This window comes from Muntiacus reevesi, chromosome 17 (assembly GCF_963930625.1).
Source record: "Muntiacus reevesi chromosome 17, mMunRee1.1, whole genome shotgun sequence".
Lineage (NCBI taxonomy): Eukaryota > Metazoa > Chordata > Mammalia > Artiodactyla > Cervidae > Muntiacus > Muntiacus reevesi.
In genome coordinates this window covers 57372863-57443205 of record NC_089265.1, presented here as the reverse complement: position 1 = coordinate 57443205, position 70343 = coordinate 57372863, and the positions used below count along the sequence as shown (strand labels likewise).

Below are 70343 nucleotides of genomic sequence, written 5' to 3'. Positions count from 1 at the left end.
CCAAAATAATGGTGACGGCTGCCTTTTAGGAACAAGATTATTATAAACAGAGAATATTTCAAGTTAATGATGTGGTCAAAACTAACGAAGGTCAAAAGGCACAAACTTCCAGTTATAAAATAAGTAAGTCCTGGAGGTATAATGTTCAGCACAGTGACTATAATACTGCATTGTATATTTGAAAGACGTTAAGAAAGTAAGCCTCTAAAGTTCTCATCCCAGGAAAAAATATTTTAACTGTATGGATGTTAACCAGACACTGTTGTGACCATTTTGCAGCATTACATACACTGAATCATTTTATCATACATTTGAAACTAATGCTATATGTCAATTACATCTCAACTTTTAAAAAAATTTAAAAACTACAAATGAATGAGGTTTTAGGAAATTAAATAAATGTAAGTCACTCTTCAATTTCAAGAATGACTACATGCTGATGTGAAGGTCTCTGAGTCTGGGAACACAGAAACCTGGTAAACCTCTCTAGACTTCCCCTGCTGCAGCTAAAATAAAGTCAGAGAACAGCGGTGCCAGGACCGCCGCCACCACCACCACCATCCCCGCTTCCCACAATCACTTTCCTTTATCCGTACCTGCACAGAGTATTGCATTTGAGAGCTCCAGTACCAAAATTGTTTCCCACGTAGGAAAGCCTGTCTGTTTCAGCTGCCTGAAATGTAGAGGAAGGAAGGGCTCCATTACAACCAATGTTGAAAGACAGTAAACATCTTGACGCCCTTTTCTGAGTTTGCAGAAGCTTTAGAATCCAAACTGCAGTGGATGAGACAAGAGAGCCTCTCTGAGACGATCCAGTTCCACTATCTCTAAGTGAGTCTGGGGTGTCCCTGGTGGAAAGGGAAGAGGACTTTTGAAAAGTCCCAGGTAGTACTGGCTTCTAGCTAGTCTGAAAAGTTCTTGGTGGAGCTGCGCCTCAGGACTTGGAGATGGGCCCTGGGCTTCCACAGCTTAGAGGCATGCGACAAAATGATTCTGCAGGCAACACTAAAGCCCAAGCCTTTCTTGAACCTCTCTGCCCACCTCTATCATGACTGCTCCTTATTTGCTCTCGGGATCACTGCTACTGTTGTTTAGTCAGTAAGTTGTATGCGACTCTTTTGCAACCCCATGGACTGTAGCCCACTAGGCTCATGGAATTTTCCAGGCAAGAATACTGGATTGGGTTGCCATTTCCTTCTCCAGATCTTCCTGACCCAGGGACTAAACCCACGTCTCGGCATTGGCAGGTGGATTCTTTACCACTGAGCCAGTCACCAAGGAAGCGCCTCAGGGCCATGGAGGTGCTGAATTCATCCCTCCATCAGAGCCAAGTGGCCCTGCCCTCTCCCCATGTCTGTCCTCTTCACCTGCAGTACTAACCTCAGCTGTTAAACCCGCCTCCATGCTTCAGGGTTCAGTTCCCATCCACCCTCCCCCAGGGAGACATTCTGGAAGGCAGAGCCTTCACTGACTCCGCTCACTCTGCCCTGCTCTGCACTCTCTCTCCCCGGGACCCTGAGCGCTGTTTACTTATGTATGATTTCCTCACATCCAGTTCTCACCTCTCGAGAGCAGGGAATGCAGATATCTGGGAATTTCTGCCATTCTGTTGGCCACAACTAGGAAGCACCACTAGTGGGCAGGAGCCAGGGAAGCTACTAAATATCCAGTGATGCACAAGACACCCCCACAACAAAGAATGACATATCTGGGGCAGAATGTCAATAGTGCCGAGGCTGAGAAACACTGCTTCATAGTACGAGCTCCCTCAGAGTGGGGCCAGGTCTGACTTAGCCATTTCCCTAGCAGCTTACAGTCCAGGGCCACACCGGGGACTCAGTAAATGCTTGTTGATTGAACAAATTAATAAAAAGCCATCACTTCACCACAAGGGTGCACTGAATGGGGCCTGTCTCCACACCGCAGCCTGCTGGGGCGCAACGCTCTTCAAAGGCTCACCTGCTACTCCCCCTCTTTTCTCCTCTCACTCCTTCCTGCATCAGCCCACACCCAGAGGGCCTCCTGAGGCCTGCACAGGGGCGGTGACTGGCCACAGCAGCACTTACCAGGATCCGCTGACTCCTCTTCCTGGGGTTGGTGGAGTCGTTGCTCTTGTACAAGGTAAAGCGCATGTTGCCTGGATTCTGCAGCCTCCCATTGGAGAACTGGACTGTAAGGTTACAGCGTAAGAATGAGATGAGAGCAGAAAAATCCACAGAGTACGGTGGGGAGGATATGAATCGTCAATGGGAGGAAGTGACCGACTCCGGGAATGGGGCTAGCAAGGAAGCCCGGGTTCTAACCCAAATCTGTCCTGGTCCAGGTGGGAAGAGGGGCTTGGAGCCGTGAGGGGATCCCTGGGGACGGGCCTCCACGGGAAGGAATAACTACGGGAGTGGGGCTGACTAAGGAGACCTCGGCCAAACCTAGAAAGGCTGAGGGAATTCCCGGCCAGAGGAGAGAAGGAAATGGAGCAGGTGTGAGACCTGGTGGGTGAGGGGTTGACGGGGTCCTGGATACATACAGCCCCAGCCCTGGGGAGGACGTAACGGGCATGTCCTCATCCACCCGGGAGGTAGTAACAGACAGACAGGATGGCAGGAGAGCCCTGGCCGAGCCCCAAGGAGTAATGGAGCCTATAAGGGGCCTTGGCCCAGCTGGGAATGCGGCTGGACGGACGTTGGACGTGGAGGGCTGTAGCGGTACCGGGACGGAAGGGGAGGAAGTTACAGGAGAACCTGCTTCAGCTTCGCAGTATTTACCCAGTAGAGCGCTCCGGCTGTTGTCGGGCTCTCCACAGTACTGCCATCTCGCACTTGGAAACACCTCCGCCGCCATCTGACCTCACCAGGCCCGAATCCCCCGGAGTTAAAACAGCGGCAGCCGGCAGTGCTTTTAAGGCACACGCGAAGGAAGCGCGGCGGGCCGGAAGAGGCGTGGTCTCTCCGGGCACCGCCCCGCGCACGCGAAGACGCGTGGCTCCGCCCCACAGGACACCCTGAGCCCTTAGGCGCGCCTGCCCCGCCCACCCTCGCCCCACCCCAAGGGGCGTGGCCTCCGTCCCCGCCTCGCCCTGCCGGCTTCTCCAAGGCGCAGAACCTGATTGGCCCAGCACTCAGCAAGCGCGTTACACCTTGTGTGCTGGTAGCGTGCTCGCGTCTACGAGCCTTGCGTTGTGTGGGATGTCTTCCTCTGCACAGTCTAGGTAGGGTATTGTCTATCTCTACTACTGTGTAAATGTGTCTTGTTAATACTAGGGTCTGAAAGCCCGAGTTCAGATTTAGAATTCACTGATAGGCAATCCTTGAGCTCCAGCTAAATGTGGTGACTTGCAGAGAGTAGCGTTTCTCCAAGTCCTCCATCCACACACCTGGACATCAGTCCTTAAACCCCTGTGCTTGGTCCACAAGCCTGTAAACAGCTATGATCAGTTCTTGGGCCTAGGCGTGCATACACCTGTGGCTCAATCAACCCGGCAAGGATGGACCAGGGGAGAAGCCCAGAAAGCTCAAGGATTCTGGGGTGGACTGGAAGGAGGAACCCAATCTTATGGGCATGTCCCTTTGTTCTTATGGATTCAACTCTCCCTCCATCCCTTATTTGGAGTTATTAGACCAAAATGAGAGTCAGAGTATGGCCTATGGAGCTTTGAGCATGACCCGGGCCAAGGCCCCTTTTGCCCAAAGGGAAATACTGTTGAAGGGAAAGAACCAGATTATCTCTGTTCTCCAAATTGCCTTCTTCCCAGACTCATCCTCTTCCCCCCCGACACATACCTCCAAGATGATCCAAATCACCTTTAACACCCTAGCTTCCCTTTGCCTGAGCACATGTCACTCCTCTAATTATCCAATCACACTTTCTGAAGCACTACAGGCCTAGTGCAAAGAATCTTATTTTTGCCCTGATCTTTTCAGACTACGTTATCAACCTGATGTCCATCACCCTGAAGACCATGTAATAGTTCCTATAGACCACAACAATCCCTAAGTAGCTACAATTATTTAGTTGCTAAGTTGCATCTAACTCTTTCGCAACCCCAGCGGACTGTAGTTCAACAGCCTCCTCTGTTCACAGGATTTCCCAGGCAAAAATACCCAGAATGGGTTGCCATTTCCTTTTCCAGGGGATCTTCCCAACCTAGAGACCAAACCCACATCACCTGCATTGGCAGGCAGGTTCTTTACCTCTGAGCCACCAGAAATAACTACAACCCAGATGTCAAAATCAGGAAACTAACATTGTTGCATTACCATTATCTAATCATCATGCCCCATTTAAGTTCATTTACTGTCCCAGTAATGTTTTTATAGCAAAAGCTCTTACCCAGAACCACATGTTGCATTTAGCTATCATAGCTCTGTAGTTTTCTTCAGCCCAGAATAGTTCTTCACTCTTATTTTGACTTTGAATTTTAAATTTAGAAAGCCAGTTACAGGGCACTTATTTTGTAGACTGTCTCTCAGTCTGGGTTTGTCTAATGTTTCCAACTTATGAGTCTCAGTTTGTGCATCGTTGGCAGGAATGTTACAAATATGATGCTATTCTCATTATATCACGTTAGCTGGCACACAATTTCAATTTGTCCCATTACTACTGATAGTAACTTTGATCACTTAACTGAAGTGGTATCAGCCAGGCTTCTCCACAGTATTGTTTTCCCTTTGTAATTAATAGGTATTTTGTGGGCAGGTACATATAGACTAAGTAAATATCCTGTTCATCACACTTCCTATTTATTTAGTTACATCAGTGTGGACTTGTGGATTCGTATTTTATTCACTAGATTAGAATCTGCTACATCATCATTTAGTTTTTCTTTCAAATATTTCCAGATTTGAAAATGAACAGATTTGTTTGTTTTGTTCACTGCTGAATCTTTAGCTCCTGGAGCAGTGCCTGGAACATAGTAGACCCTCAATAAAGGTTGAATGAAATCAGTGACAAGCCAAGGAATAAGTCTGAATCATCAAAATCCTAGGAACCTAGCATAGGGACTGGAGCTTAAAAACACTAAATTTGCTTAAATTTAACTGACATTCGGTTTACAGATAGCAGATTCTCTGTAAATGTGGGATGGTTGAATAAAACATGAAGGCTTAAATCATAGTTAACGAGTGACAAAGAAGACAGCAGTGAATACAAGGAATCAATTATAATTCTTGAGAAAAGTGTCTTGCCCCTCCTCATATAGGGACATATTTTGGCCTTGCTACTCAAAGTGTGTGATCTTTGGGCCAAGAGCATCAACATCGCCTGGGAACTTGAATCTGCACTTTAACAGGATCACTAGGTAACTCATTTGCCCTTCAGGTTTGTGGAGCACTGTTGTACAAGAGTATTTTCCTTGTTGCCCCCCCCCCCCCCAACTGCAAGGCATGTGGAATTTCCCCAACCAGGGATCCAGGGATCAAACTCATGACCCTCTGCAGTGGAAGCTGGGAGTCTTAACCATTGGACCACCAGGAAAGTCCAAGACTTTCCCTTTTAAGGTACATCTTTACCAGTCAAAGTCTGTGAAAGCCCTAAGAATTGGCTGCTTTATAGCTGAGTGGAAGAGTGAAGAATATGCCACATTGCTTGACAGCAAAGACTCCCAGAATTCCCACAGGCAAGAGTTCAAAGTGACAGAGATTCTATCAAAAGGAAAATATTAATGGGAAGGGGACTGTAGTATACACCTATATTGTTTAATTATTTAACAATGATTCTAAACACACAGATCCCATACATACACACACACACACACATATACATGCATATGGAACTGGAATGGGGCAAGATGACCTACTCAGTTCAGTTCAGATGCTCAGTCATGTCGAACTCTTTGAGACCCATGGACTGCAGCACGCCAGTCCTCCCTGTCCATCACCAGCTCCTGGAGCTTGTTCAAACTCATGTCCATCGAGTCAGTGATGCCATCCAATCATCTCATCCTCTGTCATCCCCTTCTCCCACCTTCAATCTTTCCCAGCATCAGAGTCTTTTCAAATGAGTCATTTCTTCACATCAGGTGGCCAAAGTATTGTAGCTTCAGCTTCAGCATCAGTCCTTTTGATGAATATTTAGGACCGATTTCCTTTAGGATGGACTGGTTGGATCTCCTTGCACTCCAAGGGACCCTCAAGAGTCTTCTCCAACACCACAGTTCAAAAGCATCAATTCTTCAGTGCTCAACTTTCTTTACAGTCCAACTCTCACATCCATACATGACTACTGGAAAAACCATGGCTTTGACTAGACAGACCTTTGTTGGCAAAGTAATGTCTCTGCTTTTTAATATGCTGTCTAGGTTGGTCATAACTTTCCTTCCAAGGAGCAAGCGTCTTTTAATTTCATGGCTGCAGTCAGCATCTGCGGTGATTTTGGAGCCCCAAAAAATAAAGTCTGTCACTGTTTCCACTGTTTCTCCATCTATTTGCCATGAGGTGATGTAATCAGATGCCATCATCTTAGTTTTCTCAATGTTGAGTTTTAAGCCAACTTTTTCACTCTCCTCTTTTTCACTGACCTACTCAGTCAGTGACCAAAATGCCAAAAGCTATAGTGACCTCTTCTAAATTAGAGTCAGGGGAAATCACAGTCATGATTTGCCACAAAATTTTTGTTTATAAATTTAGTTTGGAAATTCAGAGATTTCTGGGATTCTCTTAGCATTATTTTTCAGAAAAGGAAAATTTGCTTCTTTTCAAGTAAGGAATTGGAGGATTGGGGGAGGAAGCAGGCAGAGACCTCCTTTCTTGGGGTAATATCTCCATCTGCTGGCGATTCAGGATATCACTAGCAAGATGTGAACAGGGCAGGTCAGATCATTTGTTGCAACTTGCCTTGAGCTCTTAAAAGTGTATCTTCTGCCTCTCTGCCTTCCTTTTTGTGTTTGTCTTCCTCTCCTGTTCTTTGTTTCCTTTCCTTAATATTCCTGTTGCAGACTACTTGTATACCTATAGACATAGACGACTCATTTCTTGTAAAGAAGAAGAATCTGGGACAGATTTTTCCTTACAGAGCTGAATCTTCTGTAGCTTCTCCTGTGGTTCCAGTTTCTGCTCTCCAGGGCCACGCAGAACATCGCCAGCTCCTCTGCCCTGAACTCTTCCGAAGGCTGAATACCCTGATCATGCTTTCTGCTTGTCTGTGCCTCTTGTTGTGTTGCTGTTGTTCAGTTGCCCAGTTGCGTCCGACTCTTGTGACCCTGTGGACTGCAGCAAACCAGGCCTCCCGTCCCTCACCATCCCTTGGAGTTTGCCCAAATTCATGTTCATTGCATCAGTGATGCCACTCTACTTCTCAGCAACTCCTTCCAGCCCCTCAGCTATTTCCCACACCAGAGTTTCTCTCCTCATCCTGGTCACCACTACTGGACACACCAATATCTCTGTATCGATCACACTGTGGGGCCCCACACAGATCAATACTTTAGCTCTGGGCTGGGTAACACTGAACAGAAAGGACCCATCACTTCCTTTGTGCTACTTACCATGCCTCTCCTAATGAAACCAATATGTGTTTTTGTTCAAAGCATCTGTACTATTCAGTTAACTTATGTAGGGTTAACAATAAACAAAAATTCTTGACTTTGCTTCTGCTAAGTCACATCATCCCTGCGATTTTTTAAAAACAAAGATTCAGACCTTGAATGAAGGAATGTTAAATTTAATTGTGTTAAGATTCAGTCTGTTCATATATTTTTGTTGTTTAGTCGCTAAGTCGTGTCCAACTCCTTGCCACCCCATGGACTGCAGCCCACCAGGCTCCTCTGTCCATGGAATTTCCCAGGCAAGAATACTGGAGTGGGTTGCCACTTCTTTCTCCAGGGGACCTTCTTGACCCAGCGATTGAGCCCACATGTGCTTAGCAGGCGGATTCTTCACCATTGAGCCAGCCACCTGGGAAGTAATTTTCCCCACTAACATTTGTGAGATTTTAAAAAAATTATCAAACCAATACATATTTGATGTCCAGTGTTGAAAACACAAAAAAATATAAAGAATACAATTATAGTGACCCATGGTCCCTTGCCCACCTAGGGCAATATTGTTAGCTTTATTTTTTTCTACATTTTCTCTGTGCATATATATATTTATATAACTGATAAAATATTGTATCCAATTTTGTATCCTCCTTTTAGAAAATTTAACATTATCTTGTAAGCATTTTCTCAAATCTCTCATGATATTACATTGAATGTTCTCACAGAGTTTATATATACAATCCTCTAGGTGAACACTTGGGCTGTTCCCAATTCTTCACTTTTTTTTAAACTTTGTTGGGTTATTTTTTGGCTACACTGGATCCTCATTGCTGCGTGTGGGCTTTCTCTAGTTGCAGCGAGTGGAGGCTCCTTTTCCTTGCAGTGGGAGGGCCTCTCATTGCAGTGGCTTCTCTTGTTGCAGAGCCCAGGCTCTAAGACACAAGGGCTTCAGTAGTTGCGGCTACTAAGCTTTAGAGCACAGATTCAGTAGTTGTGGTTCCTGGGCTTAGCTGCCCTTCAGCATGTGGGATCTTCCTGAAGCAGGGATCAAACCCATGTCCCCTGCACTGGCAGGTGGCTTTTTAACCACTGGACCCCCAGGGAACCACCCCTCTCCCCCGTTTTTCACTCTTATGTAGAATATTTCAGGGAATTTTAAAGCATAAAACTCCTCTTTTGGATGGATGGATTCCTTTGGATAGAGTTTTCAGACTTGCATTAATGAACAAAAGAACATGAACATTTAAAAAAAGATTTCTTGGGTTCAAAGCCCATTTGGAGACCCAGACATTCAGCTTACTGCTTAATTCAACATTAGATTCTATGATTGTTCTGCCCTATAAAAAATAAATAAAAAAGATTGTTAATACACAAATTTTTCTCTAAAAGATTTTTATATGTTTTAAAAACCCTGTCTCTGTCATCTGACACTACCCAAGGCACTTTGGAAGAAGTAAGAATGAAAATATGCTATACCAGAATTTAACCTATCCTAGAAATTAACTTCCTATAAGGAACACAAAAATGTAAAAAAGCACAGTCAAGGGTACTGTTAAGTCTCTAGAGTTTCTCTTTTCCTTTGTCAGTTTTCTTCTCTTTCTTTTGAAGGTTTGTTACTAGGATCATGCTATTCAGGGTTGTCATCTCTTCTTGATGGATTAACTCTTTTATCATTAGAATTGTCCTCTATCTCTTATAATAGAACTTGTCGTGAGGCCCACCTTAGCTGATGGTCACTCTGGCTTTCTGTTGGTTGGTGTTTGCATGATACATCTTTCTCTGTATTTATTATTGCTGTTCATTTGCTCAGTCGTGTCCAACTCTTTGCGACCCTATGGACTGTAGCACACAAGCTCCCCTGTCCTTCACCATCTTCCGGAGCTTGCTCAAACTCATGTCCATTGGGTCGGTGATGCCATCCAACCATCTCATCCTCTGTCGTCCCCTTCTCCTCCCACCTTCAATCTTTTCCAGCATCAGGGTCTTTTCCGAATGAGTCAGCTCTTTGAGTCAGGTGGCCAAAATATTGGAGCTACAGCTTCAGCATCAGGCCTTTCAATGCATATTCAGGGTTGATTTCCTTTAGGATTAACTGGTTTGACTCATTGCAGTCAAGGGACTCTCAAGAGTCTTCTCCAACACCACAGTTCGAAAGCATCAATTCTTCAGTGCTCAGCCTTCTTTATGGTCCAACTCTCACATCAATACATGACTACTAAGAAAACCATAGCTTTGACTCTACAGACCGTTGTTGGCAAAGTGATGTCGCTGGCTTTTAATATGCTATTTAGGTTTGTCACAGCTTTCCTTCCAGGAAGCAAGTGTCTACATTTTTCACTCTTTTTTTTTTTTCCATTTTTCACTATTTGTGTCTTTATACTTAAATAGGTTTCTAATGGATAGCCTGTCCTATGTTTTCTTCTTTTATAGTTTAGTTTTTAAAATATGTTATTTGATTTATTTGATAATACATTTGTGGTAAGAAGTTGGAAAGGTATTCAACATTATATTTTTCCCAAAAGACTTCCTAGTTTCACCATCTCTTAAAAAAAAAAAACAAAAAACAAAAATTCTATCTCTTCCATTGATTTTAAATGACAACTTCTTCATACTTTAAATTCTCTTTTATATTTAGGTCTATTCTGGACCCTCTTGTTTTGAACCACTGATTGGTCTGTCATTCAGTACCAAATAGTTTTTTTTTAATCATGGTAAAATACACATTATATAAAAATTTATCATTTAAACTGTTCTTAAGTGTACAGGTTCAGTGGCATTAAATACATTCACAATGTTGTGCAACCGTCCCCACCATCCATCTCCGTAGTCCTTTTCATCTTGTAAAACTGACACTCTGTACCTGTTAAATAATAACTCCACTCACACCTCACCCAAGCCTTGGCAACCAACATTCTGTTTTCTGTCTCAGATGAATTTGACCACTCTAAGCACAGGTGGAATTATACAGTATTTGTCTTCTTGTGACTGGCTGATTTCACTTAGTATAATGTTTTCGAGGTTCATCCATGTTGTAACATTTGTCAGAATTCCTTCCTTTTAAAGGCTGAATGATATTTCATTGTGAATATAACCACATTTTACTTAGCTATTCATCCATTGATAGACACTTGGGTCAATCATGTTTTAGCCATTATGCACAACGGTGCTATTGTTCGTTGTACAAATCTCTCTTTGAGACACCACTTCAATCATTTTAGTATATATCCAGATGTGGACTTGCTGGATCATATGGTAATTCCATTTTTAATTTTTTCCAGAACCACTGTACTGTTTTTTCCATAGCAGCTGTACCATATTATATTACTACCAAGAGTGGACAAGCGTTCCAATTTCTCCATATTCTTGCCAACACTTGTTATGTTTAATTTTACTGACAAAAGCCATCCTAATGGGTGTGAAGTGATATCTCAAAGTTTTGCTTTGCATTTTCCTAATGATCAGAGGTTTTGAGCATCTTTTCATGTGTTTATTGGCAATTTGTATATCATCTTTGGAGGAATATCCATTCAGGTTCTTTGCCCACTATTGAGTTATGTCTTTTGGTTTTTTGATTGTTGAGTTTTAGTTCTCTATATATTTTAGATATTAATCTTTTATCAGATATATGATTTGCAAATATTTTCTCCCATCCTATGGGTTGACTTTTCACTAAGTTGATTTTGTCTTTAAAATTTTCAAGTCCAATTTTTCTATTTTTTCTTTTGCTATCTCTGCCTTTGGTGTCATAGCCAAGAAATTATTGCCAATTGTTACAAAGCTTTTGTCCTATGTTTTCTTCTAAGAGTTTTATAGTTTTAGATCTCATATTCAAGTATTTGATCCATTTTGAGTTAATTTTTGTATGAGATGTTATATAAAGGTCCAGTTTCATTATTTTGCTTGTGGAAATCCAGTTTTCCCAGCACCAATTGTTGAACAGACTGTTCTTTTCCCATTGAATGGTCTTGGCACCCTTTTTAAAACTCATTGTATATGCAAAGGACCATGTATATACAAAGATTTCTTTCTGGGCTCCCTGTTTCATCTCATTGGTCTATATGTTTGTGCTAGTACCACAGTTTTGATTCCTGTGGCTTTCTAGTAAATTTTGAAATCAGGCAATGTGAGTCCTGTAGCTTTGTTCTTTTTCAAGATAGTTTTGTCTGTTTGGGAAAGATTTCATATAAATTTTAGGATGGGTTTTTCTATTTTGGCAAAACACCATTGAGATTCTTCATAGTGATTGCATTGAATCTATAGATTGCTTTGGATAGCATTGACATCCTAATAAAATTAAGTCTTCCAATCCATGAACATGGAATGTATTTCCATGAATTCTTTCTTTCAGTAATATTTTATAATTTTCTTTGTACAAGTCTTTCACTTTTGGTTAATCCCAAAGTATTTTATTCTTTCAGATGCCACTGTAAATGGAATTTTCATAATTTCCTTTTGAGATTGTTCGCTGTTGGTATGTAGAAATGTAACTGATTTTTGTGTGTTGACATACTTGTTCAGAATATTCTCGTAATTATTTTTATTTCTACAGAACTGGTAGTCCTCATTTTCATTTCTGATTTTAGTAATTTGCATCTTCTGTTTTTTTTTCTTAGTTCATCTAGCTGATGGATGGTCAATTTTATCTTTTCAAAAAGCCAACTTTCAGTTTCATTAACTTTATTGTTTCTCTATTCTCTATTTTACCTGTATCTGCTCTTTTACTATTTTTTTCCTTCTGCAGCTTTGAGTCTAATTTGGTTTTTCCCTAGTATTTAAGTTGTAAAGTTAGTCTGTTGATTTGAGATCTTTCTTATTTTTTAATGTAAGCATTTATAACTATAAATTTCCCCCTTAGCACGACTTTGCTGTGTCCCATAAATTTTGGTCTGCTGTGTTTTCATTTTCAATAATCTCTAAGTATTCTCTGATTTCCTCTGTAACTTGTAATTTAATCCGTTGGTGTTTTAAGGGCCTATTGTTTAATTTATACAACTTTGTGAATTTTCCACTTTTGCTTCTGTTACTGCTTTTTAATTTGTACAATATCTTTTAAAATCTTTTGAGACTTAATTTGTGGCCTACGGTGTGGTCTATCCTGGTGTACCAGGTGCACTTAAAAAGTATATGTATACTGTTTTTATTTGATAGCGTGTTTTGTATATGTCTCTTAGGTCTAGTTGGTTGTGTTAAGTCCTCTATTTCCTTACTTTCCTTCTGCCTGGTTGTGCTAACCATTATTGAGAATGCAATATTGAAACCTCCAACTATTATTATAGAAGTCTCTATTTCTCGCTTCAATTCTGTCAGTTTTTGCTTGAAAATCCCCAAAAGTCACTTCAGGTGGTGATGACGAGGAGAGTTTGAAACAATGGTGGATAACGTGGATAATAGATGTCTACCTCTTCATCTGTACCTCTAAGATCAAAAGCAGCAGTCAGTGAACCCTCATATTTGGAGGACGGGGTCCTTTCTGCCCGTCCTGGCTCTATAAGTGGTGCAGGTCCCTCCAGGCACCTATGCACAGCTGCCTGCCAAACTACTGAAAGGCAGGGGGTCAGCATCTCCTACTCCATGGGGAGCTGACTTGGCCAAAATCAACTGCAATTTGCCGTCCAAGCCTTCCCCTCGAAGTCACAAACCTTCAATAGACTTCAGAGCTCCAAAATAGTTAAACCAAACAGATTCTGCCAGTGTAGTTATTATCTGGATAGAAAGACAGATTCTTGGTGCTTTCTACTCTCCCATCTTCCCAGAATCTCCACCTCCCATCTTTTAAAAAAAATACATAATAAAGAATTACAAAATATACTTGTAACTGTGGGAATACCAGACCACCTTACCTGTCCCCTGAGAAACCTGTATGCTGGTCAAGAAGCAACTGTTAGAACCAGACATGGAACAACCAACTGGTTCAAAATTGGGAAAGGAGTACATTAAGGCTGTATATTGTCACCCTGTTTATTTAACTTATATTAAACTACATCACGTGAAATACTGGGCTAGATGAATCACAAGCTGGAATCAAGATTGCTGGGAGAAATACCAACAACCTCATATATGCTGATGATATACCACTTTAATGGCAGAAAGTGAAGAGGAACTAAAAAGCCTCTTGATGAGGGTGAAAAGGGAGAGTGAAAAAGCTGACTTAAAGCTCAACATTCAAAGAACTAAGATCATGATATCCAGTCCCATCACTTCATGGCAAATAGATGAGGAAAAACTGGAAAGAGTGGCATATCTTATTTTTTGGGCTCCAAAATCACTGTGGACAGTGACTGCAGCCACGAAATTAAAAGATACTTGCTCCTTGGAAGAAAAGCTACAACAAACCTAGATAGCTTATTAAAAAGCAGAGACATCACTTTGCTGACCACGGTCCGTATAGTCAATATGGTTTTTCCAGTAGTCATGTACGGATGTTAAAGTTAGACCATAAAGGCTGAGTGCCAAAGAGTTAATGCTTTCAAACTGTGGTTATGGAGAAGACTTCTAAAAGTTCCTTGGATAGCAAAGAGATCAAACCAGTCAATCCTAAAGGAAACCAACCCTGACTATTTATTGGAAACGTTGATGCTGAAGCTCCAATCCTTTGGCCACCTGATTCAACAAGCTGACTCATTGGAAAAGACCCTGATGCTGGGAAAGATTGAGGGCAGGAGAAGGGGGGACAGCAGGGGAGACAGAGAAGAAGGGGGAGACTGGTTAGATTGCATCACTGACTCAATGGACATGAGTTTGAGGAAACTCCGGGAGATGGTGAAGGACAGGGAAGCCTGGTGTGCTGCAGTCCATGGGGTTTCCATGAGTTGGACAGACTAAGCAGCTAAACAACAACAATGGCTGCCTTGTTAATTTCCCCCAGATTTTTTTTGGCTATTTTTGTAGTATTAGCGTCTCTTATGAATTTAGAATCAATGTCTAGCTTCCAAAAGTATCTTAATTATACTTTTCTTGGGAAATTTATAGCTTAATTTAGGAATAATTTTATCAATGAGTTGAAAATTCAATCTAAAATTCCTGGTTTTCGTAAGTACTATTAAAATAATAAAGCTCATTTTAAAATTAAATTGATACAGATGTATGCAAAGGCAAAAAATTAATAAGGCCTTCTTAAAATATTTCCTTATCACCTTCCCAACTTCATTTCATTACCTTCAGGTAATTTTTATGAACAGTTTAATGGTATTCTTTCATACTCATCCATACATTTACCAGCTTTTATGTGTACATCCACACACAGGTTTTTACTGGTTTTGTTTTGTATGTATATGAGGTCATTAGTGATAAAGGAGTCAGGTTACATGTACAGTGGATACAGTGTATCCATGCATTATAATCCTCTATAGATGCACATTCACGTTTCCTTGTGTCTGCCACTAATAAAGCTGTGCTCAACAATCTCGTACATACTTTTCCACATTTGTTTATTTAAGGAGAATTTCTAGAAAGGAATTGCCAGCTAGAAGAGAATGAACATACAATTTAAAATTTGAAGATACCACGTTATCCTCAGGAAGTAGCAATGATACTCCCAACTGCAATATAGGATGGGACTTTTTTCTCACACTCTTCTGAGAATTGAACATACGAATCTTTTAAATTTTTTGCCAGTCTGTAAGTCTGAAACAACATCTAGCTGATAATATGTCTCTAAGGATCACACATGTGAAAGGACTGGCTTATTGTCAGCATCCGCCCCCCCCCCACCTTCTTTTCCCTGAAGCTGCCCAATCTGGCAGTAAAATACATGCAAGGGCTATAAAATGTCAGAGAATCTTAACGAATACAATTTACCATCAGATTTCATTTGAGGCCTCAAAGAGGGGGGGGGGGGAACACACCAAAAGCAACATTAAAAACGCATATGATCTGAAGGGATGGATCAGATGTAATGATAACTGGATGTTAAGTGCTGAAGTGGGATGTTCCCTTTTAAAAATAATACCGGGATTGCCTGTGGGACTGTGTCGGACTCAACTGCGGTCAGATGGATCCGTCCCATTTTCAGTTCAACGTCTTTAACCTGGATTTTGGCTTAGTTCAACCTAAACAGTTTCTTGGAACTTATTTTATTCCAAAATCTACGAGGTGGGATCTCAACCTCGGCCCCGGTGACTGTGTGAGCCCCGCGAAGGGAGTTCGCAGCAGAGTGGGAGCCCGGGATCACCAAAGAGGGAGCCGGGCGCCGTGAGGACGGAGGAATCCTGGGGACCCGTTACCTCGCGGGCTCTGCTCACACCTGGCTCAGGTATCAGGCAGTAGTGGCTGGGATTGGTGGGGTTCGGCGGAAAGCCTGCTGGCCTCCACCACCACGGTTCTCGATATGCTTCGGCACACAGTCGCTTTTCTGTAGTCCAAACCTAGAGCAGCTTGGTGATAAATACCGCCTTAAAAGGCGTTTGATAACAGTTCTACGTGTTGTAAGGCAAACGGTTATTGGTCGCGGGGCTCACGGATTCGGTCTGTAGTAAACACAGCGAGGCTCCCGGGACCCGGGATTGGTCAGCGTTCCAGAGTAAATTCCTCCGGACTCGGAGCGTCGACTGGCTGCACTGCTGCCGCTGCCCCGCCCTCTCCCCGTCTGATTGGTTGCAGCTCGGCGGGGAGGCGGAGCAAAGCCTCGGAGTGAGCGAGTCGTGTCGCGTCACTTCCGTTTGCTGTGGGCAGCCGCCGCGGCGTTCTCAGAGTGCGGTGGCGAACGGGCTGGAGGAGCTGAGGCACTGGAGGCGGGGTGGGCGGAAAAGGGAGGAATCCCATCACGGAGGCGCCAGCCTGGAGGTTTCCACCTCCTCCGACACTGTCGGGAGGGATCGGAGAAGGGTCACCGCCTCCTCCTTCGAGAAGGGGGGCGGAGCCCGGCTCAGGTGAGGCGACCCTGTCAAGGCGAGCGGTGGCGGCGCGCGTGGGCGCGCTCACGTGGAGACGGTTGATCTCTGGGGGTGCTGGGTGGGCGGCGCGAGCGGGGTCTCGTCCTGGCGTCCGGACGCGCGCAGACGCGTACCGGTTGCCCTCCACACCCCACCCCCGCCCACCCTGTCTGTCTTTCTGAGGGAGTATTGTTAACCCTCGGAGCGGAGGGGCCAGGCTAGTGGGAGGCGTGTTCTGCGCAGGCGTCCCCGGTGTCCCGACGCCAGGCTGTCTGTCCGCAGGGTGGGGCGGGGGTTCTTGCCCACTTGCATCTGCCGGCGGGCGACGTTGGTTACTGGGCTCGGGGGGGACCGGCTTGCGACCAACAGCCTGGCGAGGTGAATAGATCTGCGGGATGGGGTCGGGTGGCTCCCTTGCCCCCATCCTGGGTCTGTTTGAGCGACGAGGTTTCATTTCATCAGAGCAAGGCCAAGGCGGTCTGGAATCGGGAACCCGAGGCTGACCCTGCACGGGTGGAGTTAGTGTTTTGGAATGCCCCAACTTATCAGAAGACTAAAGTGTTTATAGGCATTTATTGGACGGCCTCTGCTTCCAGGCTTCGTGCTAGGAGCTGTGGGGAATTCAGTGGCAAGAACAGCCTTGCCCCCTCCTCCCCTCGTTTGGAGGACATAAAGATTTATACTACTTAGAGACTAACATTAGGCAGTAAATTAAAGGGGGGTCGAAGGTTAGGTTTTTTCCTTCGAGAGAAAGTCCTTTGTCATTAAGTCAGTCTGCCTTCTGGCATCGTGGAGGGTACTGTGGAAGCAAATTTCTGAATAGGACCCAAATTGTAAATAATTTGGAGGAAAAAAAATATAGGTAAATTGAGTACTAAGTAGTATGCTTGAATCCTGGTTAATTTTAATGAATGGAAGTAAGAAACCCCTCACCTTCAAGAATTGAAGCAAAAATATTTCCAAAATATGTTCATATACCTTTCAGTTGTAGTAGGTAGAAGATATTACGTACATTGGGATCTTTCTTTAGAGACTGAAGAGAATGCTGTGCCTTAGACATCACTGATGATTTGTTATCCTTGTACTGTCTGTTGTGATTTAGATTAATTTAAAGAAGGTGGGTTAGGTGTCTCATTGTTTTCTGGAGAAACTGCATTCTGTTTTTGTGATTTCCGTGGTGAGCGTGATAAGCTAAAAGATTAGCAGAGAGAGAAAGAGACCAGGTGGAGAGAGGAGAGAGAGAGGATTTTAGAAAAAAGCCCCTAAACCAAGGGAAGGTCGCCTCCTACTGCTTTAGTCTGGTCTGGAAATCCCAGGAAATTTGGGAAGACTGGCTTTGCCGCCACTGTTGGCTTGGTGACCTGCCAGGTAAGACTTAACTGGTTGAGGGCTTGTTCTGGGCTCTTGTGTTTTGCTAAATTAAACGAACCAGGACTTTTAGAGTCCTGAAATCAACATGTTTTCTTGCTTTCCTTTTTCACTCCTAAAATTTGTGTCAAAACATGGTTAGCTGGGGATACTGGCAGGCTGTATTCTGGCTATTTAAGGTGTCTAGCAAAATTCTGAAAGTGATCAGATTTGGAAGAAAAGCATTTTAGAGTGGGGTGTTTTGCTAAACCTAGGGGTCAGTGCTCTCAAAAGAGGCTTTGTCTTAAGACTACCACGAGAACTTGAAGTCATTAAAAAAATACTTGGGTACAGAATGCATGTTTAGTATTTAAAGTACTTAGCGTGAATTATGTTGAATTGGAGTTCTTTAGTATGGGCAAGACTTAAAAATATCTTATGTACAGTGAGAAATGACAAAATTTGCTCTAATGCTGTACAGAATCTTGAATCTGCCTCAGATTCTCTTTGGAATGGGGAAAGAAAAGCTCAAGGTATTGATTCCATGTTAGTCTTCAGGCTTTGTTTTTTAAAATATAAATCTATTGTAAACAAATACTTTTCCTGTCTGTCAGTTTTAAGAACATGAGTTCCTTTTTTTTTTTTTTTAACCGTATTTAACATTTCTCAAATATGGATGCTGTCCAGTAGAGCCAGATTTTATGAGTGTAGCAGGTGGGATGGAATGTAACTCTACAAGGCACCTTTTGTCTAAATATAAAGTGAACTCAGGCTAAAAGACCAGCTGTTTCTGAGTTCACTATTGCTCTTACAGTTGTTTTCATCATTTCCATCACTGAATAGTGGCTTTTAATCTCCAGATTCCAATTTTAGGAGGTGCCTTGCATTTGACTAATTATACATCTATTAAAAGCTTTGAGTTACCTTTCTGACAGCTCAAATGGATTAGGAATTGTGTTAGAGTACTGATATTTTATTGTAATATAGATAGATTACTGTTTTAGTATCTAAGATTATTTTATCTGTAGATAATTTCCCTTGTGATATTCTCACATATCTGAATGATATGCTTAAGGTTCCAGTATTTCCTTGATTCTAAACCGCATTCTGTTCACATTTTGATGCTGATTACCCAGGGGGTGGGGGTGGAGTGCCATCAGTGAGCACTGTGCCATAGTTTCATTGGCAGCGCTTCCCCCCCAGTGTTACATGAAGGAGTGTTGCCCTTTATAAGCACGTCATCCTAGATTTAATGAAACATGGTACTTTTAAAAGACTTTTGTATCCAATTAATTCCATGTTAATTGTAACCAATTAATTTTCCAAATCTGCCTTAGCACTTAGAAGAAAGTTTGTTACTGAAAAGAATCGCATTGGAAGTAATATTTTTCCTTATATAGATGGAAATTAGCAAACTGATTGTTTCTTAGACACATTTTAAAGGATGGTTGAGTGCTGGGTCTGCTCTTTGGAGACTATGCTTGGTGCTTTGTTACTTTGTGTACTTGATAACTGTTTACAAATGCTTTATTTCCTGCTTAAAAGTTTAAAATAATCAGGGTGAATCGCTCCCCCTTTCTTCTATACAAGACGTTGTTAACTTGGTGTAATTGATTTTTCAATACATCTTAATTAGTGAGTTATAATTTAAAATCCACTCAGCTGTCTTTCTTTAAAAATGCAAGACCTTCAATTTTGTAGTCCTTCCATTTTCGTCTCTACTGCAGAGAGGATCGGCGAAAGGAATACGGGAGAAGAAAACGCACTGTTTGGGGTTCAGTTTTCAGAAGAATCGCAGATAATAGAAAAATCTAAGCACATTTAGTAACATACGTATTTTATTTTGAATAGAATGTTAAAAGCAGCTCAGCAGGTGAAGTATCAGTTGCTTGCTGAATACTCTTGATTTGATAAATAATTCAGAAGTGAAGGGATATACTGCTTTGAAAGTAAACTTGGTATAAGAAATGAATTAAATCCATTTTTCATCTTCTTCCTGAAAAGGCACCATCAATAATAGTGTCTCTAGTGCTTCAGAATGGCTTTCTTCTTGATAAAAGTTTAGTTTTTTTTCTTAAGAAATATGTATCTTGATCTGTCAGGGGTAAAAGGCAATAAGGGCTGTTTGTAAAAATTGCTGAAAAGGTTGTGTGTGGCAAGGGCAACTCAAATGGGCGTCAGGCAACATTTTCTAAATAATAGAAAATATATTTAGACTTCTTAAAAATGTTAAAATATAGTCTCAAATATACAAGCAGCTAAAAGAAGCCACTGATGAATGGTTTCTATAGATTTTTGCATACCTTTGTGAAGTTTGTACCATCGTTTGAGTGTTAAGTGGCTACAGATGTTCTTTTATCTGGATGATCAGTTGGCTGGCTAGTCATTGTAAGTTTTAGGAAAATGCAGCACCTGAGAAAGGAACATTTCTGGGACAATACAGTGCAGGTGTAAAGTTCTGAACAGGATAAAGCAGCGAAGTTTGCTGTAAATTATTTTGAAGTTGAAGTGCAGTACTATCAGACTCTGTCCTGTCTTGGGCATACCCATCTTTCAGACAACATCCTGCTGGTGGGCCACCATCTTGGCTGACCATCTCCCTGACAGGTTTAGGCAGATCAAGATCTTCCCCTTTTAGCAGGTGTTCCTGCCACGAGGAATGCATTCTATCACTCAGCCCCCCCTTCCCCCCAAAGCTAATGCTCTCTGATTCTTGTTTGGCACCAGCCTCTTGGAGGGCAGGGTTGGGAGGAGCCAGAGGCAAGGAGCAGTGGAAGGAGAAGAAAAAGCTTATCTTGCATCCCGCTGACCTTCCACATGAGGGTCTGTTGGCAGTGGTGAAGGCTTGGCACTGTGGTCTTTGGTGCTGGCAGAGTGTCGTATTGGCAGTAAAGGAGGATTTGAGGAAAAGAAGAGCAGCCCAGGCTCCCCGCTCTTTCACAACCCTTACTCTAATTTTCACTCCTTAGCTGTTATTTTACACACCTTTCTTTTCACTCAACTTCCAATTCTTGACTCTGACCTTGCTTTTCAGCTTCATCCCTCCAATCTCCTAATCCTTATTCCTAACCTTTGCTCACAGTCAATTCAGTTCAGTTCAGTTGCTCAGTTGCATCCAACTCTTTGCGATCCCATGAACTGCAGCATGCTAGACTTCCCTGTCCATCACCAACTCCCGGAGTCTACTCAAACTCATGTCCATTTAGTCGGTGATGCCATCCAACCATCTCATCCTCTGTCGTCCCCTTCTCCTCCCACCTTCAATCTTTCCCAGCATCAGAGTCTTTTCAAATAAGTCAGTTTTCCACATCAGGTGGCCAAGGTATTGGAGTTTCAGCTGCAACATCAGTCCTTCCAATGAACACCCAGTACTGATTTCCTTTAGGATGGACTGGTTGGATCTCCTTGCAGTCCAGGGGACTCTCAAGAGTCTTCTCCAACACTGCAATTCAAAAGCATTAATTCTTCAGCACTTAGCTTTCTTTATAATCCAACTCTCACATCCGTACATGACTACTGAAAAACCATAACCTTGACTAGATGGACCTTTGTTGGCAAAGTAATGTCTCTGCTTTTTAATATGCTGTCTAGGTTGGTCATAACTTTTCTTCCAAGGAGCAAGTATCTTTTCATTTCATGGCTGCAGTCACCATCTACAGTGATTTTGGAGCCCCCAAAAATAAAGGCTGTTACTGTTCCACTATTTCCGCATCTATTTGCAATGAAGTGATGGGACCAGATGCAGTGATCTTAGTTTTGTGAACATTGAGCGTTAAGCCAACTTTTTCACTCTACTCTTGCACTTTCATCAAGAGGCTCTTTAGTTCTTTTTTGCTTTCTGCTGTAAGGGTGGTGTCATCTGAGTATCTGAGGTTATTAATATATCTCTTGGCAATCTTGGTTCCAGCTTGTGCTTCATCCAGCCCAACACTTCTCATGGTGTACTCTGCATATAAGTTAAATAAGCAGGGTGAAAATATACAGCCTTGACATACTCCTTTCCTGATTTGGAACCAGTCTGTTGTTCCATGTCCAGTTCTAACTGTTGCTTCCTGACCTGCATATAGGTTTCTCAAGAGTCAGCTCAGGTGGTCTGGTATTCCCATCTCTTTCAGAATTTTCCATAGTTTGTGGTGATCCAGGCAAAGGATTTAGCATAGTCAGTAAAGCAGAAATAGATGTTTTTCTGGAACTCTCTTGCTTTTTCGATGATTCAGCAGTTGTTGGCAATTTGATCTCTGGTTCCTCTGCCTTTTCTAAAACCAACTTGAACATCTGGAAGTTCACGGTTCACATACTGTTGAAGCCTGGCTTGGAGAATCTGGAGCATTACTATACTAGTGTGTCACACTAGTATTAATAATTGTGTACTCTCTCCCCTCTGGATATTCTCTTATCAGCCACTGGGCCCGTGTCTTCTTGGGGGCTGAGGTTTTGTGGTTGGACCAAGGGTCATACCTCTTTTCCTTCACTGACTGCACTCGTCAGGTGATGTTGGCCCTAGACATGGGGGTATTGGTCACTGCTTGACCACCCATTCATAAGAGAGAATATGTGTGAAGTGCCTCCAGGACCGGCTCTTGGTAGGCATTCTGCCCTTCCTCCAGCTGACTGAGGTGTAGCGCTAAGTGTGGTGCAGTGTTACTTAATTTGCTCGGGCGCTTTGACTGTTTGCTGCCATCATAGCAGGTTCAAAGGCATACTTCATGAGTGATCTTGGAAGGTAATATTGCTGAGAAAATGCTAAGTGGTTTATTTTGTAAATTTGAGTAGCACAGTGTATGTATAAATTGAGGGCTACCTTTACACAAAGTTCCATTTATCCTATTTTTTAAAGTGAGATTCCACATAAATGCATTTTCCATATATGTGAAACTTAACCTTTTTCAGTGATACTTCAAACTTTTTGAATTCCTTAGAATTCCTCTACACGTTTAAAAAGTGTTGATGACTCCAAAGAGTTTGTGAGTTATAGCTATGATATTTAACATAGTAGAAAGTAATAGTGAGGGAAAATTTTAAGTATTCATTAAAAATAATAAACCCATTACATGTTAACATAAATAACATATTTTTATGAAAACTGTTTCCAAAACAAATATCTAGTGAAAAGAGTGGCATTTAAAAAAAAAAAATTTATTTTTTAGCACAGTTTTCGATGTATAGAATGTGAAGATAGTGCAGAGTCCCCATAAATAGAAACCCACACCCTGTTTCCCTATTATTAACATCTGACATTAGTATGGTACATTGGTTATAATTAATGAACCACTATCAATACATTATTATTCATTAAAGTCCACTCTTCATTCAGGCTTTCTTAGTTGTTCGCCTCCTGTCAATCTTCTGTTGCGAGATCTCTTGTTTGTTCAGTTGTTCCAGCTTTGATCTTTGAGAGCTCTTCCTCCTGTTGGGTAAGCGCTTTCACCTACTTCCATTATCATGTTTGTTTGTTTGAAGCACTTTCTTACACTAGTACTGTGAGATGCTGCAGGCCTATTTTGTGTATTTCCTGCCCCAGTCCTAGAACTATCCACTTCTTCAAGGAGCCCTGGTTTCTTTTTTTAGAGAATTGTATTTGAAACCAAGTTGTAGGCACCAAGAATGCTTGGAATGGCAGTGATTTACATTTTTTGCAAATCTCTTTAATGTCTAATAGAAGACAGGTGGAGTCTCATACTTGTTTCTAATACTCTACTTGTTATGACATATTCTTCTTTGTTTTTATTTTTGGCTGCACCGTGCGGCACGCAGGACCTTAGTTCCCAGTCAGGGATCAAACCTGTGCCCCTGCCTTGGGGGCGCAGAGTCTTCACCACTGGACTGCCAAGGAAGTCCCTTGTGTTATACTCTGGATTAAAGCCTAAAAGAAAATTCAGCATCTCACAAATGTGTAGTTGTAAGGAAGAGTATTTTAGTAGCTTTTTCAGATAAATTTGGATATTCTCTTATGATACTGTAGCAAACTTGACAGATGTAATTTTCTTAAGTGGTTAGTTGCTGTGGGATGTGAAGCCATATCATATTGTTGCATTAAAATATATTAGTTTATATCTTGCACTTTGAATTTTTTTACCCATATGTTATTTTGTAATATGATTACAACATTGAATGTTTGGAAAATATTGTTTCACTGAGTTATGCAGATCTTCCAAATGTTGACACACTTATTATACAGTATTTTATTTTATTTTATTTTTTATACAGTAATTTAAAAATCACATGACATTAACATTACCAATGTTCTTGTCAGAAGACTTTGAGTTTTGGGTTGCTTTGAAGCCTATAGTGGCAAACACAAATTTTCCAAAAGGTTTGTATTCCACCTGAAAGCTCAAATTTTATCATAGGCAGCAAATACTGTAGATGGTTTTACTTGAAATAACAGGCTCATTTCATTTTCAAGAAAATGTCTGGCAGATACTCAAGCCTGAATAACCATAGTTTGTTTATTGTTTGTTCTTCCAAGTAAAAATGGTGTTTGATGAAAATACTTCAGCTTATGACTCAAAAATTACGCAAGTAGTTTTCCTTGAGACAACATATTTCAGTATGCAGTACAATTACTTAAAGTGCACTTCACATTTCATCTCATGTATTCTTAAAAAAAACCTGTTCAAGGATAAAAATTAGTGATAACAAAGGAAAAGGGAGATCAGATACGCTGTAGAGTCAGCTTCCTTGCACTAGTGGCTTGTCCAGCACAGACAGAGACTGCGTTCTGGCCAGATGGTTCCTGCTGCCCAGTTCAAGCTTAGACGCCGCCCAGCCTTCCCATCAGTTCTGTGAGCAAACCAGTAACCTCTCAGCAACTTACCCTTATGCTGCAACCCAGAACCCTGACATACTGTGAACAGTACATAAAAAAAAAAATTAGTAAAGTGCTTTTTACAAAAGTTATCTGAAAAAAAAATGATGATAGTCTTCAGTTCAAAATGGTATGCCTCTCATGGTTTGCTTTTCTGATGACTCACAGTAATCATTAATAGCAGTTATGAGCATTCACTCTCCAGTACCTATCTTTCTAGCCTTACCTAGTTTCCAGCCAGAGTGAATACATTGCTTCCCCCACCTCAGACCTCTCCCTGCCTTTACCTCTGTCTAGAATGTACTTTACATCTACAGTTTATCCAAATCCAAACCAGTAATTCCTAGCTCTGTTTTCAGTATCACCATGAAGCTGAAAAGCCCCTTTGCCTTCTCTGAGCTACTGAGTACCGTCATCTCTTAGGTGGCACTTAATGCTTTCTCTTTGAGCTGTGGTTATCTGTGTATGTCTTGTTGCCAGTAAGCCCCTGTGACAGTAAAGACTGACTACGCCGTAGAAATTGTCTGTTCCACAGCGCTTAATCTTAAAGTAGGAGTTTTAAAATGTTAGATGAATGAATCTGTAAATCAGATTCACAAGCACCTTCCTTGGCTTTTAAGATCTTCAGGTTTAACAGCCCCTCCAGTACCTGCTGCGGGGCCCCTTTCCCGCTTAGTGGGGCAGCTGTCCCTTTTTGCAGCTGTCGGCATCCGCCTTTGCTCCTCATTCTAGAATTGCTTGTGCCCGTCTTCAGTTAATTAGAAAACTAGAAAAACTTGAATTTTGTTTGTTTGAAACAAAAGACTGTTGAGGGGCTTCAGGGACTTTCCTATGAGGAAATCTTTCATGTATGTGTAGGCTTTGATCTTTGTTTTGGATTTCTGAGACTTCTTCTTTCTGACTTCTGGCTGAGTTTAGGGATAGTTGTGAGTCTCAGGAAAATGACTTGTTTGGTAATATGGTGTTATATTTCAGCTATATACAAAATTCCAGTGGTTAAAATGCCTTGCGTCCAATGCAGGGGGCACAGGTTTGATCCCTAGTCGGGGAAGTAAGATCCCACATGCTGCACTAGTGGCCAATAAATATCTAAAATTACTTTACAAATACTTCCTTGAGTTTATATCAGGTACTTTGGGAGAGAGAGGAAATATAGTCCCTGGCCTCAACAGGAGGTTTTAGTAGAAGCATTTTGACTTTGCACTGGAGTATAAGTAGGGCGCTAATAACTTATTCAGACTGAATTATAAAGTTCTAGGTCAGCTAGTCCCTAGGGATTTTTCACTGGAAAGCAAGGTGGTGAAGTGGGAGCACTGAAGAGTAGGGTGAGATGGTCAGGGCTTCTGGCGTTAGCTGGACATCCCCAGTCATGCTCATGTTCAGCCATTGATGGACTTCCATCTTAATAGACTTAATCTATCCAATTTCGGCTTCCCGGGTGGTGCTAGTGGTGAAGATTCACCTGCCAGTGCAGGAGACGTAAGAGATGCAGGTTCGGGTTGGAAAGACACCCTGGCTGAGGACATGGCAACCCACTCCAGTATTCTTGCCTAGAGTATCCCATGGACAGAGGAGCCTGGCAGGCTACAATCCATAGGGTCACAAAGAGTCAGACATGACTGAAAAGTCTTAGCACACAAGTCCAATTTCTGAACGAGCCCTGACACAACAGAACCAGAGATACCGTGAAATTAGTCACATCCAGTGGTTAAGAACCAGCCTGCTAATGCAGGAGACATGGGTTTGATCCCTGATCCAGGGAGATCCCACATGCTGTGGCACAGTTGAGCCCTTGCAGCATGACTGCTGAGCCAACATGCTGGGCTGCACGCCTGAAGCCTGTGTGCAGGCTAGAGAATTCTGCATGCCTAGAGCTCGTGCTCTCCAACAAGAGAAGACACCACAATGAGAAATTTGATTGCTGCAACTAGAGAAAACCCATACCCAGCAACAAAGGCCCAGCACAGCCAAAAAGAAAGAAATAAGGCTGATGGATGTGGTGTCTGAAACTAACCCTGGGCACCTGCCTGCCTAGCTAGTCTCACTTAGTTGGTCAGATCAGAATATGGATGAATTTTAGGATTCTAGGACTTGGAACCCCATCAAAATCCTAGCCTGCTTGACTGGGACCTTGCCTAGTTTTGTACTCATATACTTATTTTCACTTTTATCATCTCTACAAGTAGAGGGAAAGTTCTGTTTGTATTTCTGCTAGGGTTTTATCTAGATTAGGGATATTGAACATAAGAGTTCTTAGAATGTTAAGATGCTTCATAGTGGTGTAGCCTTGCAGGTCCTCCCTGGCAGATGGGCAGCAGATCGCTTGCTATGTGGTAGATGATGTTTGAGTATGGGTTTACTTTTCTTTACCAACTAAGTCTATTGTTGAAAAGCATGTGGGTAGGTCAGTATATATCAGTTTAAAATGTGCTATTAACTGGCTTGTTCTCCTAGAACACAAATGAACTTTTTTTATTAGTCTAAGTAAAGCACTATTAGGAAAGTGAATCTATTGAGAAAACAGTTAGCTCTTGATCATGTTAATGTAATAAGCAGAGGTATAAGTGTATTTTCTTAATTATATTTAGTTTGGAGGTTACTAACAGTCTGTTCCTACAGATAAATATTGTAGTGTACACTTGCTTCGGGTCAAACACAGTTCAGTTCAGTTGCTCAGTTGTGTCCGACTCTTTGCATCCCCATGGACTGCAGCATGCCAGATTTCCCTGTCCATCACCAACTCCTGGGGTTTACTCAAACTCATGTCCATCGAGTCGGTGATGTCATCCAACCATCCCGTCCTCTGTTGTCCCCTTCTCCTCCCTCCTTCAGTCTTAGAAATTGGAAAATTATTTGCGGTATCTCCTGCCATATAGTCACATTTTGAAATCTTTTAAAAAGACATGAAGCTTTATCTTCTTAGCATGAGCTCTTTTATAGCTTTTAGACTGGATCTCTGAGTTTGCTAGAGATGCTTGTGAGTTTTAAATAAGCATGATCTTGGGATTTCCCTGGTGGTCCAGTGGTTAAGAATTCATCTTGCGATGCAAGGGTTGCGGGTTTGATCCCTGGTCAAGGAACTACAATCCCACATGCTGAGTGAGGGGCTACTGAGCCTGCCTGCCACAACTAGCGCCCACAGTGAAATACCCTGCATGCTGCAGCTAAGACCCCACACAGCCAAACCAATGAATAAAAAAATAAAAATAAATTAAAAAAATAAAATAAAAAAATAAATAAGCTTGATCTTGATTCATGACTCCCTTCCATCACATTTCATACCCCCCAAAGTGACTGAAGTTTTTAAAATACTCTTTTTAGATCCCAAAATGTTTCAAGATAGCCATGTTATTTATATTTTTTATTAAGATTATGATTTGAGCTTTACTGTGTGACAGAGGTCCAACGTGAACCTGGTGAAGGTAAAAGGGGAGTTTGTTGGCTCATGAAACAGAAAGTCCCCGGATCATGCCGATGAGTCACGGCTGGTCCCAGGGTCTCGGTGTCGTCAGTGCGTTGCCTTTGCAACTGTTTCCTCCTGTGTGGGCTTCACTCTCAACAGGCAAAACTCGACACCCCCAGTGTCAGACTTACATCTCCCTCACAGCTTGTAATCTGAGTGAAGAGAAGATCTCTTTCTTTTCCTTTCTCTTTCTCACTCGTTTTTTTTTTTTTTTTTTTACATAGTCCTTCCTTTTTCTCTTCTCTAACATTGGTTCCAAACAGGAAAATGAATACGTCAAGGCTGTATATTGTCACCCTGCTTATTTAACTTATGTGCAGAGTACATCACAAGAAACACTGGGCTGGAGGAAGCACAAGCTGGAATCAAGATTGCCAGGGAAAATATCAATAACCTCAAATATGCAGAAGACACCACTCTTACGCCAGAAAGTGAAGAGGAACTAAAAAGCATCTTGATGAAAGTGAAAGAGGAGAGTGAAAAAGTTGGCTTAAAGCTTAACATTCAGAAAACTAACAACATGGCATCTGGTCCCGTCACTTCATGGCAAATAGATGGGGAAAGAGTGGAAACAGTGTCAGACTTTATTTTTGGGGGCTCCAAAATCACTGAAGATGGTGATTGCAGCCATGAAATTAAAAGATGCGTACTCCTTGGAAGAATAGTTTTGACCAACCTAGATACTAGCATATTAAAAAGCACAGACATTACTTTGCCAACAAAGGTCTGTCTAGTCAAGGCTATGGTTTTTCCAGTGGTCATGTATGGATGTGAGAGTTGGACTGTAAAGAAAGGTGAGTGCCGAAGAATTGATGCTTTTGAACTATGGTGTTGGAGAAGACTCTTGAGAGTCCCTTGGACTGCAAGGAGATCCAACCAGTCCATCCTAAAGGAGATCAGTCCTGAGTGTTCATTGGAAGGACTGATGGTGAAGCTGAAACTCCAATACTTTGGCCACCTCATGTGAAGAGTTGACTCATTGGAGAAGACCCTGATGCTGGGAGGGATTGGGGGCAGGAGGAGAAGGGGACGACAGAGGATGAGATGGCTGGATGGCATCACTGACTCGATGGACATGAGTTTGAGTGAACTCTGGGAGTTGGTGATGGACAGGGAGGCCTGGCATGCTGTGATTCATGGGGTTACAAAGAGTTGGACACGACTGAGCGACTGAACTGAACATTGGCATTGGTAAGGATCTCAGTGAGGGACTTCTCCGGAGATCCAGTGGTTAACCCACTCTGAGAGCAGGGAGTGTGGGTTTGACCCCTTGTTTGAGAACTAAGATCCTGAATGCCATGCGGCTCAGCCCCCCCAAAAAAGGATCCCAGTGAGTGAAAGATATGAAACGCTTTATGAATCTGTGTCATCCTTGCACAGGGCCCATGCTAATCTTCTCTGTATGGTTGCAGTTTTAGTATGTGTGCTGCCAAAGCAAGCACAAGAATATCTCTTTTTTAATGGTACCAGCAGAAGTCCCCAGGGCAGACTCTAATTCTGGTATGGCTTGGGTCACATATCCATCTCTGAAACAATAACTGTAATCAAGGGAAGTATTTATCAAATTAGCCAGGCCTCCCTGGATCTTCTGGAACTCAGAGGTTTGGGGGCATGCATCTGTTCCATGTGGACTAAGAATGGTTTAAAAGTGATTTTCCCCAAAGATATTAATAGACAGACACCCCTCCCCCCAAATATTAATAAAAAAAAAAAGTATCCCTTGGGGATTGTATTTGAATATTGATTTGTTGGGAGATGCAAAGTTTCACATTGTTTCAGTTATTTATTACTGTGTAACAAAGACCATCCCAAGAAAAAGAAATGCAAAAAGGCAAAATGGCTGTCTGAGGAGGCCTTACAAATAGCTGTGAAAAGAAGAGAAGTGAAAAGCAAAGGATAAAAGGGAAGATATACCCATATGAATGCAGAGTTCCAAAGAATAGCCAGGATCACTAGAAAGCCTTCCTCAGCTATCAATGCAAAGACATAGAGGTAAACAATAGAATGGGAAAGACTAGAGATCTCTTCAAGAAAGTTAGAGAGACCAAAGGAACATTTCATGCAATGATGGGCTCAGTAAAGGACAGAAATGGTATGGACCTGACAGAAGCAGAAGCTACAAAGAAGAGGTGGCAAGAATACACAGAACTGTACCAAAAAGATCTTTACGACCCAGATAATCACAATGGTGTGATCACTCACCTAGAGCCAGACATCCTGGAATGTGAAGTCAAGTGGGCCTTAGGAAGCATCACTATGAACAAAGCTAGTGGAGGTGATGGAATTCCAGTTGAGCTGTTTCGGGTCCTAAAAGAGGATGCTGTGAAAGTGCTGCACTCAGTATGCCAGCAAATTTGGAAAACTCAGCAATGGCCACAGGACTGGAAAAGGTCAGTTTTCATTCCAATCCCAAAGAAAGGTAATGCCAAAGAACGCTCAACCTACCACACAATTGCACTCATCTCACATGCTAGTAAAGTAATGCTCAAATTCTCCAAGGCAGGCTTCAGAAATACGTGAACCGTGAACTTCCAGATGTTCAAGCTGGATTTAGAAAAGGCAGAGGAACCAGACATCAAATTGCCAACATCTGCTGGATCATCAAAAAAGCAAGAGAGTTCCAGAAAAACATCTGCTTTATCGACTGTGCCAAAGCCTTCGACTGTGTGGATCACAATAAACTGTGGAAAATTCTGAAAGAGATGGGAATACCAGACCACGTGAGCTGCCTCTTGAGAAACCGTATGCAGGTCAGGAAGCAACAGTTAGCACTGGATATGAAACAACAGACTGGTTCCAAATAGAAAAAGGAGTATGTCAAGGCTGTATATTGTCACCCTGCTTATTTAACTTATATGCAGAGTACATCATGAGAAACGCTGGGCTGGAGGAAGCACAAGCTGGAATCAAGATTGCCAGGAGAAATATCAATAACCTCAGATATGCAGGACACCACCCTTATGCCAGAAAGTGAAGAGGAACTAAAAAGCCTCTTGATGAAAGTGAAAGAGGAGAGTGAAAAAGTTGGCTTAAAGCTCAACATTCAGAAAATGAAGATGATGGCATCTGGTCCCATCACTTCATGGCAAATAAGTGGGGAAAGAGTGGAAACAGTGGCTGACTTTATTTTGGGGGGGGCTCCAAAATTACTGCAGATGGTGACTGCAGCCATGAAATTAAAAGACGCTCCTTGGAAGGAAAGTTTTGACCAACCTAGATAGCATATTAAAAAGCAGAGACATTACTTTGCCAAGAAAGGTCTGTCTAGTCAAGGCTATGGTTTTTCCAGGCTATGGTCACGTATGAATGTGAGAGTTGGACTATAAAGAAAGCTGAGCGCTAAAGAATTGATGCTTTTTGAACGTGGTTTTGGAGAAGACTCTTGAGAGTCCGTTGGACTGCAAGGAGATCCAACCAGTCCATCCTAAAGGAGATCAGTCCTGAGTGTTCATTGAAAGGACTGATGTTGAAGCTGAAACTCCAGTACTTTGGCCACCTGATGCAAAGAAATGACTCATTGAAAAGGCCCTGATGCTGGGAAATATTGAGGGCAGGAGGAGAAGGGGACGACAGAGGATGAGATGTTTGGATGGCATCACTGGCTCAATGGACCTGAGTTTGGATAAACTCCAGGAGTTGGTGATGAACAGGGAGGCCTGGTGTGCTGCAGTTCATGGGGTCCCAAAGAGTCAGACACAACTGAGTGAACTGAACTGAACAAATCACTTGAAAGCTTAACAGCTTAAAACAACAACAAAAACATCTGAGTTCTCTGGGTTGACTAGGCCTCAGTTAGCTAATTCTCTCTTGGAGTCTGTTACGGGGTTGTGGTTGGGTTGTAACTGAGGCTGAAGTCATACTCATGTCTGGAGCCAGGTATTGACTGTCAACTAGGTTTCAGCTGTGCTTTGTCACAGGATGGTGGTTGGGTTCTAGGAGCAAACCAAAAAGACCAGGTAAAAGCTGTGTCACCTTTTATGACCTAGCTCACAGGTAGTCACATGGTGTAACAGTTGCCATGATCATAGACTTGCCTGGCTCCAAGGAGAGTAGGCATATTGTTGATGTCAGATTGTAAGAAAGCATGCAGAATGAGAAATCTTTATGTGGCCAGCCAACTGGGAAAATGCAATCTACTATTCATATTGTCTTTTATAAAGAACATGTAATATAAAGTAGACTGTACCAGTTCTTGGATTGTTTGGATTGTCCTTATGCTGACCAGTTTCTTTGTGGCCTAGTGTATCATACAGTATCATTAAAAAGCTCACCAGCATTCTTTCTCCCTACCTAATAGCACTTGGATTTCCTAGTTGTGAATTATTTCTATCAGCTTCACGTGTAATCTTGTTAGCTGGATAAATCAGCAGCCAGCTTTCTGTTACAGAAGGAAAACTAGAAAGATCTTCCTCTTTGCTTCTCCCAGCACAGTCACTGTTGGGATGGGTGGTTCCCTAAGCTCAGCTATGTGGAACTTTGAATCTTGAGCCTGTGATGGTCCATACTGAGGGAACTGTTGGGAGTCCATTTATTGCAGGGGCAGTAACCCAAGGCCACCCTTTTTCCTGTACCAGTGTGATTGTGGATTTTGCTTCTTAGCCTTTACAAGCTCACTGTCTGGTTCTTCAGACTCCCAAGTCTTCGAGCTCTCAGATGGCTTCCACTCAATAAACCAGAATTGGGTTCTGTTGGTTATATATAGGGCCTTAAAACTGATAGGCCATCATAACTACAATTAGCTATGGTTTTGGGTTTTGTTTTTTTTTTTTGCCTCCGTGTGGCATGTGGGATCTTAGTTCCCTGACCAGGGATTGAACCTGTGTCCCCTGTGATGAAAGGGCAGATTCTTAATGAGTAGACCACCAGGTAAGTCCTAGTTTTATTTTAATACTCAAATTAATTAAATTTTTTTAGTTGTCCTGAAAAGCTCAGTTCAGAAAGTACAAATGATAAATTATTTTGTTAATGATTTTTGTTAAAACAATGATTACTAACTTTTACTACAGTAGGGTCTCCTAATGCTAAGTGGCCTCTTAGAATCAAAGAAAGGAATTGGGATTTCTCGTTTACTTAATAATAGTTTGGGGACAGCAGTGGGGAATTGAGAATAAAGCATATTAAGTATATTTACAATAATATCCTTTACTAACAGACCGTATGGTCTGTTTATCCATATGGTTTGACATCACTTTATTCTTTAGTATCGTCATCAGGTGTAACTTATATGCTGTCTGTGCTCTGATCAGATCATCTTGATCCGTGTTACCAATTCTGTGCACCAGTTACGCAGCTTTGAGTGAAGCTTTGCTTCTTAATGACTTGTGTCTGTGACTCTTTTGAGGAACACCTTTGAATGACTGGCTTCACTCTGTGCATAGGCCCAAGAACCTGAAGTGCCTGGCTGTTTCCTTCTCCCTAAAGCAGCTCTCAGCTGTTGACTGACTAATGAGGGGCTATGAGAGACCAGTTTCCTTGCCTTGAGATGGCTCAAGCTCAGTTACTTACACTCCAGGGTTCCTCTGCTGGACTAAGCAAATTGCTTCCTTCCTTGGCTGCTGCTGCTTCTCTTTATTGCTTCCCATTCCCATTTCTCTTGGGATCACTTCTTTGGTAAGCCACTTGCATTTGAATCCTTCTCTTAGGGTCTACCTGTGGGAAACCCTACCTGAGACAGTAAGACTGTAAGTCTTCTTCATACTCATAGTCTTTGGAATCACTTTGGGGCATCATAGTAATGCCCTGCTATTTCCAGCTCTTTCTTGGAATACTGACTTGTGGCACTTTGGAATGGCCAGAACATATACTAACAATGACATTAGTGAGCCAGCTGTAGTTCTCATTTTGTTTTAACTCATGGCTCCATTTGTACCTTAATTGAGTTATACATGTGTTACTGGATATTAAATAACTTAAAGTCAGTACACTCACAGTGGTAGGTTACCCTTCACTATATGAAGCTCATCCTCACCAATCCATCAGAAAGATTGGTCAGTATTTACTATATTTAATTGCATTGCCTGGCATGTGATATATTAGCTGTTTAATTTATAATTGCATCATAGGAAGCTTTCTGTCCTGAAACAGTTTAAATAATGTAGGAATTATCTTTTCCATAGCATTCAATAGATAGTTCCGATAAAATTACTTGGTGGTAATGCTTTTTTAGGGGGAAGTAATTTTTTTGCATTTCTTTTTCTTGGGGATGGCCTTGATCACTGCCCCCTGTACAATGTCATGAACCATCCCCAAGAAAAAGAAATGCAAGAAGGCAAAATGGTTGTCTGAGGAGGCCTTACAAATAGCTGAGAAAAGAAGAGAAGCAAAAGGCAAAGGAGAAAAGGAAAGATATACCCATTTGAATGCAGATGATTCTAATCCAAAGAATAGCAACGAGAGATAAGAAGGCCTTCCTCAGTGGGCAGTGCAAAGAAGTAGAGGAAAACAATAGAATGGGAAAAACTATAGAGATCTCTTCAAGAAAATTTGAGATACGAAGGGAACATTTCATGCAGAGATGGACACAATAAAGGTGTCCATAAATAAAGGACAGAAATGGTATGGACCTAAACAGAAGGAGAAGATATTAAGAGGTGGCAAGAATACACAGAAGAGCTATACAAAAAAGATCTTCATGTTCCAGATAATCATGATGGTGTGATCACTCACTGGAGCCAGACATCCTGGAATGCAAAGTCAAATGGGCCTTAGGAAGCATCACTACAAACAAAGCTAGTGGAGGTGATGGAATTCCAGTTCAGCTATTTCAAATCCTAAAAGATGATGCTGTGAAAGTGCTGCACTCAGTATGCCAGCAAATTTGGAAAACTCAGCAGTGGCCACAGGACTGAAAAAGGTCAGTTTTCATTCCAGTCCCAAAGAAAGCTCTAACTACTGCATGATTGCACTCATCTCATTTTGAGTAATGCTCAAAATTCTCCAAGCCAGGCTTCAACAGTATGTGAACCGTGAACTTCCAGATGTTCAAGCTGGATTTAGAAAAGGCATTAGGAACCAGAGATCAGATTGCCAACATCTGTTGGATCATCAAAAAAGCAAGAGAGTTCCAGAAAAATATCTACTTCTGCTTTATTGACTATGCCAAAGCCTTTGACTGTGTGGATCACAAAAAACTGTGGAAAATTCTGTGAAAGAGATGGGAATACCAGACCACGTGACCTGACTCCTGAGAAATCTGTGTGCAGGTCAGGAAACAGCAGTTAGCACTGGACATGGAACAACAGACTGGTTCCAAATCAGGAAAGGAGTATGTCAAGGCTGTATCTTGTCACCCTGCTTATTTAACTTATATGCAGAGTTCATCATGAGAAACGCTGGGCTGGAGGAAGCACAAGCTGGAATCAAGGTTGCTGGGAGAAATATCAGTAACCTCAGATATGCAGATGACACCACCCTTATGGCAGAAAGCGAAGAACTAAAGAGCCTCTTGATGAAAGTGAAAGAGGAGAGTGAAAAAGTTGGCTACAACTCAACATTCAGAAAACTAAGATGATGGCATCTGGTTCCATCACTTCATGGCAAATAGATGGGGAAACAGTGGAAACAGTGAGAGAGTATTTTTGGGAGCTCCAAAATCACTGCAGATGGTGATTGCAGCCATGAAATTAAAAGATGCTTGCTCCTTGGAAGAAAAGTTATGACCAACATAGCAATTTAAAAAGCAGAGACATTAATTTGCCAACAAAGGTTCGTCTAGTCTAAGCTATGGATTTTCCAGTGATCATGTATGGATGTGAGAGTTGGACTGTAAGGAAAGCTGAGCGCCGAAGAACTGGTGCTTATGAACTGTGGTGTGAAGACTCTTGAGAGTCCCTTGGACTGCAAGGAGATCCAACCATCCATCCTAAAGGAGATCAGTCCTGGGTGTTCATTGGAAGGACTGATGCTGAAGCCGAAACTCCAATGGTTAGGCCACCTGATGGGAAGAAATGACTCATTTGAAAAGACCTTGATGCTGGGAAAGATTGAAGGCAGGAGGCAAAGGGGACAACAGGGGATGAGATGGTTGGATGGCATCACTGACTCAATGAACATTAGTTTGAGTAAACTCTGGGAGTTGGTGATGGACAGGGAGTCCTGACGTGCTGCAGTCCACGGGGTCGCAAAGAGTTGAACTCGACTGAGTGACTGAACTGAACTGAATTCTTTTGCAACGTTTTCTAATTGTGTGTGTTAGGGTGGGGGTGATTATGGTCTCTTCAGGCTCTTTTTATAGTTTTAAAAATAAATTTTAACCATAGATAACATTAATGTCTCAGTAATTTGCTAAGTACACACACTTAAGAAGTCAAATAATCCAACAAGATTTGTTAAGATAAGCCCTGGCTCCCCTGCTTCCCATTTCCTCTTCCTCAAGACTCCCACTTTCAACTCTTAGTTAATTCTTTTGATATTTACATACATGTATGAAAAGCTATGCTTGGAGCTACTTAATTTTTCAGTTTAAACATAGTCTATTGACTTCCCCTGGTTAGAGATAAGAATTTTTTATGAGTCTGTTAATTTCTCCTTATGATTCTACTAGTTTTGCCCTGTGCATTTCAGTGCTCACTCCCCATTCCTCCATCCCCCAATATACTTAGAATTTTCATTAGATCAGCAGTTCTCAAAGTATAGTCCAAGGACCAATAGGGGCCTCTGAGAGTTTTTCAAGGAGTCTGTGAGGTTAAAACTATTTTCATAATGATACAAAAACTTACTTTTTTCACTGTCATTCTTTCATGAATGTACACTTGTGTGTGATACTGCAAAAGCCTGATTGCAGAAGCAATATGAGAATCCAGCTGTCTTCAGTTAATGTAAAAATGTAAAACAGTGCCTCTCTCATCATTATTATTTAATTTACTAGGTATTTTATCTTTTAAAACTTTATATTTGGTATTGGGGTATAGCTGATAACAATATTGTGATAGTTTCAGGTGAACGGCGAAGGAACTCAGCCATACATATACTTGTATTCATTCTCCCCAAACCCCCCTCTCATCCAGGCTGCAATGTAACATCTTTCATGAGTGTACACTTGTGTGTGATATTGCAAAAGCCTGAATGCAAGAGCAAATATGAGAATCCATCCAGCTGTCTTCTGTTAATGCAAAAATGTAAAGCAATTCCTCTCATTTTTTTGGTGGGAGATAACTATTTTTCATAAATTAGTATGAATTATATACTGTTAATTTAAAATTAATTTATAAATACGTGTTTTTAAGTGGCCTCAGTTTTAAATTCCCTTATCGTGGCCTGTGGAATGGCTCAGGAAATGCTGGTTGGACTACCCTGCTGGCCCAGTGTTTGGGTCTCTGTGCTCCCAGGGGGTTTGACCCCTAGCTGGGGATCTCGATCCCGAATGCTGCAACTAATACCCAGGGCAGCAAAAAATATAAAAAGATAATGCTAGTTAAAGGTGTCTGCACTGTCTGTGCATGAGTGCTGTGACACCAGCTCTTTGACTTTCTGTTACTTTTCTTCTCTCTCGTTTTCAGGCTGATCCTCTCTCACCCCATTGCATGTACAGCAATGTATTACAAAGTCATCTGCACGCGACACACAGGGATAGGGGCTCAAATTGTCAGAGGAATGATATAGTAGCTGTTTGTCAGTTGCAGCTGTCCAGAGTCTTTTGAACACCCCAACCTTTACATCTGGGTAGGCTGTAAATTGTGAGCACCATTTTTCGAGGTGGAAGAATAGTTACAGTGCAGATAGGAGAACTGGGTTCCCTTGGTCACAGGTACTGAGTGGGGTCTGGATGCAGATGTGAGCCATATGGAATGATTTGAGCACTTAGAATTACTCTGGCCAATCCGGTAGGCATTTGATTAGTTAAATAAAATTAAAAGCTCATTTCCTCAGTCACACTAGCCACATTTCAAGCACTCTGTAGCTGCCAGCGACTAGTGGACAGCACAGCGACTATGCTGGTGGTTTCCATGCCTGTAGGAAGTTCTGTTGGATGGTGCTAGTCTAGACGGTGCAGGGACAGCTACCCTTCTGAGCGGCTAATCCAGAGCAGGGTCCATGCAAAGTTCCAGTGGCCGTGGCAATGATGATTTCCATAATGTGGCTGGATGCTCTGCTTCATTCCAGTATCGCTTTTGCACCCTCCTGGAGATTTTGTGAGCTTCCTGACATCCTTTAATCATAAATCCCCTTCTCCTTAAATCAGTTGAATGAACTTCTTGTATTCAGTTAAGAGCTCTGAGTTATCCTGAAGTGCTTTCTGACACTCTAGATATTGGAAAGAACAGTTCAATAATCTAATTGGCCAGTTTTACGGCTAAAATTAGCTTTTATTGTAGTGGATTTGATTTCTATTGCTAATCTAAATGATCATAAATTGACTGATTACATGATATTGAGATAAAAGAATATTATCATTAAGGAGAAATTAGTTTGGAGTTATCTCTAAATGGGTAATTCAACACAGTTATTAATTTATAGAGAATAAGTGTTTCTCCAGGTTTTGATCATCTCTAATGTCACAATTTAGTTTCACAACTTCTAGAGCCCCTTAAGATAGGAGTCCTGGGACTTCCCTAGTGGTCTGGTGGTTAAGACACTGCCTTCCAGTGCAGGGGTTGCAGGTTCGACCCTTGGTTGGGGAGCTAAGATTCCACATGCCTCTTGACCAAAAAATGAAACAGAAGCAATATTGTAACAAATTCAATAAAGGCTTTAAAAATGGTTCACATCAAAAAACAAAAAAAATCTTAATTTGAAGAAGAGGAGGAGGAAGAAAGGAATCCTGTACTGCCGTGACAGTAAGGCACAGCAGAGCATTATAGTCTTGGTGTGCTTCGAGGTGAGGTGCTTCGAGAAGAGCCTGGATCAACTCAAGTTGATTTCAAGGCGTCTAGTGTAGGGCTGACAATCTCTAAGTGGTATCACGTTATATGGACTGTTTACCTATTTTCCAACATTATTTAAATCTCTTGGTTTTTTTCCAGGGCATGTTTAGCCACCTCAGTAGTCATAGGTTTCTGAGCCCTGGGAATTTCCTCAGAATGGTACTTTTGAGACTACAATTTCCTTCCTACTTATGCCATTTCTATAGAAATGGGGTTGAACATTAAGTGTTTGACATTTTAGTGAATGACCTTTTGTGGAAAAGAGTGGTGGTTTCTTCTTATACTCAAGATAACTGACATTTCAAAAAATAAGAAGGCTATTTTTCCTCAGTCATATTTCTGCTGCTTGTTGAAAAGAAAGGCATTGAGCAGAATATCATTATTATTTCAAACTGATATGTTGTATCTAAATACCACTTACTTGGGGAATTAGTCTTTTATGTTCCGCTCATCTGTTAAGTCAGATTAATAAGCTGTACCTGGCAGGGTTGTTTTGAAGATTAGAGATAAATAAGTGAAAAGTACTCAAGATGGCACTTGAACAGTCACTACAGCATTGGTTCTGGTCTCCACGTTAGGAGAGACAGCAATAAGCTCAGTGTCTGGTGCTGCCTGCTCTCACCTCACAGGCCCCAGTCGACATGGTCTCTCAGTTCTCAGAGTGACTCTGAGGCCAGTACAGCTTCCTAAGACAACTCCCTGTTTTATTTCTTTTGAATAAACTTGAACCACAATGGTTCTTCCCTGTTACTTCTATAAAATAATCACCTCCTTGGAACTTGACACTTATATGTGTTTACTTTCCAAGTCAGGGGGCTGTCGACTTTTGAGCAGTGATTGCCTTTTGTCTAACTAACCTCCCCAAAGCCTTGAGCTCTTCGGTCCTGATTGATTGAGTAGGGGTCCGGGCACGTGTGCTCCTGCTTGCCATTGTTGACCCTTCACTCAACAAAGAATATGGCCAACACGTGGCCACTGCTTTGAGGCATTTTACCATCTGCAACTTTCAAGGTACAGCAAAGGCCTGTGGTGTAACACCCTCATGGCACTGGAGGCGCTTGGTTTTGCTGGATTTAGCGTTTGTCGTTTTTGTTACTTCCAGGATCTGAAGGTGTGTGTTCTCTGTTACTGGTCATTTCGCTCAGTCAAGGCTTGGTCTGCTCTGGGGTGCTGGGCCACGGGAGCAGGTGGGCAAGCCTGGCGTGCAGCATGGCATCCATGCTGCCTTCTGCTTGCTGTAATCCTTGTGAAGTGCCATAGCGGTATCTGTGAATTTGGAGATACGCAAAGATCTCAGGGTGTGTGCCTTTAGAATGTCAAGGATCTACCATGTTTTTTAAAATTTCATTTTATATTGGGAATTCCTGGGTGGTCCAGTAGACAGGACTCCACACTTTTGCTGCCAAGGGCCCAGGTTCAATCCTTGGTTGGCCAAAAAAAAAAAAAAGAATGCATTTTATAAAAGTTAATGTGTGTGTGTATTTATATTTTATTTTTTTTTTTTTTATTTTTTACCATAGCTTTTATATCCTAAGTTAGTACATCTCTAAGGGGAAGATAGTTTAACATTACGTCAGCTTGTCCTTCAGGAAACCAGGGTGTTTTCTGCATACTTCTTTGTTTATGAGGGTCTTGTACATTATCTTCTGGCCTTGGGGCCTATTGACATTTTATGACCTAGGTGAATGCAAAGCTGTTTTCTGTAATCTATTCTTTAATGAACACAAAGGTCAGTCCTTTTGGAGAAGTTATCAGTTAAATTTATCTAAAAGGTTTACCACACAAAGACTCTGCAGCTCCAGTGAGGCAGCCCCTGTTTAGCATTCCTGGTTAAAATTAACAAATTTAAACTCTTATTTTTCTAAATCTTTAACTATAACCACTTTTAGAATAATATTTTTATGTTCTCTCATAGGGCTTCCTCACCCCCGAAGGGCTCTGTGCCTACTAAAGACTTTAGGTGATCAGGTTCTTTATGCTGTTTTATGATTAGGATATTATAAGCAATCATGTATATTAGTACCAAGCGCATAAATGCATTTGGCTAACAAAACTACCAGCAAAGGAGTTTGAATTAAAACACTCCTTTCACCCTAAATAATTTCATAAAATACCACCACCTGGGAAACTTATTGATTAAAATTCTAAATTGATTCTTATTTGGGAAGAGATCGGGGAAGGCCTTCCTGCCTGTGTCAGAGAAATTAGGGAGTAGTCCATTGAGGCAGGCATCAGAAAGACAGATATCATCTTTAAGGTGAGAGCCGGGGGCAGCTTTCCGAAATCCCTGAAAACCTGATCTGCCTTGCCTATCAGGCTTTCTCCTCATGACCTTGTCATGGGTGGGATCTCGTGAGCTGGCCTTTTCGAAAAACCCCTGACAACCTGATTCGCCTTGCCGTTAAGGTTTTCGCCTTGCCCGTAAGGTTTTTCTCCCCTATGGCCTTTCCAAGGGCGGGGTCCCGTGTGTTGGCTCCCGGCATCTCTCCCTTTTTTTACTTTTTAAGACAGCCAGATGGATCTCAGTCGCAAGCTTCTGAGTGCTCTGCTGGAGGGTTCTGACAATGCAAGGAAGGATTATAATGAAAAGTAAAACTAGTCCTGCTACAGCAGCATAACTGAAAATAGTTGATAGCATATTTTTCCCAGTAATAAAGTTAGAAAAGTTATGAAAAAAATCATTAGCAGCTCCTGCAGTAGTAAAGTCCAGGCGGGAATGTTTTAAGGTTTTTATCTGACCGTGAAGCTTTTCAAGATCTAAACTAATGTTGGAGCTATTCCATATGCCTGAAATATGATTTTTAATCTTTTTTAATTGTAACCCGTATCATTTACTTTTAGGGGCGTTACACAGTTCCACCGATAATCGGCGTGACAGGATAACGCTAACTTTACCCTTAAAGCCTGCAACTCAGTTCCAATATGCATGACTGCTTCTTCCAGGGCATCTATTTTTACTTCTAATTTTTTATCTATAATCTCTTGCATAGCTAGAGTTAAGGAAACATTTTTTGAAATATCATTGACATATTGAGCGGTATGTACTTGTTGAGTCAAGGATATCGCTGCCACAGTGACAGAGGTAATCGCTGTTATCAAGGCTGAAATCCCTAGAATAAGTAGTCCTACAAACCGTAAAACGTCAGGGGAGGGTAAACAAACCAGTACAGAATAGGTGGAATGGTTTTCTGGCCAAGTTAAAGTAACAATGGAGGTGGCAGCAAGGGCTCTCCAAATTTCTGATTGCCAAAAGGTTTTGCCCCCCCCCCCTTTTTTTTTTTTTTTTAATTGCTAAACCTATTGACATGGTCAGAAACAGCTCCTAGATTTTGACTTGGATTTGGATTGCTCCAGTCTTGTACCAAATAGTTTTTGCCTCCCGGTATTTTATAATCTATTTTTTAATTATAAGTACAAGATTTCCATACTGGATATCCAAGACGGTTGTCTATAGTTTTCTATATGACATCTGACGGAGCAACATCATAGGGTTGCTGTTCTAAGCAACTACTTGGAAGGTCGGGGGATCAGGGAAATACGCCCAGTATTTTTCTGAAGTAGAGGAGGTAGCACTTGCCTGACAAGACAGTAAAGCAAGCATAGCAATAAAAACCCTTTCGGGAGAGGCTGAAGATCCCTGCAGGGAAGCTATTCCCTGTGCTTGATGACAGACTGACTTAATTTGTCCCCATGTGGGTATGGAGGCTTGTTGAGTTCTCCGCGCAGGACGTCCCGGTGGTCTTCTGCGACGTGAAGGAGTAGGAGGTTGGGCGTCATCTTTCATGCAAAGCCATGACATCTGTTCAGTGGGTGGATCCGCCGTTGGTTCCTCCGGGATCTCTGTTGCCGGTCGTTTCGGAGTCTGCTGGACTTCCCGGGTGAGTGGCCTAGGCGAGGGCGGAGGAGTGCTCTTCCTCTTTTGTGACTGAGGCTGCGAGGGAACCGGAGGTTTGGGGGACTTTGACATGGCGAATCAGTCCGTCTGGGATCCAAATTGGCGAGTCAGCACCCTTCGGGTTCCCTGTTCGTGGCGCCACTTGCCGGGGTCCAGCCTCGGCAGGATCCAGGGGGTACCCTCAGGATGAACGGCGTCGGCGAGAGAGAGAGACGTGAGACTAGCCTTGATAGGGCCAAGTCTGCGAGGGAGAGAGAGAAAGAGAGAGAGAGAGAGAGAGAATGACCAGACGGGGGTGCAGAGGGTCTGGAAGAGTCTGGCCTGTATTTATATTTTAAAAGGCACATAGTTCCATAAAGTTTAGAGCTAAAAATAGCAGTCTTCCATCCCTTCCTTTTCCTCTCCAAATTCCCCCTCCTCAGAGGCAACCTCTTTCACTTGTTTTAGTTTGTTTTTCCACTACTGACTGACTTATTTCCAAATAACATTCTCATATTACTGTTTCTTGAGGTAGTATTTCAGGTATTATTTCTTGACTGATAGGGAAGGTGGCAGCTGAACGTTCTTCCGCCTCTCCTCTGCCCCACCCCACAGTGCACACTGGCCTCCTCTCCTGCTTCCAGTATCTCACATGTGGCTCTGTGTTCACATCGTTACGACTCTGTAAACAGACTACACAGGACATTGCAACTAGACGACCATTAAGGTTGTAAATTGTCCCATTTGAAATTCTCGTTGTACATGATGCCTTTTCGCAGAACTGTTCACTTGTTAGCGCTCTCAGCCATGTGATGTGGTCTACCTGTTCCCTCGTCCCTCGCCGGGGACTCTGTGGAGTCAGGCCCTCAGCTCCCTGCTCCAGTCTGCTCCCCTGCCCCACTGCCTAGCTGTCCCCTAGGGCTTCAGCAGCATCTTTAAAAATTCTCTTTGCCTGTTTTCTAGGATAGGTCTCAACTTTCTGTATTGTCTTCCTTTTCTTGGTTTATTCTCAGCTTCCTTAAGCACAACCTTTAATAGCTTCCGGAGAAAAGGTATGTGGGAGGTAAACTTTTTTGGGTTCCTGTTTGTCTGCATATGCCTTAGCCTACCTTCATAATTGATTGATAGTTTGACTGGGTATGGTCTAAGTTGGAAATAATTTTCTTGGAGAATTTTAATGGAACTGTCATATTTTACCTTCCAACATTGCTTCTGAAAAGTCTAATGCCAGTTTTATTCCTGATTCTTTGTTAACTCCCCCACTCCAAACTTTCCAGATCTTTATCCCAAGTGTTTTAAAATGTCACTGTGATGCACCAAACGTGGGGATTTGTCTATTGTGCTCATACTGCTGAGTACCTGGTGGAACTTTCTAGTTTGAATAAGTAACTTACTCAGTTCTGGGCATTATTCTTTATTGTTTATCATTCTCACTTTCTGTCTTTTCCCTTTTTGTATTCAGACATTGGACTTAATTCTTTTTTTCCCCTTGTTCATTCACTTTTATTTCTCCTTTGCCTTGTCTGCCACGTTTCTCCAGCCATATAATCTTCTAGCCCTTCTAGTAACAACAACAATTTTTTTTGCAACTCTAAATTTCCAATAATTTTTTTTCTGGAATATTTCTTAAAAAAAAAAAAGTAAAAACAGGGGCTTCCCTGGTGGTCCAGTGGCTAGGACTCCATATTCCCAATGAAGGGGGGCCGGTTTTGATCCCTGGTCAGGAAACTGGATCCCACATGCCACAATTAAAGATCCCACAACTAAGACCCAGCACAGCTAAATAAATGTTTTTTAAAAAATTAAAAACTTTCTCTTCTTGTTTTGTGGATATGGTATCTTAGCTCTCTGAGGATGTTAATTATAGGTACTTTTCTTTCTTAGTTCTGTTTCTTCCAAATGCATTTCTGTTTGTTTAGAACTTTGTTGTTCATGTTAGAAGTTTTCCCCCTCCAGTTTGTGGTGTTCTTGAGTAACTGGAAGCTGAGTTAATAGGCCTTGAGGACTGGAGGCTTCAATGTGAAGAAGTTTGATGGGGTCCCAAGTGTTCTTCTGTTGGAGGGACTTCCCGGGCATATGAACCCAGCTGCTAGTCTTCTGTTGGTGGGGAGTGGGGTGAGGGGAAGCGGCTCGCCTTCTGATGCCGACTTTAACTTCACGCTCCACTTGTGGGTGTACCAGCTCGTCGCAGCCTCGCAAGCACACGTCGTCCTGAGTACAGGCTCTGTGGTTCAGCCACCCAAGCCCAGCAGGAGTCTGCAGGCTTCTCCCCTGCCGGTGCCTTCCCACACCCCCTATCAGAGGCAGGGGCCTCTTCATCCTTTCTACCTTAGCACTTGCAGTACTTTATTGTATTTGAACGTTGATTAGTCTGTTCCCCCTGAGGGTAGAGATCCGATCTGTTTTGTTGATCATTTTATCTCTAGTACCAGGCACACTAGATGCTCTGTCTGCATGTGTTTGTAACCTGGAGTTTAACCACTATATTCTGCTTCACCCCCTCCCAGAAGAACAGAGGGTCCTTCTTTGGAGAGGATGAAACAGGGTTTTATTTTATTTTTTTTCCATTTATTTTTATTAGTTGGAGGCTAATTACTTTACAATATTGTAGTGGTTTTTGCCATACACTGACATGAATCAGCCATGGATTTACATGTGTTCCCCATTCCGATCCCCCCTCCCGCCTCCCTCCCCATCCCATCCCTCTGGGTCTTCCCAGTGCACCAGCCCTGAGCACTTGTCTCATGCATCCAACCTGGGCTGGTGATCTGTTTCAGCCTTGATAGTATACTTGTGAAACAGGGTTTTAAGCTTTGTGGCTCCTTCAGCTTCTACAGAGTCTGTGGGCAGAGGGCACAGAGCCATGCCACTTGACCCTGTTTTCTAACCACACGAGTGTGTTGTCCTGATCACTAGTCAGGGACACAGACTTTGAATCAGCAGACACGTAGTTCCTGGGAAGTACAGCAGTTTCTTAGGAGAGGAAGCAAATTCTTGTTTCTAATGAGTCCAGGAGATGAAAATGTCCAGATATTTAATGATTCCAAACTCAGCTCTGGAAATTTTTCTACTTGGTGATGTGATCTCTTTTTTCCCTTTTTAAACATTTATGAAAAGTTTCCAATGTATGAAAAATAAACTTTGAAACAAATGCCAGACATCATGTCATTTCATCTGTAAATATTCTAGTGTTTTCGTTTTAAAAACTGTTCCTTCGGGGGGGAAAATCAGAATGCCATTATCACATGTAAGGGGTAAAAAAAAAAAACCCAAACACTGGGTTTTTACATTTTTCTGGGTGTAATTCCATAGTATTATCAAAGATATATGTGATGTTCTAAGCAGTCTGTTTAGTTTTATTTTTGTCTTTTTAAAATATATATATATATATTGTTTGGCTGCACTGGGTCTTAGTTGTGGGATGTGGGATCTAGTTCCCTGACCTGAGGGTGAACCCAGGCCTCCTGTATTGGGAGCACAGACCACCTGGACCACCAAGGAAGCCCCTGGTTGGTTTTACAGAAGCCCTAAAGTTCAAAATGTAGTCTGAAATGGTGGTTTTAGAGTTTGCTCATCTCCTGTTCCCCCCCCCCCTTTTTTTTGAAGTTTAATTAATTGAGTTTTACTGTGGTATAATGTACATACCATAAAATTCCTCATTTTAAGTGTACAGATCAAGTATTTTTAGAAAATTTAATGAGTAATCATCATATTAGAACATTTCCATCATGTCCCTGAAAGTCCCTTATTGCAGTCTTGCCCTGAGCCCAGCCCCAGAGAGCCATTAATCTGTTCCCTGTCTCTATAGGTTTAGCTTTTCTGTGTCACAAGTGTGGAACCTCCGTTTTTTTGTTTGTTTGTTTTTTTGAGTAGACTTCCAGCCAGTCCTTTTGTCTTGGCATCATCTTTGCTCCACTTCCTCTGGCGCCCTGGCAGCCAGTTCTGAGCCTCTGGGTGGATGGGGACTTATATAAGTCAGATTGTTTTAACCACTGCCAGTTTTATTTGTTGTTGTTTAGTCGCTAAGTCATGTCCGACTCTTTTGCAACTCCATGGACTGTAACTTGGGGTTCAGTTTTCTGGGTGCGCTAAGTCAGCACACATTTGTTTACCTGCTCACCAGTTTCCAAAATGCCCTTGATACCTCTTTCCCATTCTTTTTTCCCTTGTGGGTTTTTACCTTTAAAACAACAAACCAAGAAACACCGGTGTCTTTTTAACAGGGTTTCGGGAGTGTGTATGGGGTGGAGCGGGCAAACGCATGTGTGCAGTCTACTACCATCTAGAACTGGACATCTTCCCAATAATGTCGATCTGCATTTTTCATCATTTAAGGTTGCCAAAAGTCTCAGTTTAGAGTTTCTTGGAGTTTGTTGTTCTCAGGAATGCAGAACTCTCGACTTCTCGGATATAGATGTTGCATCACCCACATGTTGGTCTTTTCTAACAATGGCCCCAAGTGTTAAAAGTGGGTCATTTAAGAGTGAAGGGAAGCCTGTAAACAGCCAGTTGCTGATCTGTGTGTGTCCATGTAGATTTCCGAGGCTGTTAGCTGAGTCACCATTTGTTCCTTACTGGACAGGTGTTTCGTCCGTGTGCCCCCATCAGAAACACCACAAGCTTTGAAAGGTCCAGGCTTGGCCATTCCTGCCTCTCCGGTCAGTGCCCGCTTGTGCTCTGACTTTGACTTAAGCTGTTCTGCATGTTAATTCATTCTTTCTTTGTATTGTAGGATCATGGATTTTCCTGGTCACTTTGAACAGATCTTCCAGCAGCTGAACTATCAGAGACTTCACGGCCAGCTCTGTGACTGTGTCATTGTAGTGGGGAATAGACATTTCAAAGCCCACCGCTCGGTACTAGCAGCGTGCAGCACGCATTTCCGAGCTCTGTTCTCTGTGGCAGAGGGAGATCAGACCATGAACATGATCCAGCTGGATAGCGAAGTGGTGACGGCAGAGGCCTTCGCCGCGCTGATTGACATGATGTACACCTCCACGCTCATGCTGGGGGAGAGCAATGTCATGGATGTCTTACTGGCAGCCTCTCACCTGCACCTGAACTCTGTTGTTAAGGCATGTAAACACTACCTGACGACACGGACGCTGCCCATGTCTCCCCCCAGCGAGCGTGTTCAGGAGCAGAGCGCCCGCATGCAGCGCTCCTTTATGCTGCAGCAGCTGGGACTGAGCATCGTGAGCTCCGCCCTCAGTTCCAGCCAGAGCGGCGAGGAGCAGCCAGCCCCCATGAGCTCCTCGATGCGTGGTAACCTGGACCAGCGGACGCCCTTCCCCATGCGCCGCCTGCATAAGCGCAAGCAGTCTTCGGAGGAGCGGGCCAGACAGCGCCTCCGACCCACCCTGGATGAGTCTGCCATTTCCGACGTGACGCCAGAGAATGGGCCAGGGGTTCATTCCCGGGAGGAGTTCTTTTCTCCAGATTCTCTGAAAATCGTGGACAACCCTAAGGCCGATGGGATGGCCGACAACCCGGACGACAGCACCATCATGTTTGACCAGTCTTTCGGCACTCAGGAAGATGCCCAGGTGCCCAGCCAGTCCGACAACAGTGCCGGCAACATAGCCCAGCTCTCCATGGCCTCCCGTGCCACTCAGGTGGAGACTGGCTTTGAGCAGGAAGCCACAACCGAGAAGAGTGGCTTCCAGTGTGAAAACGGGGAGGTGAGCCTTGGTGAGAAGGAGCACATGAGAGTTGTGGTGAAATCTGAGCCCCTGAGCTCCCCGGAGCCGCAGGACGAAGTCAGCGACGTGACCTCCCAGGCGGAAGGCAGCGAGTCGGTGGAGGTGGAGGGGGTGGTGGTCAGTGCCGAGAAGATAGACCTCAGCCCAGAGAGCAGCGACCGGAGTTTTTCAGATCCCCAGTCTAGCACTGACCGGGTAGGGGACATCCACATTTTGGAAGTCACCAATAACCTCGAACATAAGTCCACCTTTAGTATTTCAAATTTTCTGAACAAGAGCAGAGGAAGTAACTTTAGTACCAATCAGAACAATGACGATAATCTCCCAAACACAACTAGTGATTGCAGGCTGGAGGGGGAGGCCCCTTATTTGCTGAGTCCAGAGGCCGGGCCTGCGAGCGGGCCCTCCTCGGCCCCTGGTGCCCATGTGGAGAACCCTTTCAGCGAGCCTGCAGACTCCCACTTTGTCAGGCCCATGCAGGATGTGATGGGCCTCCCGTGTGTGCAAACCTCAGGCTACCAAGGAGAACAGTTTGGGATGGATTTTTCCAGGTCCGGTTTGGGGTTGCACTCCTCCTTCTCCAGGGTAATGATGGGTTCCCCTCGAGGAGGAGCCAGTAACTTTCCATACTATCGCCGCATAGCTCCCAAAATGCCAGTGGTAACTTCTGTCAGGAGCTCACAGATCCCAGAGAATTCTGCCAGTTCCCAGCTGATGATGAACGCGGCCACATCGTCATTTGAAAACGGCCACCCTTCGCAGCCCGGTCCCCCGCAGCTGACGAGGGCATCTGCTGATGTGTTGTCAAAGTGCAAGAAGGCCTTATCGGAGCACAACGTCTTGGTTGTAGAGGGGGCTCGCAAGTACGCCTGCAAAATCTGCTGCAAGACTTTCTTGACCTTGACAGATTGCAAGAAGCACATTCGTGTTCACACAGGTGAAAAACCCTATGCCTGCCTGAAGTGCGGCAAGAGGTTCAGTCAGTCCAGCCACCTGTACAAACACTCGAAGACCACCTGCCTGCGCTGGCAGAGCAGCAACCTCCCCAGCACTTTGCTCTAGCCTGACCTCGAGGTAATGCCGATGCCAGAAGTAGGACCGGACTAAAACCTCTGGTTGGTTGGTGGTTAATGCCGTGGGGTTTAAGGCTTCGGGTTGTGAGTGGCTCATGCAATTTCGAAGACCAGTAAGTGGAGAGCTAAGAGGTGTCGTGCTTGTGCTGCCGCGTTTCTGAGTACGAGGCACACATTTCTGAGGAGGGATCCAGTCCCTGAAACCACGTTCTTCCTTAGGGTTGAGTAATGCGGTTGGAAAGTAGTCTCTAATTGATGTTAGAAGTGGCACATTGAAAAATTAAAAATTGAAGTGCAAAAACATTTTTTAGCAATTTTTGTAAAACTGAAGCATTTAATTAAATTTCCTATATACCTTCTGATGAGAATATTATATACTTGTATACAGTGATGCAAAACGCACTTAACGTGTAACCAGCGGCAACTTTGTGCCTGTCTAAAAGGAACACCCTTGAGGACACGCCTGTCTGCCAGAAATGCTTTAAAGTTTATCATGAGCTAGTTCTAGGCTTCAGAAAGTACTGTATTTTTTTTTTTTTTTTTTTTTGTCTGATTTGCAGTCACAGATGCTGCACTTTGATGGTGCTGACACTGGGTCCAGAGCGAACATTCTCTGGACTAACAGGTGTGTATATACTTTTGAAAACATCATCGTTAGATAGATGTTTTAACAATTTTCCCAGTTTTAAAGACAAAGTTGTAAAAGGAGTGTGTACTTATTAATAGGGAGCGACGAGTAAGGTGTTGTTTCTGTATGTGCAGTTTAGCGGTGTTGTAGCCGACTTGTATCACACACGTTACAGTCTGGAAGCCAGAAAAGCTAGTGTTCGTCTTTGTTCTGATGATGTGGAGTCCTGTTTAGTGGGGTCTTTTACGGCGCATTTACCCTTTGTTCCGTGCAGATTTCGGGGGCCGGTCCAGCCTGACACATCTCACCCAACGACAAGCCCGTTCTCTGCTTCGCTTCTTCACACACTCATGCCACTTACAGCATCTTTCCTGGGCCTAGATTACTGTTTTCAGGTAAAAAACTAACCAAAAGTGAAGTCAACCCCCCTCCATCGTGGGCTTTGTCACTGTTCTGTTCTATGGTTTTAAAGTACAGACCCTGAGCTTCGGTTGTTGCCCCAGCCCAATACTGAAGGTTTAAAATCCAGACACAGCAGTGGTCATGGGTAAATTTTCCCATCTCTGTAAGAGGACTGCACAGCCCAGAACATAGAAGCCACCAGGCAGCATCTGAGACAGTCTGAGGAGACCTCTGGGTGACTGGCCTGGCTTCTCTGGGCCGCCCCTGTGGCCTTCCCACGCTTTGGGGAGCATCGGTTAGGCTGAGCCCTGCTTGAGAACTTCCAGGGGCACAGCACAGGTTAATGTGTCTCTGTAGAGCTCATGAAGTCAGTTTAATTCGTACATGAGTTCATTTTTTATACAGCTTATTTGAGACACCCCAAACCATTGTGCATAACTGAGCAAAATCCTTCAGTTCTTGTTTAGAAAAGTAGTCAGCATGCATCTTCTCTTAATCTAGCATATGCAGCTACACGTCTGTCTGTGGATAAACTCATAATGCTCACTGTCAGTTTGAGCATCTCCTATGACCTGATTCCCAGGGAGGAAAGGGAAGGCTTCCTTCCCACAAGGGAAGCCTCTGGCCCCTCTCCTGACAGGGGAGGGGAGAGGTGGGGCGGCAGGCGGAGGCCGTGGGATCACCTGTGAAGCTTGGTGCGTGTGGAAAATTGTTAGTCGTCATGCTCTGACGCTGTGATGAGGCTCTACATCCACCCCTCTGGGGAACCAGTGACTTGGGAGATCAACCCTGGAGGCAGGTGGGTCAGCGTGGAGGGAGAGAGGCCCTGCCTGGCCTGGGAAGAGGAGCTGGCGGCACAGAACAGCAGCCGCCCTCCTCCCCTTCCACCTGGAGGAAGAGGTGCCGGAAGGTGGCCCCCCACCTGAGCTCAGGCTTCAGTGGACTTGCCTCGGGGACTGACAAGTGGCTGAAGCCCTGCCTCTGCACTGCCCGGTGGAGGCTGGAATCTCTCATCTACCTCTTAATCAATCAGTTTCCATGTGTGAGAAGCAAGGCTGTGGGCCAGGGTCCTTGTACATGCTGTAGCACTTAAATAGTTCAGAGGTTCCCTGGAAGACCAGTGCCAGGGTTCCTACAACTGGTAGTTTCTACCTGAATTTCAAGTGGTATTGGGTACCTGGATTTGGATTGGTTAGCCTTAATTATAGCTTGGCATAATCATTTCTGGTGACCAAATCATAAAGTTCTATCAGGGCACCTGTGTCAGTGGTGCTATGCTGGTCAAAATTTGAGACTTTGAAATAAAAGCTTTGTCATATTAATGCCTCTAACTAATTATGTGTTCTTTTTCTTCACCTTAGGTTATTAAGGTTGAGACAAAGAGTGAAGTAGTATTGCTTTTTCTGCTAACCTGCTATTACTAGTACTTTGTTTTAAACCAGGCATCTTAGAAAATAATACTATCATGCTGTCAGTAACAAGCATTGGTCGTTAGACCCTTGCGCTTTTTGCCTCTGCACTGTGGATGGGGGTGAGGCCGTGTCCTCCTAGAGGGCCTGCCAAATGGTGTACTTCCTGCTGCTCCCTCTCCTGCTTCCTAGGGAGAAACCCCATTCTTCAGTCTGGCTTGGCTGCAGGGAAAAGCCGGAGCCGAGTCCCCTAGCAGGCGCGGGGCTTCAGCAGTGCTGGTAGCCAGGCCTTAGGAGTGAGGAGGCGCTTAGTAAAGGGCATCCACCTGGGACGGGAGTGGAGGAGGAGAGGGACGTGGGGAACGACGTGTGAAGGTGCCGAAACCAATTTTAAAATAAAAGTGAAAGAAACCTATCTACCCTGATTATTCTTGACCAAACAGTGAGTGTTGTGACCTTACCTAGTTCACTTCGCCACATGTATTTAATTTGCCTGACTGTCTAGGTAGCAGGTCCCACTGCTGTGGTCATCACTAGGCTGTGATTGTCCTGTCCTCAGTGAGGGAAACTTGGAGGCCTTTTGGCTGAGGCTAAGGTGGCCTGGACAGGTTCTAGGAACTCAAATGCTCGGGGGTGGGGATGGAGGTTGGAAGCAGAACCTGGAGTCACTAGAGGCCCTGGCTTGGGAAGGCCAAGCAGACGCTCTTGTTGGTTTCTCCCCGTTACATGCCCAGACGTCTCTCCGAGAATTATTTAATAGAATTACACACTCGGGGCTCGGAGGCTTCCAACCACAAAAGTGCAGCACATGTGTTAGCACCAGTCTTCCCTCTGCAGAGAGGGTACAGACCAGACTTTCTCCTCTGGCTCCCAGCCTGTGGGTCCAGTCAGCCAGGGCGCGTCTGACAGAATCCCAGGGCCACTTGCTTTCTGGCCCCCAGAGTCCCCGTGTGGCTACAGCTTGAGCTCACTGGGCATCGGCTCCCCGCGCAGGCCAGCCAGCAGGTTGTCAGCCGCCAACACAGACATGACGTTTCGGGTTCTGTGGGTGGCACTGCCGATGTGCGGCAGGATCACTGGGAAGGAGAGGAAGGACGGGAAATGAGAAGGGTGGTTCCAGAGCCTTACGTCGGTCTAGGGTCTACCAGGAAAAAGAACAAGGAGGACCCCCCTCACTTCTCTCTATTTGCCTTCCTTCCTGTCTCAAAGCACTCCTCTCCCCAGGCCACCAAACCCAGATGCAAGGGTGACGGATATGCATCCTGAACACGAGTGTCAGGGTCAGAAGGGGTCCCGGAGCCTCTCCAGACCCGCCCTTCAAATACCAGACAGTGACACCAGGTGCCACTTTACCTGCTCGTCCACACCGTGGGCCCCTCCCTGAAGGCCCCAGGCCCCTGATCTCCCGAAACAAGCAGATGAGAGGCTGGACTGCAGAGCAAGTGGGGTCAAAGGTCCCCAGAGAGTGCCTTTTGAAAGCAGCCCCCAGGGCACGGCGCTGAGCGCCAGGCCTCGGGAATGGGAGTTTGCCCAGCTCTGGGCGGTCACAGCCAGCGCCCCTTCACACAGGCACAGGGTGGGTGGGGACGGTAGTGCCTCCAAGGGCTGTGATAACAGGAGCAGTCACCGAGGGGAGGCAGCCACAGGCCTCCTCTTTGGTTTTCCATTCCAGAGGGTGAGCAAAGGGCAGGACTGGCCCAGACGGCCCGCGGCCCTAACACTTATGTATTAGTCTGGAGACCGAAACCAGACAGCTACCTGAATAGAGAGAACGTAATATAAAGAACTGTCAACTCAGCACAGAATTGTTAACAGTAACTGAGGAAGCTAAAGAGGAACTCTAAGTACGTGGTTCTCACAGTGCTCCCGGCCGAGCAGCAGCCACGTGCGAGACGTCAGACACACCGTCAGGCCCCGCCCGGGACCACTGAGGCAGATGCCCGTGGGGGCCGAAACCATGCATTTGGTCAGTCCCTCCAGGGGCACTGAGGTATCACCGCGGTGGCGATGCCAAACCTCCCCTGGGGCTAGGGAACGGGGGAGAGGAGTGAAGTGAAGTGAAAGTTGCTCAGTTGTGTCCGACTCTCTACAACCCCTTGGACTATACAGTCCATGAATTCTCCAGGCCAGAATACTGGAGTGGGTACCCTTTAACTTCTCCCAACCCAGGTCTCCTGCATTGCAGGAGGATTCTTTACTAGCTGAGCCGAAAGGGAAGCCCAACAATACTGGAGTGGGTAGCCTATCCCTTTCTCCAGTGGATCTTCCCGACCCAGACATCGAACCAGGGTCTCCTGCATTGCAGGCGGATTCTTTACCAACTGAGCTAGAGGGGGTGGGGTGGTTAGAACTTAGAAGACTGAGGGGGCCTTCGGAGCAGTGCCTCTGCCTCTGATGACTGTGGCTTGTGGCTCTGAGGGGCACGGTGCCTAACCCGAGTGTTTGGGAGAACTGCCACTGGCTTCATCAGCCGCGGTGGGAAAGAACCACCGCTGGGAGAAGTGTTGCTGGCCAAGGGCGGTTCTTACCACAGTTCTTCAGGCTCAGGAGAGGGTGGTTAGTAGGCAGTGGTTCCGGGGTCGTCACGTCCAGCCCGGCAGCTGCGATCTGGCCACTGGCCAGGGCCTGGTAGAGGTCGTCCTGGTCTACCACTTCTCCCCTGGGGATGACGGTGGGTGTCCTGAGGCACTGTTAATCCTAGGAAGGGACTGGAGTGGCTGAGAGGGGAGGTCTGCCCCCGTAACACACTCAGTGGGCTAGAGGCACCCTGCGCACATTTGGAGGACCCAAGACAACCTGGGGTTTGGGTCTGCCTTTCCAGAAGTGTGTGAGTCCAAGCTCACTGACTCACTGACAAACCCAGGCCCAGGGCCATGAAGGCTGGCCTCTAATGGGCTGTAAAGTCTGTCAAGTCCAACCGTCTGGGGTTAGAGGAACAAAGTTGCCTAATTTGCTGCCATGGCGCCTTCACTTCCTGAGCAAGGTCAAGGTACTGCTGCGAACCAGACCAGGCCCTGCTCTGAGCAGCTGGGACGTGCTCTGGGGCGCTCACTGTCCTTCTGAGGTGAGTGGTTGGTTGGTTTATGGGGAGCAGTAGACTCAGCCTGAGTCTCATCGACAGCCCATGGCGGTCACAACAGCAGGGGCGGCCCCTCTCCAGGCTCGCCCGGTGACCCGATACCTGCTGATGTTGATAAACACGGCCGTCTTCTTCATCCACTGGAAGAAGTCCTTGTTGCAGAGCCCCCTGGTTGCCGGTGTCAAGGAGCAGGCCACGACGATGAAATCGGACTCAGCGGCCAGCTCGGGGGTGGACACTGGGGGAGCGCAGGACTCCATCAGATGCTGTGCCCGGCTAAGGACAGCAAGGGGCTGGGGAACCTGACCCCTCCCTCCCTCCTCCCACAGTGAGACTCCCAAGGTGCTTCCTGACGGCGGCGTCTGCACCTGGACAACTCAAGTCAATGGCCACTCACAGGATCCCAGCGTGTCAGATCCTTCAGTCAGCCCCCTGCTCGAACGGCGGGGAAACTGAGGCCAGAGAGGAGAAGCTTATTCAGGGTCACACAGTGGGGACCTGGCCACACTGCTTTCACCTCTTTCAAGGCCCAATGTGCCAACGGGCTGGAGTGGCTGAAATCTGGCTTGCCTTCTGCTCACCCCGCTGTGCACCTGCCAGGGGGCTGGATTCACCCAGACGCGAGGCTGAGGGTCAGCGCTCACCAGTTTACTAGGGAAACTATGAGCGAAGGTTCCCAGCAGTTCCTTACATGTATTATCCTTACATGCACCAATTCGTTACACTCTACCGCTCTAGGTACATGGACCACAGTAAGGAGGGACCTGGCGGGACAGGAGACCCGGAGCCTCTGACACCAGGGGACTCAGTGTGGCCAAGCTGAGTCCCTGCGCTCCCCGAATGGGCCTCTGCATGCAGGGCAGGGAAATCAGACAAACCTAGGGGACATCACAGGCCTTGTAGACGCCTGCCCTCTGCCCCAAAGCGCTGCCATCACAGCGAACACAGAGAACCGCCTGGCCAAGCACAAGGGCCCTGCGGAAATCCAGGTTTTACTTACCAAACTCCGCCTGGAATTCCGCTGCTTCCTGAGGCCTGGGCTGGCGCCCTGTGTAGAGAAATCTCTGGACACCGAATGGTTTCAGACGCCGAGCTATGGCCTGGCCTGGCGGCAAGGAGTCAAGAGTCAGCGTTTGTTCCCAAGCCTCCAGAGGGCGAGGGCGGGAACAGCGCCCAGGCTCCAGGGAGGGGGAGCCCCTGGGGAAGGCCTGGGGGGAAAGGTCCTTTCCTCCGTTAGCTAATCCTCCAGACCCCCCACACTGCCCTCAGCTCAGGGGTCCGTCCTTCAGCGGCCACAGCTCCTGTGCGGCTGGGACTGGCCTGTGCTGTCCTCAGTGGTCTGGCCATCTTGCGGGCCACTTCTAACCTTCCCTGAGCACTGGACGGACCTGGCAGCCCAAGAGAGGTTTGCCCACCCGGTCCCCTGCCTCCTCTGGACCCTCTGCTTCTGTTAATGCAGCCACAGGCCCCAGATGACTTTTTGATGGCACTACCAACTCGCCCCACCTCTAACACCTTTCCACACATGCTGCTGCCAAGATGGGCTTGGGCAGCTGGATTTTCTGACTCAGAACATGCCCCAAAGCTGCTGGGTTCCTCCAAGCAACTCCCTAGTGTGGGAGGCAGGGCTGCCAGCTAGCCAGACAAGTTATGCCCACTTCCCACCCTCACCCTCGCCTCTGCTCCAGGCAGGATGCCAGACTTCTCCAGTGCTGGGGCCACTGGAAGAAAAATAGCTCTGCCCTGCCTCAGAATCACAGGTAAGTTCTGTCCACTGGACCCTCTGGTTTCTGTGTTAAGGCTTCAGGAGTCAAATGCCTTCTAGAAACCAGGCCTCGGGGAGCAGGGCTCCCCAACCCCTCAGCCATCATCTGCTCTGTACGGAGCTATAATCACAAAGAACCCTGGCAATAACAACTCGCATCTATCACCTAGTGACTTCTTAAGGAACTCATTTTATCTTTTGGCCTATCTTTAACGATGCTGTGTCTTCTCGCTGAAGATATCCCTACTGCACACAGGTATCCTTCCCAAAGATGAACTGTCAACATCCAGACACAGGGTGCTGGAGATTCTAACCAAGACATGTGAGCCAGGAAGCCAAACGGGTAGGTGGAGCCTCACCTATGCGCCCCAGGCCAACGATGCCGATGGTGCTCTGTGAGAGGCCATGGCCACACATCCACAGGGGTTTCCATGAGGTCCAGCCACCGCTGCAGGGAGGGAGAGGGGGCGGGTGAGAGGCCCTGGCTCTGGGCAAAGATGAGGGCTGCTGCACAGACCCCACATTCCCAGGCAGGGGCTGTGGTCCAAGGGACAGGCCCCACCCTTCAGTTAAGGATGGAGGGGACCACTGGAGACACAGAATCTGAGGGCAGGAAAGCTGCTTAGGGGTTCTCCTCCCTTTCTGCAGACAGGGAAGCTGAGACCAGAAAGGGCGACTTGTGTGAGGTCACACAGCCCGGGCAGAGCAGCAGGTCGCAAACCTGGAATGTGGGATTCCCAAACCACACAGGCCCACCCCGCTGCCGTGGACCGACGGGGGAACACAGCCTATCTTGAGTCACCTCCGATGAAGGGGCCAACTCCCTGGGCAGGAGGGTGGGAGGGACACTCAGCACTGTGTCTACCCAGCCCCACGCAGCCTCGGCCCCGCCACACCCCCACCACGAAGCCCCTCTCCCGGTCCGCACTCTCTGAGCGCCTGCACCCGCACGCCTCCTGGCCTTGGCTCGGGTCAGTCCCCCCCTCCTTGGGTGCTTTCCCCGATTCTGGATGTACAGCCCACATCTCGATCCGAAACTCCCAGGTCAAATTTTTTAAATTTTCAGATTTTAGAAAGGGGGTCAAGTATATATGCTGTGCTCCACATAACACACTCGACATCTGGGGTGGGACCTGTATCAAGCCCGTCAGTGTATCTGCAGCAACAGGAACAACCTTCGGTCTTCAGAGCCTTCTGGATCCACATGACGGCAGACAGGGCCCTTTGAGGATGCCCACCGGCTACTTCTTCTGCAAAGCCTTCCCTGAGCCACACTGCACCGCTGCAATTTCCCTTCATGCCCTGTCTCAGCTCTGCTCTGCACTTTAGTATCTCGCCTGGATCTGTCTCCCTCATTAGCTGGGGCACGGCTCGGGGTGAGATCAGCGCTGGGCCAGGGGTGGCTCTGAGTGCTCAAGTGCCGAGCTGAGCCAACGTCCCCCCCGGGCGTTCACTCACTTCTTCACCTCCTCGATGGCCTCCGGCAGCCGGCGACAAGTGGTAAGCAGCAGGGAGACGGCGAGCTCCGCCGTGGCATCGGTCAGGACACCCGGAGTGTAGCCCACACGGATCCCACTGTGAACCAAAGAGCTGGTGGTAACCATGGCTTCAAGCGCCTTCCCAATTTCTACTGCTGGGACACTGCGGGGATCGGCTCTGCGCCGTCTGCGCTGCCTGCTGGGAAGCTCAGGGCTGTAAGTGGGCCCCCAGGAGCAGCCAGCCCTCAGTCCCTCTTGACCATCTCCCGTTATGAGAAGGATATAAGATGGAAGATCAGGCTCCAATGTGCAGAGCTCCAGTAACTATGATTACCTAATCTTTGTGAATTTCCCCATCTAAAGAGGGAAATAATAATACTTGCCTTTTCTACTTGAAGGGGTTGATGTGAGGGTCAAAAAAAAAAAAAGTGAATGAGAAAGGATATTACCTGGACATTGTTACCCACTGTTTCTGACTGCTTGGACTTATCTTAACTGACCTGTGCACACATGGGCAGATTTTATCACTGGCTACCTCACATTTTCAAGGAATATGAAGAAAAAACAAAGAGATACTCAGCTCCTCTTTTTCCCTCTCTGGTAGCCACCCTTCACTCCAGAGCCCAGGCTGCACTTACCGCTTCTTGATTTCATCCAAAGCCAAGTGGTCGACACCCACAGACATCGTGCTAATGACTTTGAGATTAGCTCCTGTTGGGCAGAAAGTCTTATTTGTATCTCTCCTCATGGGATTCAAGGCCTTCCCACATATATAGATGGGTCCAGAAAAGGGAGGGCCCTGCTAAAGGTCATAAACCAAGCCTGAACAGAGCTGGACAAGGGCCCAGGGCCCTGGCTCTCCTCCACACCATGGTCTTTGCTCTCTTAAGGCCGCCCTCCGGGGACTCACAGCCAGCAGAGAGGGGCAAAGTGTGTGCCACGTGGAGCTCTGGTCTAGGAGCACAGTGAACGCCCTCAGAGCTCGCTGAGCCCACTGAAGACCTGCTTGGGAACCAGCAGCAGCAGCCCGACACCCGGGGACCCTCCCCACCTGCCCAGCGCACGCACCTGCAGCGTCCAGGAGCTTCTTGTCTATGCGGTCCGAGAGGAGGCAGAGCAGGCCGTGGGCCCCGGCCATCCCCTGTTCCAGGTCCTCTCTGGGGATGGGCTCATCAGAATCCCACTGCTCCACCTCACAGCTGCAGACAGAGGAAAGACCACGCAGAAGTGGGGGAGCCCCACAGGTGCCCACCGGCCCCCAGAGCCCTCAGACCACAGCCACAGGCCCTGTCAGTGGGAAACTGCTTTCTGCTTGCCCTGGCCTCAAGCGGCCTGGGGCTGGCTGAGGGGAGTCAGGCCAGGCATGGGCGGCCTCAGAACTGTCCTGAGAGGGTGGCTGAAGGCTGAAGGCGGTCACGGAGCAGAGCTCTCCAACAAGGACTGAAAAGGGCCTAAGCTGAAAGGAGAAAGTCACGGGGAGCGTTCTCAGCTCCACACAAGAAGAGCTTTCTTCTTTCTCCCCCACAGGAGGCCTCACAGGCAGCGAGCCCCCGGGCCAGGCTGCCTGTTGGCAAGGCCAAGTGGGGGGTGCTGGCAGCGCCGGGCTCGGCTCCCTTGTCCAGCTGTACATCCTCTCCTCTGAGTCACGAAAGGAGCAACTACTGTTTTTGACTTTGTACGTGTGCTGCGCTCTGCTCAGTCGCTCAATCGTGTCCGACTCTGCGACCCCAGGGACTGTAGCCCACCAGGCTTTTCTGTCCGTGGGGATTCTCCACACAAGAAGACTGGAGTGGGTTGCCATCCCCTCCTCCAGGGGATCTTCCCAACCCAGGGATCGAACCCAGGTCTCCCGAATTGCAGGTGGATTCTTTACCGTCTGAGCCATGGACAAGACCAAAGCAGTTCAACATGGAGGAGTTTCAGGGGGCGCTTCCGGAGGGGAGGTGGGCCCCAGGCATGTTTCCCAGCAGTGCTGCCCAGCCTCCGGCCCTTGACATTTAATTCAGTGCAGCCAAAACGTCTGGAAAATCTACATGCGCAGGACACAGAGCTGCTGGCACTTTCCAAAACTCCCTGACCAGGCACCGGCCTCCTCTCAGCCTCCCTCCCTGGACAGCGGCCCAGCGCTGCGGCAGTGTGAGCGGCGCTCCTAGAGTTCTCGTCTTTGCCCTCCCCTCTCCCCCTCAATGCCTAGTACGCTGCAAGTCTTCAGCAAAAGTTTTATTGCACTGAACAAAAGAAACAAATCTCATTTCCCCCTGGCACTTGTTTCTAAGGCTGGGTCCTTCTCCTCGCCTGACCTGGGAAGTGAAAACCTGCATACAGCAGTGCTCAGACTGCCGCAGAGCAGATTTCTAATCCCAGCTGTGCCACCAACAGAGGCAGGCGAAGGTACCTGACCTCTCCCAGTTTCTCTGTAAAGTGGGAATCACAGCACTGATTTCACAGTGTTTAAAAATTAAGAGTTTACTCATAAGAAGCACTTGGCAAGGTGCAGAGTTCAGTTTAAGAAGTGCTACCAGAGGTCCACTGCTAACCGTCCAAAGGGACCAGATCAGTGGCTGCCAAGGCCCCTGACCCGTCCAAGTGACCTCCGAGGGTAAAGGATTAACAGCCTGGGCCTTGAGGCATGGGCAGTCTCCCCTCTCCCCACGCCCATGACTGGGCAAGCCTCCCGCCTTCACCCCACCCCCACTGCAAGAGCCACAGGGACTGCGGGTCCCAGCGGCCCAGCACAAAGCTTGGCCCCCGAGGACTTTCTCTAAGGCTCCCCAGACGCCAAGACCGTCCCAGCCAGGCACGGGTTCGAAAGTTCGGCGAAGGCCCAGGAGCAGGATCCCGGTTCTCTCTGGCCCCACGGACCGCCGTGTCCGCCCCACCAAAAAGAAGTGGGTGGCGGGAGGCCGCCCCCGGCCCGCCCGGAGACGCCGAGTCACCCCGCGTGCAGGTGCCCGGGGCCTCGGAGCGGCGCCGCGGGCTCCGCAACCCCTTCCCGCGACGCCACCGCGGGACGCGCGCCCGGAGGGAGGGGCTCGGCGCGCGGCGCGGTCCGGGGCGCCGGGCTCTTACTCTGCGGCCCGCGCGAGCGCGGCGCTGCCCGCGGGGGGGATCCTGCGCGTGACGAACACCTTCATGAGCCTCACTGGCCGCATTGACCCGCACCGCCGGATATTGGGCCCGGACGGGGCGGGCCCCGGGGGGCGGAGCCGGAGCAGGCGGGGCGAGCGTGCGGATTGGCTCCGGAGCGGGGCGACTCCGGCTCCGAGCGTGCGCCCGGTGCATTTCTGCTCGTGTGATCGAACCTTGGTGAAGCAGACTGGCTCTGGAGCTGGCGGCAGGCTCGCGCCTTTGGCTCCCAGGGCCTACCTCTGAGTGCCCACTGCCCCAGAGCCTCCGGTCGGTCTTAGGGGTGGGGATGGGTAAGGGGCAGCCACGGGAGAGTCCTGCGTGGATGTGCGTGGGTGCCCGTAACGGTGCCGACAGCCGTGGGATGCTGCCTGCGCTGGGCGAGACGGGTGTGGTCAGGGGTCATCCCCGTCCCCAGGGCCTGCTGCGCCTTGACCGTCTTCTCTAGGTCACAGTGTTCCAGGCGGCGGTCTCTGGCCACACAGACTGGACTCTGAGCCCGGCCTGTTGTGCAAACACAGGCGCCTGGACCAGGGCAGTCTGAATCCCAGAGTGACCTCCTTAATACTTGGTGCAATTTCCCATAGGAAGCCCGCAGTTGAAAGCCACCCAGTTTGGTGGACACCTGCTGACTGGCCGGAAGCAGGTCAGGCATAGGGCCAGGGCAAGATGCTGGAGCCCTTGCAGGGTCATGGGGTCATGGGCAGAGCCTGGGGTCCCAGTCAGGTGGACAAGGTCTGGCTCCCAGCTCCGTCACTTACCAGCACTGTAGTCTTGGTTGGTTCACATCCTCCTCCTAAGGCTGTTTCTTCAGCTTCAAGATGGGGTGATGATCACTTACCTGAGCGTTACTGTGATTATTGAGCCGGCAGCACCTGCGTGGGCCCTGGGCCGTGTTTGATACTCACCAAGCACCGAGGCCACGAGGGAGGTGAGGGTTCAGGCTCCGCAGCCAGATTGCCTGGGTTTAAATTGCAGCTCTGTGACCCACTCGGGACAAGTCTTCACCTTCTGCGTGCCTCAGTTTCCTCATCTGTAAAATAGGTGTAAGAGTACTTACCTCCCTCACGGCTTGTTGAGAGGCTAACTATGACAGTCCTTACAAGCAGCGGGTCTGTTGGGCTGCACCCCTCAGGCCTACAAGCCTTGTGATCCAGCTTCAAAACTGAAGAAAGAGCCTGGAGACAGAGATATCAGTGGCTTATTTGACACGGGATCATACACAGAGGGTCCTGGAGCCACACCTTGCCAAACAGATGCTGCCAGGATGTTGCAACAGTCTCTACTACCCGAGGGAGAAGGCTACCATTTACAGGAGGGAATTGGCATCAGGTGGGCTCATCGGTTACCAGGGGCTAATTAAGCCCTCTAATTAAGAGATTGGATAGTCATGTGAGTGAAGCAGGCACCAGTCAAGCCGCAGATATACAGAGAACAAGAGAATAGCCACCGTGAATGGCCTAACCATACAAGGTAACACATGTCACGGGTGCTTGATAACTAGTAACGCATTCAAGGAACCCCACACCCCAGCGATAGCTGCTGGCCAGAGGTGCAGATGCTGAGTAAACAAGTGAGCGGGGCCCAGAGCTGTCCCTCAGCTCTGCCGGCTTCATCTCCACCACAGGCTGTTCACGGCCTTGCTCCCAGGCTCGGGAGCTTCTAGAAGGCAAAAGCCCTACCTGCTGGTCTCTTCTCTGTGGATGTTAATCTGAATCCAATCTGCCTCCTCACGGCCCACACAGGAAGGAGAGACAGCCCCAGAGAGGTGACATCTCCAGCCTGAGTTCACACAGAAGCCGCTGAAGGGGCCAGAGCCGGATGCTGGGGTCACCTGGGTCCCTGGACCGCGCTCTGTCCTGCCATCTCCCCCGTACGTAACATATCAATGTCTTACCCACAGACTGCGATCTGCGGTGCGAGGCCACCTCGAGGACAACTTGTGAAATACCTCAAACATTGAAACACGGTGTTTTTCTTTCCTCAGGCCCTGTGGCTCCATCATCCGTTAATCAGTGGTGATACCCGGGTCCAGCTCCTCCTTCACACCGGGACAGGCAAGGACACTGGGCAAGTCTGGCCACCAGAGGCAGGAGGGGCTGTGACATGTCAGTGGGCCCCTGCTCCAAGGCAAAGCACCCAGCGGGTGCTCAGTAAGGGTTACCGGATGGTGGCTAGGGAGCCAGGGGATGGGGCCAACTGAGGGCCCAGGAGATGAGCAATTGGGAGAGGATGGATCCGACCTGGAGGGGGATCCGGGCTTACCTGACCTGAGCTTCATGGGTTGCTGTTCTTGTTTAGTCACTCAGTCGTGTCCCGCTCTTTTGTGACCCCGTGGACCACAGCTCACCAGGCTCCCCCGTCCATGGGGTCTCCCAGGCAGGAACCCTGGAGTGGGATGCCATTTCCTTCTCCGGGGGATCTTCCCCACCCAGGATCGAACCCAGGTCTCCTGCGTTGGCAGGTGCATTCTTTACACTGAGCCACCGGGGAAGCCCCTGGGGACCATGGAGGTGGTGGACTCACTCCCCAGAGTCTAGTATCCCTGCACCCCTGTCTGTCCTCTTCACCTAGTGTACCAACTCAGCTGTTACCCCTCCTCCATCCTTCAGGCTTCAGGAAGGCATTCTGGCAAAAAGCAGAGCCTTCACTGACTGAGCTCGCTCTGCACTGCTCTTCCTCTCCCAGGCTTCAAGGGTGAAACAACTAACAGGCAGCTAAGGTTCACGGAGCCCTTAGTAAGTTCCAGCAGCCTGGGAGATACCTGGGTGGGGTGTCAGGGCCTGAGGGTACTGAGGGTCTGGGGTCAGGGCCACAACTCCAGCAGGGGGATGGAAGTTTGGGACATGCAAAAATTCAAAATGACAGTAAGAAAGGAAGTTTTTGTGGAGCTTTTATAAATTCACTTTTGCATTTGAATCTTGAATACATTTGGAGTATTTTGTATTTACAGTTTGAGGGGGGTTCTCCTTAATGTTTTTCCAAAGGATCAGCCAATTATTCAAGTACTATTTTTAAATGAGTATTTTTCTTTAGTTTTGAAATAGAGAATACTGGGTTGACCAAAAATTTCGTTTGGGTTTTTCCATAACATCTTACAGGAAAAGCCAAACAAACATTTTGGCCAACCCAATAAATGCAAGATACACGTCCCCAAAGGTATACCGGGTGTCACGTGAAAACTGCCTATTCCTGCCCTGCCCCCACCACCCAGATCATCTCCAGAGAGGCAGTCACACCTTTCCAGAGATGTTTAATGCATACAGGAATATGCATATAGTTTTCAGATAAATGGTAGCAAATACCCTCTGCCTCACCCCGTTTGTTTTCACTGAGCAGCGTATCTTAGAGAGTGTTGCGGATCCGGACACATAGAGGCACTTCATTCTTTTTATGGATGTGGACTGTTTCACTGTGGAGTGAACCGCCATGAACAGTCCTCTCCTAATGGACATTTAGGGCGCTTCCATCTTTACTGCTACAGTGCCACCACAAGGAGCCTTTCACAAGTGTCGTTTTGTGGGTAGGTAAATACATCTGTAAGATAAATTCCTAGAAGAAGTGCTGGGTCAAAAAACATGTGCGCTGTAAATTCTGATAGATACTGATAACATGGTTTTCAGAGAAGTTGTTCAGTTTACGCTCCTATCAGTAACATAGGAAAGCACCTATTTCTTCAGCGTATTATTATTTTTAATGGTATCTTATTGTAATTTTAATTTGCAGTTCTCTTTTGAGCCAAGTTAAGCACTTTTCATACATTTAAGAGCCATTTCCTTTTCCATAAACTCTCTATGGGTAGTCTCTGCCTACTCCGGTGAGCTGGGCATCTTTGCCTTAGTGATGTGTAGGTACTATTTGTACATTAGGAAATTAGCCCTTTGTCTATAATGAGTTGCAAATATGGTCTTTCCCCCCGTTTTTTTTTTTTTTTTTTTGTCATATGATTTTGTTCATTATTTTTAATGAAGACATTTTTATTCTTGTGGCTTCTAGGTTTTGTCACATACTGTGTATCACAGTGTATCTATTGTATCTATCTGAGATAAATTATCTCAAAACATAGTGGCTTAAAGCAACAACAGTCATTCTCTTATTATCTCTGATGGTTTTGGGGGTTGGCTGGGCTCAGTAAGAGAGTCTGGCTCAGGCTCCTTTTTGCTGAGAAGTCGGATGGTGGCTGGGCCGCAGGCAGCTGAAGGTTTCCTCACTTGAGTGTCTGGCTGCCGAGGCTGGCCCTCAGCTGGGCCTCTGCACGTTCTCGCAGCCTGGAGCCTGGGCCAGTCCGGGGGAGAGAACAGGGAACTCTCAGGCACGTAGGGCCCGAGCCCGGAAACGGCACTGCCTCGCTCTGCCGTGTTCTCTTGGCCGCACGGTCGCCGAGCCCAGAATCAGGGGTGACAGAGGCCCCACCTCTAGATGGGAAGAGTATGGAAGACTTGGAGGGCTAGGTTTTTCTTTTTTTTTTAGTTCTACCACTTTATTACTACCAACCCATCTCCCTCCACCCTCGTGCACACATGCTCAGTCATGTAATCCCATGGACTTCAGCCCACCAGACTCCTCTGTCCATGGACTTTTCCAGGCAAGAATACTGGAGTGGGTTGCCATTTCCTTCTCCAGGGGCTATGTTTTAAAGTTGCCTTTTCACAAAAGAATCTTTTTCACATGGGGTTTTATATATATATATACACACACACATATATATATACACATGCGTGTGTGTGTATAATGCTTTCTAGGCTTTGCAGTTTAATATTTTACTGAAATTTTGATTTTTTTTTTTTCAGATAGCTAGCAAATTGTTCAACACCTTTTATGAAATAAACCATCTTTTCTATCATATACTAAATGTGGGTCTTTTAGGATCTATTTCTAAATTGGATCTCCTGCTCTGGAACTTTCTATCTAGTTGTATGTGACTGGTCATCTGTGAAACAGTCAAGGGGTGTTGTTACTGGAAACCACTAGGTTTGTGGTCATGTTATGCAGCCTCGTACCCAAGGGTGGGTGAGGACACCCCTGAGGGCCTCGAAGCAGAGTCAGGCCTGTGTGTGAGGCTCTGTGAGAACAAGGCTGGCTCATAAGATCTGCCTTGGCCGCATACTGGCCGGGTGGCATCAGGCAAAGCGCTTCTGTCTGATCCTTGGTTTCCAAACCACAGAATGGGTCAGTCATTCTCTGTCATGGTGGTTGGTATGTGCTGAACCCGGGGCCAGGGCCTCGGAGGTGCGCAGGAAATGCTGATAAATTGGACCAAAGTTCATCCTCACTCCTTGGCCAGCGGAAGAAAATGGGCCTCAGCCACGTTTATGTCCACTGTCTGCCTGCCTGTCCTCAGGGGCTCCACTCCCCACAGCCGGGGCACGTGCCCCCTGCAGCCCCTTCTCCTGCTCCAGCCCTGGACCCCTCCTACCCTTGGTCAGGGGATGCAGAGAGCTCAGGTTAGCCTGGCTGAGGGTCTACTTGGCCCTTGGGCCTCTGTTCTGGTCATCTGGCTTCTGCCCAATTTCTGAGGCTGCTCCCTATTCCTGCCTTCTGAAACCTGGAACTTTAAGGGCCTGAGCCCTGCCCAGCTGACCTGGGGGCGTGCCTCCCTTTGTCCCCCACTCTTCCCCCCAGCCATGGTTAGAGTCCAGCCTTGGTCCTCTGGGCTGGAGTCCCATTGTGGCACCCCAGGGCTGACCTTGTGACCTAGCCCTCCCCACACCCCCTCAGGCACAGACTAACACAGACCAGCCTGCATCCCAGAGACACCTGAATATCAAAGAGCGCGGGGACAGCGGCAGGCTGGGAGGCAGGGGGAGTGCGGCTGCCTCGGAGGCCACAGCCAAGGGCTGCAAGAGGCGCCGTGTAGAAAAGCGCCCACCAGTACAGGTGTCCGTGGGTGCTGATCGATCTCTGATTCAGAATTGATGCCACTCAGCTGTTTATTCAACAAACAGCTAGTAGTAATAGCATTCCAACATGCTATGAGAGCTGACATTTACTGAGTGCGAGCTGTGTGTCCACGGCTGTCCTTTACGTGTGTTATCTCATTTCATCTTCACAGCAACCCTCTGTGGTGCAAAATTCACATTTTGCAGATGAGGAAACAGTTTCAGAAATGTTAAGAAACTTGCCCAAGCATTCACAACTAATAAGTGGATGAGATGATGTTTAAATCTAAGTATGGATGGCTTTGTGCTCTTATTCCCTCTGTTCCCCAACCAGCAGCTGAGAAGAGATAGAGTAATGGTGTTCCAAATTTTGAGAAAGGTTCAAGGTGCTGAAGGAGGCAGAGAAACTAACTGGGGAGAAACCAGAAAGTCTTTTTTAGGAGCAGACGTTGAGCAGGGCCCTGAATCACGGGGAGGATTCGGAGAGGCAGCTGGGGACAGAGGGAGGCCACTGCGGTCATTGGCCGGCTCTAGCAGGAGCAAAGGTCCTGACGGGGAAAGCTCGGGCCCCAAAGGGGAGCTGCGAGCCGCTCTGGGCAGCTGGTCAAGTAGGGAGGGGTTGTGGCAGGCTGAGCTTTGCCCTCAAGCACAAGGACAGCGGGATCATGGATGCAGCAGAGTCGGGGAGAGCTGCTTCCTTTCCCCGAGTCCAGACCTGGACCACGGTCCTCTCTGCTGTGGCCTATTGGTACCCACACCCTTGCCAGACCCCTAAACTCCTGCTGGAGACGCAGCAGGCAAGTACTCGGTGACTTGAGATGAGTCTCAACTGCTGGCCCATCCCAAAGCCTAAGATCCCTCACTCTGCAGGTGGGTTATGGCCAGGAAAGTCTCCCTCCAGCTCCCCGTGCTGGCCTCTGAAGCCCTCTCCTCTCCTCAAGAGCCCAGGGTTCCCGCCCTTCTCAACAAAAGGCTCATATCAGCCATGCACACTCTACTAAAAAGAACCCACTTTCCATGTATATCCACATCTCATTCTGGGCTCCAAACCAGCTTCCTCTGAAATGGAAATTTCATTGAAATGTCTTTATTATATCATAAATCAATCATGAACCTTTTCTATTGAGGATATCACTCCAAATCCAGAAAAGACAAAGGCAATTCAACTGCCCAAACCAGAGGCTGTGCAAACAAGACCTTACATGGAATATGGAAATATAAACTGGGCTCCTATGAGCTCTGACATAGGCCCCTCTCTGGGCCTCTCTAGGCCCTGATTCTTCAAAGAGATGAACTAGAGCAGAGATCGGCAAAATTTTTCTGCAAAGGGCCCACTTGTAAATATTTTAGACTCTGTGGGCCATACATTACTGCTGCATTACTCAGCTGTGGCCATCAGCCTGAAAGCCACCACAGACAACACGTCAGCAAATGGGCATGGCTGTGTGCTAATGCAACTTTACGTATGAGCATTGAAATTTGAAGTATTGTACATATAATTTTCTTGTGTCGTAAAATTCCTAGATTTCTTCTTTTTAAGCAAGACTCATCCTTGCCTGGGCATCGTACAAAAACAGGAGGCCAGATTTGGCCCATGGCTGCAGGTCACCCCCCGACCTCTGGCTGGAGCAGAGCTTCTCACTGTAATGTGCACATGAATTACCTGGGCATCTTGTTAAAATGCAGATTCTGATTCAGTAGATGTAGGGTTGACCTAGGAAGCTGCATTTCCTGTAAGTGATGCTGCTGGTTCACAACACACTGTGGACAAGGGGGTGGGGAATGCTCCAGCTCAGCCACTCGGAGGCCCTGAGTGATGCTCTGATTACAGATCCCGCTGTTCACCGAAGACGTGCTCATTCAAAAGTCTGGACACGGTGGGTCCCAGCGGTTTCTGTACAGCTTTCACCCGTGTCCTATTTTCTTGCTTTATTTCCTTATTTTTTGTGTTTCTTCTCTCTCACCTCCTGTCACGGAACATAAGCTCCTTGAGAGCAAGGACTTCGTTGCTCCCTACAGTCTCGCACGTGGCAGATGTTCAGAAATACTGGTTGGAGAAATGAGTGAGTGACCCTGGACCTTGCTGGCCTCCCTTGTCTGGCGCATCTCCGCGGCGACCTTGTCATGCTATCCCCACCTAGTGGACACTCTGGTGTACTGCGGGGCAGGGGAGAAGACGCTCCACGTGCGTGACTGAACCCAAGCAGGAGGGACCCGAAGTCACAGCAGGCAGAGATCTGTCCCTCTGATGCCGCTCTATCTGTGTTCTTGTCTGCTGGAACCGAGCTCCGCGGAGGAGAGCCTTCCTGGGGGAGGCAGCATTCGAATTGAACAAGGAAAGCAATAAGATTGAGAACGGTGGGAGTGAGAGCGAGGAAAGGCATTCCTGGTAGGAGGAACAGCATGAGCGGGGGCCTAGAGGCTGGAAAGCTTGGGCGCGTGCCAAGGGGAAGAGGCGTACAAGCAGCCGGGATGGGAAGGGGAAGGTGAGCCAAATAACGACACAGGAGGAGGGGAAGAGGCCCCAGGGAAAGGAGAGTTCCACTTGGTGTCTGACCCATGCCAGGCAGGTCATTGTCTCTGCAGAGTCCAGGGAGGCAGAGTGTAGTCCCCCCACTTTACACAGGAGGAAACTCAGGCCTAGATGGGTGAAGTGACTTGTCCAAGGTCACACAGCTGATAAAGGGCAGAACTGAATTGAGATCATCTGATCCTTTCCTCCCTGAGGGGAGTGCCTAGCCCTGATTTGTGCTTGAAGTGGGTGTGTGGTGATGGGGCATATGCAGAAAGCTAGGAGCTGGGGTTCCAGACACCCAGAGGCCTGGGCACTTAGCTCCTCCAAGTCATCTCAAGGCCTGACAGCTTCATAACCTGGGAGCCTCCCTCTGCTCACGCTCATGGTCCTAGAGCCGTGGTCTGGGGGCAGGATGCCTGGGTTCTAGTCTGGGCTCCCTTCACCTCTCTGGGTAAGAGGGTACAATGGCTCTACTGACTGGTGAAAGGATCTCAGAGATCTCTTACTTGCCCATTATACAGATATGGAAACTGAGGCCCAGAGGTGGACAAGAAGTCCCCTGATGATACACACCAAGCTAGGCTCAGTGTGG

General features: G+C 46.2%; 3 protein-coding genes and 1 non-coding gene across 8 annotated transcripts in view; 1 reads left to right on the top strand and 3 right to left on the bottom strand.

The window, feature by feature from the left end:
- The window catches only part of POLR1E (RNA polymerase I subunit E), a 15331-nt gene extending 12416 nt beyond the window's left edge, over positions 1 to 2915 (bottom strand). For both annotated transcript variants that reach the window (XM_065908016.1, XM_065908017.1), the window contains exons 1-3: positions 2763 to 2915; positions 2067 to 2170; positions 597 to 673 (exon numbers count right to left, since the gene is read on the bottom strand). In XM_065908016.1, coding sequence (XP_065764088.1) covers positions 597 to 673; positions 2067 to 2170; positions 2763 to 2838 — 257 coding nt within the window. In that variant the 5' untranslated portion in view covers positions 2839 to 2915. The remainder of the gene's footprint in view (positions 1 to 596; positions 674 to 2066; positions 2171 to 2762) is intronic.
- Positions 2916 to 16146: 13231 nt separating this feature from the next.
- Positions 16147 to 52282, top strand: ZBTB5 (zinc finger and BTB domain containing 5). 4 transcript variants are annotated; one of them, XR_010659491.1, is made up of 4 exons: positions 16147 to 16338; positions 47428 to 49471; positions 50031 to 50095; positions 50373 to 52282. XR_010659491.1 is itself a non-coding variant. In XM_065907731.1 (3 exons), exon 2 carries the CDS (start codon positions 47432 to 47434, stop codon positions 49457 to 49459), a length of 2028 nt encoding a protein of 675 aa, XP_065763803.1. In that variant the 5' UTR covers positions 16147 to 16338; positions 47428 to 47431; the 3' UTR covers positions 49460 to 49471; positions 50373 to 52282. The 4 variants fall into 4 exon arrangements, 2 of the variants coding, with proteins under 2 accessions (XP_065763803.1, XP_065763802.1); XR_010659490.1 differs by having other exon boundaries at positions 47428 to 50095; XM_065907731.1 differs by lacking the exon at positions 50031 to 50095.
- LOC136148781 (U6 spliceosomal RNA) lies at positions 29297 to 29401 on the bottom strand. Its single transcript, XR_010659557.1, has one exon. It is a non-coding gene; the product is annotated as a U6 spliceosomal RNA (small nuclear RNA).
- Positions 52283 to 52646: 364 nt separating the features above from the next.
- GRHPR (glyoxylate and hydroxypyruvate reductase) lies at positions 52647 to 61423 on the bottom strand. The gene is made up of 9 exons (XM_065907733.1): positions 61301 to 61423; positions 59300 to 59430; positions 58870 to 58942; positions 58212 to 58328; positions 57113 to 57201; positions 55989 to 56093; positions 55091 to 55226; positions 54438 to 54568; positions 52647 to 52985 (listed from the first exon to the last, which is right to left on the bottom strand). The coding sequence occupies exons 1-9, from the start codon at positions 61381 to 61383 to the stop codon at positions 52864 to 52866; spliced, it is 987 nt and encodes a 328-aa protein (XP_065763805.1). The 5' UTR covers positions 61384 to 61423; the 3' UTR covers positions 52647 to 52863.
- Positions 61424 to 70343: the final 8920 nt, after the last annotated feature.

Excerpts from the sequence above, each read along its gene's own strand:
- ZBTB5 (XM_065907731.1), top strand. The coding sequence starts at position 47,432 with ATGGATTTTCCTGGTCACTTTGAACAGATCTTCCAGCAGCTGAACTAT.
- GRHPR (XM_065907733.1), bottom strand. The coding sequence starts at position 61,383 with ATGCGGCCAGTGAGGCTCATGAAGGTGTTCGTCACGCGCAGGATCCCC. Across the intron at positions 59,431-61,300 it reads GCGCTCGCGCGGGCCGCAGA|CTGTGAGGTGGAGCAGTGGG; the intron begins GTAAGAGCCCGG and ends CTCTGTCTGCAG. Across the intron at positions 55,227-55,988 it reads GGAATTCCAGGCGGAGTTTG|TGTCCACCCCCGAGCTGGCC; the intron begins GTAAGTAAAACC and ends GCGCTCCCCCAG.